Source organism: Zosterops lateralis (assembly GCF_965231275.1).
Source record: "Zosterops lateralis genome assembly, chromosome: 34".
Lineage (NCBI taxonomy): Eukaryota > Metazoa > Chordata > Aves > Passeriformes > Zosteropidae > Zosterops > Zosterops lateralis.
The window spans coordinates 1221186-1281952 of NC_139794.1; the positions used below are offsets into that span (position 1 = coordinate 1221186).

General features: G+C 52.4%; 1 protein-coding gene and 2 long non-coding RNA genes across 4 annotated transcripts; 2 read left to right on the forward strand and 1 right to left on the reverse strand.

Moving 5' to 3' along the window:
- Positions 1 to 14240: 14240 nt before the first annotated feature.
- Positions 14241 to 20426, forward strand: LOC310921475. Of its 2 annotated transcripts, none has more exons than XR_014592137.1 (3): positions 14241 to 14421; positions 16078 to 16175; positions 19480 to 20426. It is a non-coding gene; the product is annotated as an uncharacterized lncRNA (long non-coding RNA). The 2 variants fall into 2 exon arrangements; XR_014592138.1 differs by lacking the exon at positions 19480 to 20426 and adding an exon at positions 18994 to 19064.
- Positions 20427 to 24594: 4168 nt separating this feature from the next.
- Positions 24595 to 25027, reverse strand: LOC310921478. Its single transcript, XR_014592139.1, has 3 exons — positions 24938 to 25027; positions 24729 to 24785; positions 24595 to 24668 (listed from the first exon to the last, which is right to left on the reverse strand). It is a non-coding gene; the product is annotated as an uncharacterized lncRNA (long non-coding RNA).
- A 5650-nt stretch (positions 25028 to 30677) lies between these two features.
- On the forward strand, positions 30678 to 43720 carry LOC310921463 (polyunsaturated fatty acid lipoxygenase ALOX8-like; the record flags this gene model as incomplete). The annotated part of the gene is made up of 11 exons (XM_083881593.1): positions 30678 to 31126; positions 31825 to 31925; positions 33465 to 33637; positions 36377 to 36520; positions 38048 to 38242; positions 38815 to 38901; positions 39697 to 39845; positions 40745 to 40866; positions 41257 to 41357; positions 42087 to 42257; positions 43541 to 43720. 11 exons carry the CDS (start codon positions 30678 to 30680, stop codon positions 43718 to 43720), a joined length of 1872 nt encoding a protein of 623 aa, XP_083737719.1.
- Between the last annotated feature and the right edge of the window lie 17047 nt (positions 43721 to 60767).

The following is a 60767-nucleotide window of genomic DNA, read 5'->3' on the forward strand; positions in this document are numbered from 1 at the left end:
AAATTTTTGGGTTATTTTTGGGTTGATTTTGGGGTGATTTTGGGCTATTTTGAGGGTGATTTTTGGGGTTATTTTGGGTTATTTTTGGGGTGATTTTTGGGGGTATTTTGGATTATTTTTGGGGTTATTTTTGGGTGTATTTTGGTCTATTTGAGGTCTCTAATTTGGATTTTTTCCCTCCCCAGGGTCCCTGCAGGGCAGCCCCACCCTGGGGGTATTTTAGGTTATTTTTGGGTTATTTTGGGGTTGATTTTGAGTTATTTTTTGGGGGGTATTTTGGATTATTTTTTGAGTTATTTTTGGGGTATTTTTAGGGGTATTTTGGGCCATTTTGAGCTCTCTAACCCATTTTATTTTGCTCCCCAGGGTACCTGCAGGGCAGCCGGGCCTGGGGGTATTTTGGGTGTATTTTGGGTGTATTTTGGGATATTTTTGGGTCTATAAATTATATTTTTCTGTGTCCCAGGGTACCTGCAGGGCAGCCGGGCCCTGGGGTATTTTAGGGTATTTTTGGGTTATTTTTGGGGTGATTTCGGGTTATTTTTGGGGGTAATTTTTGCATTATTTTTGGGTGTATTTTGGGTGATTTTTTGGGGTGATTTTGGCTTATTTTTGGGGAGTTATTTTGTGGTTTTGGGTTATTTTTGGGTGTATTTTGGGTTAATTTTGGGTTATTTTAGGGTCTCTAATTAGGATTTTCTCTCTCTCCCCAGGGTACCTGCAGGGCAGCCGGGCCCTGCGGGTATTTTGGGTTAATTTTGGGTTAATTTTGGGTTAATTTTTGGCTATTTTAGGGTCTATAAATTATATTTTTTCTCTCCCCAGGGTACCTGCAGGGCAGCCGGGCCCTGGGGGTATTTTGGGTGTATTTTGGTTAATTTTGGGCTATTTAGGCTGTTAATTTGGATTTTTCTCTCCTCAGGGTACCTGCAGGGCAGCCGGGCCATGGGGGTATTTTGGGTGTATTTTGGGTGTATTTTGGGTTATTTTTGGGTCTATAAATTGTATTTTTTCCCCTCCCCAGGGTACCTGCAGGGCAGCCGGCCTGGGGGTATTTTGGGTGTATTTTGGGTGTATTTTGGGTTATCTTGGGCTATTTTGGGGTCTCTAATTTGGATTTTTCTCTCTCCCCAGGGTACCTGCAGGGCAGCCGGGCCCTGGCCGTGCTGGGGCCGCCCTGGTGTATTTTAGGTTAATTTTTGGCTATTTTAGGGTCTATAAATTATATTTTTTTCTCTCCCCAGGGTACCTGCAGGGCAGCCGGGCCCTGGGGTATTTTAGTTAATTTTAGGTTAATTTTAGGTTAATTTTTGGGTTATTTTTGGGTCGATAAATTATATTTTTCTGTGTCCCCAGGGTACCTGCAGGCAGCCGGGCCCTGGGGGTATTTTGGGTGTATTTTGGGCTATTTTTGGGCTATTTTGGGTCTCTAATTTGGATTTTTCTCTCTCCCCAGGGTACCTGCAGGGCAGCCGGGCCCTGGCCGTGCTGGGGGCGGCCCTGGGGGGTCTCGGGGGACCCTCGGGGCTCTGGCCGGACCCCGGAGGGGCCCCGGGCCGCGGGGGGGCGCTGCTGCTGCTCGCAGGTGGGGGAGGGGAAATTGGGAGGATTTTGGGGGATTTGGGGGAAATTTGGGGAGGTTTAAGGGGGTTTTGGAGGGATTTGGGGGGATTTTGGGGGGATTTTGAGGATCTGGGGGGTGAGGAGAGGGAGGGGGGCAGGATTTGGGGGGAGTTTGGAGGGATTTTGGGGGGATTTGGGGGGATTTGAGGGGGATTTGGGGGGATTTTTGGGCGTTTGGGGGGGATTGAGGGGATTTGGGGGGATTTTGGGGAGGTTTAAGGAGGGTTGGGAGGATTTTAGGGAGTTTGAGGGGAATTTGGGGGATTTGGGGGGAGTTTGGAGTTGTTGGAGGGGGATTTGGGAAGGTTTTGGGGGATTTTTTGGGGAGGTTGGGGGTGTTGAGGGGGATTTGGGGGGTGGGGGAGGGGAATTGGAGGGATTTGGGGGAATTTTGGGGGATTGAGGAGGTTTGGGGGGATTTGGGGGCTTTTGGGGGGATTTTTGGGGGAGGTTGAGAGTGTTTGGGGGGATTTGGAGGTTGGGGAGGGAGGGGGAGTGGGGTTTGGGGGGTTGAGTGGAATTTCGGGGGTTTGGGGGAATTTGGGGGGATTTTGGGGAGGTTTAAGGGGGTTGGGGGATTTTGGGGGTGAGGGACAGGGGGTTTGTGAGGTTTGGGGAAATTTGGGGGGATTTTAGAAGGTTTGGGGATTTTGGGAGGTGTTGGGAGGAATTTGGGGTTTAGGGGGTTGTTTGAGGGAGGTTGGGGGATTTTGGGATTTGGGGGGATTTTGGGGGGATTTGGGGGAGCTTGGGGCTGATTTGGGGTTAATTGTGGCTGATTTTTGCTGGGTTTGGGTTTATTTTGGCTTATTTTGGGTCCCCCAGGCCTGGGGGGTTCTGGGGGTGGTTTGGGGTTAATTTTGGGTTAATTTTGGGATAATTTTGAGTTAATTTTGGGTTAATTTTGGGTTAATTTTGAGTTAATTTTGAGGTTAATTCTGGGTCAATTTTGGGTTAATTTTGGCTGATTTTGAGTTGATTTTGGGTCAATTTTGAGCTAATTTTGGGTTAATTTTGGGTGAATTTTGCGGATTTTGGGTTAATTTTGAGTTAATTTGGGGTGAATTTTGGGGTTAATTCCGGGTTAATTTTGAGTTAAATTTGGGTTAATTTTGGTTTAATTTTGGGTGAATTTTGAGTTAATTCTGGGCTAATTTTGGGCTAATTCTGGGTGAATTTTGGGGTTAATTTTGGGTTATTTTTGACTTAATTCTGAGGTTAATTTTGGGTTAATTTTGGGTAAATTTTGGGTTATTTTGGGGTTGTTTTTGGGTTAAATTTGAGTTAATTTTGGGATAATTTTGGTTTTAAATTTCGGTTAATTTTGATTTAATTTTGGGTGAATTCTGGGTTAATTCTGGGTGAATTTTGGGGTGAATTTTGGGTTATTTTTGGGTCAATTTTGGCTGTTTTTTCTCCCCCAGGCCTCTCCGCGTGGGCTCCGCGCTCTGGTTCGGCCTCGGCTCCTCCCAGGAATTCTTTGACCCCAACACGCTGGGGGTCAGGTGGGGGAGGGGCGGATTTTGGGGGGATTTTGGGGTTTTGGGGGATTTTGGAGGTCTTGGGGAATTTTGGGGATCTTGGGAAGGGTTTGGGGGGATTTGGGGGAATTTGGGGGAGTTTGGGGGGGATTTTAGGGGATTTTGGGGGGTCCCTGGGTGGGGTTTAGGGTCTTGGAGGGATTTGGGGGGGATTTTGGGGGGGTTTTCAGGGATTTTGGGGGGATTTGGGGGATCCTGGGGGATTTAAGGGGGATTTTGGGGGTCCCTGGGGGGATTTGGGGGGTCCTGGGGGGGATTTGAATGGGTTGGGAGGTCTCGGGTTGATTCTGGGGGGGAATTCGGGGGTCCCGGGGGGTTTTGGGGTCATTTGGGGGGGATTTGAGGTGACTTTGGGTGATTTTGGGGGTCCCGGGGGCTGTTTCTGGGGGAGTTTTGGGGGATTTTGGGGTTTTTTGGGGTGAATTTTGGGGAATTTTGGGGTCCCGGGGGGGTTTTCCGGCTGTTTTTTGGGGTGTGACGCCCCTCCCCCCTCCCCTCCCCCCCCAGGTTCGAGCCGGGCCCGGCGGTTCTCCAGGCGGGTGGGGGAGGGGCGCTGCAGGCCCTGGGGGGAGGCGCTGCTCTGGATGGCCCGACCCGGTGAGACCCCAACCGCGCCCCTCCCCCACCCCTGACCCCCCCCCCCCCCCCAATCCCCTCCCCCACCCCGGGACCCCTCCCATGGGCTCCTCAAGCCCCTCCCCCTTCTCAAGCCCCTCCCCCACCCCCACCCCTCCCCAAACCCCACCCCCGAGACCCCTCCCCCACCCTGGGGACCCCCTGAAACCCCTCCCCACACCGAGGCCCCTTCCCCACCCTGGGGACCCTTCCCTGAGGCCCCTCCCCCCTCCCCAGACCCCTCCCCCGGGATCCCCAAGCCCCTCCCCCTGCCCAAACCCCTCCCCCACCCCTGACCCCCCATGACCCTCCTGACCGCCCTGACGCCCCTCCCCCCTCCCCAAGCCCCTCCCTCTCCTCAAGCCCCTCCCCCACCCTGGGAACCCCTCCCCCACCCTGGGAACCCCTCCCCAAACCCCTCCCCCACCTCTGACCTTGGGACACCCCCCCAAGGGCCCCTCCCCCACTTCAAGCCCCCTCCCCCACCCTGGGACCCTCCGAAGCCCCTCCCCCACCCCTCCCCTCCCCCCTGTGTTGGGGGGGGCTCTGGGCCGCCCCTCCCCCCTCTGACCGGCCCCTCTCCCCCCAGCCCCGCCCGGCCCCGCGCGGCCGCCGCCCCTCCCCCACCCCTGGGGGACAAATACGGCCGGAACGAGTACGTGTGACCGGACCCCGAAACCGCCGGGATTCGCCCCAAAAACCGCCCTGAAAATACCCCAAAACTGGTCCAAAAACCGACCCAAAAACCGCCCGAATTCACCCCAAAAACCGCCTGAAGACATCCCAAAACCACCCCAAAACCCGCCCCGAAAACCGCCCTGAAAACACCCGAAAACCTCCCAAATTCAACCCAAAAACCGCCCTGAAAACACTCTGAAAACACTATGAAAACTGCCTGAAAACACTATGAAAACTGCCCAAATTTAGCCCAAAACCACCCTAAAACCAGCCCTGAAAACACCCCAAAAACCGCCCAGAAACACTCCAGAAACCGTCCAAATTCACCCCAAAAACCGCCCGAAAACTGCCCTGAAAACACCCCAAAACCACCCAAATTCACCCCCAAACCGCCCCAAAAACTGCCAGAATTCACCCCAAAAACAGCCCCAAAACACCCCGAAAACTGCCCGAATTTAGTCCAAAAACCGCCTGAAAACATCCCTAAAACTGCCCCGAATTCACCCCAAAAACCGCCCTGAAAACTGCCCTGAAAACACCCCAAATCAGCCTGGAAACAGCTCAAAAAACCACCCGAATTCACCCCAAAAACTGCCCCAAAAACACCCCCAAAACTGCCCCAAAAACCGGCCCGAATTCACCCCAAAAACCGCCCTGAAAACCGCCCCAAAACACCTCAAAAACACCCCAAAAATTGCCCAAAACCACCCCAAAACCCGCCCGAATTCACCCCAAAAGACACCCGAAAACTGCCCCGAATTCACCCCAAAAAACACTTTAAAACTGCCCCGAATTCACCTCCAAAACTGCCCCAAAACTACCCCAAAACCCGCCCAAAACCACCCCAAAATTCACCCCGAAAACCACCTGAAAACACCCCTAAACAGCCCTGAATTCACCTCCAAAACTGCCCCAAAACACCCCAAAACCCGCCCCAAATTCACCCCAAAATTCACCCAGAAACGCCCCAAAACCTGCCCGGAAAACACCCCAAAACCCGCCCCGAAACCGCCCGAATTCATCCCAAAAACCGCCTGAAAACCGCCCAAAACCCGCCCCAAAAACTGCCCCGAAAACACCCCAAAAACGGCCCCAAAAACCGCCTGAAAATACCCCCAAACCCGCCCGAATTCACCCCAAAAACGGCCCCGAAAACACCCGAAAACCGCCCTGAAAACACCCCAAAAACCGCCTGGAATTGACCCAAAATATCCCCAAAATATCCCAAATTATCCCGAAATTATCCCCAAAGTATCTCCCGAAACCGCCTGAAATCACCCAAAAAACAGCCCCAAAACATCCCTGAAATATTCCTAAAATATCCCAAAAAATCCCCCCAAAATATCCTAAATTATCCCAAAAATATCCCCAAAAATGTCCCCAAAATCGTCACCAAGAAGATCCAAAAATGTCCCCAAAATCTCCCCCAAATCGCCAAAATTCCCCCAAATTATCAAAAAAGTTTTTCCAAATCCCAAATCCAGCCCCAAAATGCCCAAAAATCCCCAAAATCTCTCAAAGATTCCCAAAATTATCCCAAAAAATCCCTTAAAATCCCCCTAATCCCCCAAAATCCCAAAATTATTCCCGAATTATCACAAAAATCCCCAAATATCCAAAAAATCCCCAAATATCCCTCAAAATTTCCCCAAACCGCCCAAATCCTCCAAATATTCCCAAAATTATCCCCAAATTATCCCCAAAAAAATCCCCAAATTTTCCCCTCAAAAATCCCAAATTATCCCCCAAAATGTGCCCTAAAATCCCCAAAATTCCCCCAAATTATCCCAAAAAATCCCGAATTTTCCCCCAAAATCCCCCCAAATCCCCCAAATATCCCAAAATATCCGAAAAAAATCCCAAAATTATCCCAAAATTATCCCAAATTTCCCCCCAGCCCCCCCTCCCCCCTTTTGGGGGGTCCGGGGGCTCCTCCCAGTAACGACCAATAAAACCAGTAACCACCAGTTTGGGTTCCCAGTGCTCCCAGTAACTCCCAGTGCTCCCAGTTTGGGGTTCCCAGTGCTCCCAGTTTGGGTTCCCAGTGCTCCCAGTAACTCCCAGTGCTCCCAGTTTGGGGTTCCCAGTGCTCCCAGTTTGGGTTCCCAGTGCTCCCAGTAACTCCCAGTGCTCCCAGTTTGGGGTTCCCAGTGCTCCCAGTTTGGGTTCCCAGTGCTCCCAGTAACTCCCAGTGCTCCCAGTTTGGGGTTCCCAGTGCTCCCAGTTTGGGTTCCCAGTGCTCCCAGTAACTCCCAGTGCTCCCAGTAACTCCCAGTTTGGGTTCCCAGTGCTCCCAGTAACTCCCAGTGCTCCCAGTAACTCCCAGTGCTCCCAGTTTGGGTTCCCAGTGCTCCCAGTAACTCCCAGTGCTCCCAGTAACTCCCAGTGCTCCCAGTTTGGGGTTCCCAGTGCTCCCAGTTTGGGGTTCCCAGTGCTCCCAGTTTGGGGTTCCCAGTGCTCTCAGTAACTCCCAGTGCTCCCAGTTTGGGTTCCCAGTGCTCCCAGTTTGGGGTTCCCAGTGCTCCCAGTTTGGGGTTCCCAGTGCTCCCAGTTTGGGTTCCCAGTGCTCCCAGTTTGGGTTCCCAGTGCTCCCAGTTTGGGGTTCCCAGTGCTCCCAGTTTGGGTTCCCAGTGCTCCCAGTAACTCCCAGTGCTCCCAGTTTGGGTCTCCCAGTGCTCCCAGTTTGGGTTCCCAGTGCTCCCAGTTTGGGTCTCCCAGTGCTCCCAGTTTGGGGTTCCCAGTGCTCCCAGTAACTCCCAGTGCTCCCAGTTTGGGGTTCCCAGTGCTCCCAGTTTGGGGTTCCCAGTGCTCCCAGTTTGGGTTCCCAGTGCTCCCAGTTTGGGTTCCCAGTGCTCCCAGTTTGGGGTTCCCAGTGCTCCCAGTAACTCCCAGTGCTCCCAGTTTGGGTTCCCAGTGCTCCCAGTAACTCCCAGTGCTCCCAGTTTGGGTTCCCAGTGCTCCCAGTAACTCCCAGTGCTCCCAGTTTGGGGTTCCCAGTGCTCCCAGTTTGGGTTCCCAGTGCTCCCAGTTTGGGTTCCCAGTGCTCCCAGTAACTCCCAGTGCTCCCAGTTTGGGGTTCCCAGTGCTCCCAGTAACTCCCAGTGCTCCCAGTTTGGGTTCCCAGTGCTCCCAGTAACTCCCAGTGCTCCCAGTAACTCCCAGTGCTCCCAGTTTGGGTTCCCAGTGCTCCCAGTTTGGGGTTCCCAGTGCTCCCAGTAACTCCCAGTGCTCCCAGTAACTCCCAGTGCTCCCAGTAACTCCCAGTGCTCCCAGTTTGGGTTCCCAGTGCTCCCAGTTTGGGGTTCCCAGTGCTCCCAGTTTGGGTTCCCAGTGCTCCCAGTAACTCTCAGTGCTCCCAGTTTGGGTTCCCAGTGCTCCCAGTTTGGGTTCCCAGTGCTCCCAGTTTGGGGTTCCCAGTGCTCTCAGTAACTCCCAGTGCTCCCAGTTTGGGTTCCCAGTGCTCCCAGTAACCTCAGAACTCGCCCAAACTGGCCCAAACTGGTCTGAACTGGCCCAAACTGGTCACAATTGGCCTGAGCTGGTCCGTTCTGGTTCCTCCCGCCCGCCAGGGGGCGTTGCAGCCGAAGCCCCGCCCCCTCTCGGTGGTTCAGGTTCTGGCCCCGCCTCTTCCCGGCATAGCAGCCAATCAGCGCCAGGGGGCGGGGCCAGAGCGGCGGCAGCGGCGGAGCGGGAGCGACACGTGGGGGGAACTGGGAGCGCTGGGAAAGGTACTGGGGGGACTGGGGGGACTGGGGGGGACTGGGGGGACTGGGAGGGACTGGGAGGGGACTGGGGAAACTGGGGGACTGGGAGAGATTGGGATGGACTGGGATGGACTGGGAGGGACTGGGGGGACTGGGAGGGGACTGGGATGGACTGGGAGGGGACTGAGGGGACTGGGAGGGACTGGGAGCACTGGGAACACTGGAGTGGGCGGCTCTGGGGGTCTCCATTAGGAGAATTGGGGGACGGTCCCCATTTTTAGGAGGTCCCATAATTTGGGGGGGTCCTGGGGGGTCCCAATGGGGGGTCAGGGGGTCTCCATTGGGGTCCTCATTATTGGGGGGGGTCTCAATGGGGGCAGTCCCCATTTTTGGGGGGGGTCCCATAACTTTGGGGGGTGGTCTCAATGGGGGTCGAGGGGTCCCCATTGGGTTCCCCATTTTTGGGGGGGTCCCATAATTTGGGGGGGTCTCAGTAGGGGGGGGGTTTCAATGTTGGAGGGGGTCCCAATTTTTTGGGGAGGGTCCCCATTTTTGGGGGGGTCCCATAATTTGGAGGGGTCTTGGGGGGGTCTCAATGTTGGGGGGGGCTCCTAATTTTTAGGGGGCCCTCATTTTTGGGGGGGTCCCATAATTTGGGGGGGTCGGGGAGTCTCAAGGGGAGGGGTCCCATAATTTGGGGAGGGGTCCTGGGGGGTCTCAGTGGGGGGGGATCCCCATTTTTGGTGGGTCCCAAAATAATTTGGGAGGGGTCTCAACGGGGGGTTGTCTCAATTTTTTGGCGGGGTCCCGATCCCCCCATTAACCCTTTCCTCCCCTCCCCCCCCCAGGTCACTCAGGACCCCCCCCCCCCCCATATGGAGGTGGGGGAGGGGCAGCAGCAGGACCCCCCCCCGCCCCCCCCGCGGGCCGTGCCCTGGTGGGGGGAGGGGCGGGGGCGGGGCCTGCCGGTGCTGGGGGGATGGGCCGCGCCCCTGCTGCTGCCCCGGGAAACCCCGCGGCTGCTCCGGGCCCTGCCGCCCCTCCCCCCGCACCTCCCCCACCTCAAACGGGTCCGGGCGGGGCCCCGGGGGGCGGAGCTTCTGCTGGGGCTGGACCCCCCCCACGGTACTGGGGGGACTGGGAGGGGACTGGGATGGGACTGGGGGGGACTGGGGGGGACTGGGAGGGACTGGGGGGGACTGGGGGGGACTGGGGGGGACTGGGATGGACTGGGGGGACTGGGGGGACTGGGGGGACTGGGGGGGACTGGGGGGACTGGGAGGGACTGGGAGGGACTGGGAGGGACTGGGATGGGACTGGGATGGGACTGGGGGGACTGGGGGGGACTGGGAGGGACTGGGAGGGACTGGGAGGGGACTGGGAGGGACTGGGGGGGACTGGGAGGGACTGGGAGGGGACTGGGGGGGACTGGGAGGGATTGGAGGGGACTGGGAGGGACTGGGAGGGACTGGGAGGGACTGGGAGGGACTGGGGGGACTGGGAGGGATTGGAGGGGACTGGGAGGGACTGGGGGGGACTGGGAGGGACTGGGAGGGACTGGGGGGACTGGGAGGGACTGGGAGGGACTGGGAGGGACTGGGGCTCACTGGTTCTCACTGGGGCTCGCTGGGCTGTCACTGGTCTGTACTGGTTTATACTGGTTCTCACTGGGGCTCACTGGGGCTCACTGGTCTGTACTGGTTTATACTGGTTCTCACTGGGGCTCACTGGGGGGTCCCGCAGGTGACGCCGCCCCCATCGATTACATCACCGTCGATGACGTCACCGATTATGTCACCGATTACATCACAGCGACCCCCTGGGCCGGGGCTGGGACCAGTGACACCAGTAAGAGGAGTGACACCAGTAACACCAGTAAGAGGAGGGACACCAGTGTCACCAGTGACACCAGTGCCACCCGTGCCACCAGCATGACCTGGGACACCAAGGACACCAGTGTCACCAGTCTGACCAGTAAGAGCAGCGCTGCCAGTGCCACCAGTGCCACCAGTGTCCCCGGTGTCCCCAGTGCCACCAGTGTCCCCAGTGTCCCCAGTGTGACCAGTGTCCCCAGTGCCACCAGTGTGACCAATGCCACCAGTGCCTTGAGTGCCATGGCTGATTCTGGTGTCCCCAGTGCCACCAGTGCCACCAGTGTCCCCAGTACCACCGAGGACTCCAACACCACCAGTGCCACCAGTATGACCGGTACCACCAGCAGTGCCAGTGTCCCCAGTGTCCCCAGTGTCCCCAGTGCCACCAGTGTCCCCAGTGCCACCAGTATGACCAGGGTCACTGGTGTCCCCAATGTCCCCAGTGCCACCAGTATGACCAGTGGCCCTAAGGACTCTGGTGACCCCAATCCCACCGGTGTCCCCAGTGCCACCAGTGATTCTGGTGTCCCCAGTGCCACCAGTGTCCCCAGTCACACCAATGACTCTGGTGTCCCCAATGTCCCCAGTGCCACCAGGGATTCTGGTGCCCCTGGTGTCCCCAGCGATTCTGGTGTCCCTGGTGTCCCCAATGTCCCCAATGCCACCAGTGTCCCCAATGACCCCAGTGCCTCCAGTGTCCCTGGTGTCCCCAGTGCCACCAATGCCACCAGTGTCCCCAATGACCCCACTGTCCCCAGTGCCAGCAGCAATTTTGACCCCAATGTCCCCAATAACCCCAGTGCCCCCAGTGCCCCTGGTGACCCCGGTGTCCCCGATGTCCCCGGCGCTGTCCCCTGGCTGTCCCAGCTCCGTTCCCTGCTGGGTGCCGCGGTGTCCCCGGGTGCCCTGGGCGCCCCGTTCCGTGTCCGGCTGCCCGGCCGTGTCCCGCTGTCCGGCGCCGAGGCCGCGGCCGCGCGGGGGGCGGGGCTGTGGCCGTGGGCCGGCCGGGGCCCGCTGTCCCCGGGGCCACCCGCGCTGTCCCCACGGGAGGTGACGGTGGCCCGGATGGCCATGGGGGTGGCGCGGGCGGCGGGGGCGGGGCGCGGGGCGGGGGCGGCGGCGCTGGACCCCCGGACGGGCCGGGTGCTGGCCGTGGGCTGGGACCGCCGCGGGGACACTGGGGACAGCGCTGGGGACACTGGGGACAGCTCTGGGGACACTGGGGACGGGTGGCACCCCCTGCGCCACGCCGCCATGGACTGCATCGCCCGCGTGGCGCTGGCACGGCGCGGCCACACACGGCCTGGGGACATTGGCACCAGGGGTGGGGACACCGTGGGGACACTGCGGTGTGACCCACGGCATGGGGACATTGTCACTGGGGGTGGGGACACCGTGGGGACACTGCGGTGTGACCCACGGCATGGGGACATTGTCACCAGGGATGGGGACAGCATGGGGACACCACAGTGTCACCCCCAGCACGGGGACACTGTCACCAAGAACAGTGACAGTGACATCACTGGGACAGCACGGTGTCATCTGCGGCATGGGGACATTGGCACCAGGGGTGGGGACACCGTGGGGACACTGCAGTGTGACCCACGGCCTGGGGACATTGTCACCGGGGGTGGGGACACCATGGGGACATCACGGTGTCACCAACGGCCTGGGGACATGGTCACCAAGGATGGGGACACCAAAGGGATGGCACAGTGTCACCAACAGCGCGGGGACATTGTCACCAAGGATGGGGACATCGCTGGGGACAGTGACATCTCGAGGACGGCACAGTGCGGCCACCAACAGCGCAGTGACATTGTCACCAGGGACAGTGACATCTCGAGGACAGCGCAGTGTGGCCAGCAATGGCACAAGGACATTGTCACCAAGGATGGGGACAGCACGGGGACAGCACCGTGTGGCCACCCATGGCACAGGGACATTGTCACTGATGACATCATGAGGACAGCACAGTGTCACCAACAGCACGGGGACATTGTCACCGGGGGCAGTGACATCACCAGGGACAGTGACATCTCGAGGACAGCACAGTGCGGCCACCAACGGCATGGTGACATCATCACAGGGGACAGTGACGTCACAGGAAGGACAGGGTGTGGTCAGGGACACCTCGGTGACGTCACCAGGAGGGTGTGGCGGAGGGGACACCCTGGGGACAGCGACGGGGGAGGGGACGGCGGTGTCAGGGCCAAGGTGGCCAAGGTCGGGGACGGTGACGTCATCACCGGCTGTGGTGACGTCATCACCGGGAATGTCACCATCGGGTGTGGTGGCACCTCTGGTGACATCATCACCGGCCACAATGACATCACTGTGGGTGACACCCCAGGGGTGGCCAAGGACCCTGATGTCACCTGCAGTGCCACCCCTGGTGACACCAATGACATCACCAACCAGAACTCCACCATCAGTGATGTCCCCAAGGACCCCTGTGGTGACCCTGGTGACACCAATGACGTCACCAGCCCTGTCCCCAGTGCCATTCCCGGCGTCCCCCTGGACTGGGCCACCCTCGGTGACGTCCCCCTGGACCTGACGGGCCTGGTGATCCCGGGGGCGGCCGAGGGTGACCCCGATGGTGACCCCGTTGGTGACAGCGATGACGTCACGGGGGGGTACCTGCTGTCGGGCTGTGACGTGTTTGTCACCCGCGAGCCGTGTGCCCTGTGCGCCATGGCCCTGCTCCACGCCCGCGTCCGGCGCGTCTTCTACGGCCACCCCTGTCCCCAGGGCGCGCTGGGGACGCGCTACGGCCTGCACGGACATCCCAGACTGAACCACCGGTACAGGGTGTACGCCATGGGCACTGGGATAACTGGGGATACTGGGGATACTGGGAATGGGTGACACAGGACATGGGTCAGTGATGGGACACAGGGGACAGGCACAGGGGACACTGGGGACACGCTACGGCCTGCACGGGCACCCCCGGCTCAACCACAGGTACAGGGTGTACGCCATGGGCACTGGGCTAACTGGGGATACTGGGGGTACTGGGAACACTGGGGATACTGGGAGTGCTGGTAACCAGTGATTGGGGACACTGGGGACAGGCACAGGGGACACTGGGGACAGGCACAGGGGACACTGGGGACAGGCTACGGGCTGCACGGGCACCCCCGGCTCAACCACAGGTACAGGGTGTATGTCATGGGCACTGGGCTAACTGGGGATACTGGGGGTACTGGGAACACTGGGGATACTGGGAATGGGTGACACAGGACATGGGTCAGTGATGGGACACTGGGGACAGGCACAGGGGACACTGGGGACAGGCACAGGGGACACTGGGGACAGGCTACGGGCTGCACGGGCACCCCTGGCTCAACCACAGGTACAGGGTGTACGCCATGGGCACTGGGCTAACTGGGGATACTGGGAACACTGGGAGTGCTGGGAACCGGTGATGGGGGTCATTGGTCAGTGATGGGACACTGGGGACATTGGGGACAGGCACTGGGGACACTGGGGACAGGCCAGGGGACATTGAGGACACGCTACGGGCTGCACGGGCACCCCAGACTGAACCACAGGTACAGGGTGTATGTCTGTGTGACACTTACTGGGGATACTGGGAGTACTGGGAATACTGGGAACCAGTGACATGGGACACTGGGAGTGCTGGGAATCACTGGGGACACTGGGGACACTGGGGACAGGCACTGGGGACAGGCCACCACCATCCCAACCACAGACACTGGGGGTACAAGGGGGTCACAGCAATTGGGGACACTGGGAGCACTGGGGGAACTGGGAACGGGTGACTGAGAGTGACATTTGTCACTAAAAGTGACAATTAAAAACGTTTTTAGAGAGTTTTTTGAGTTTATTTTTTTGTGTGTGTGTGTTTCCTGCAGTTTTGGTGACACTGCTGGTGACACTGCTGGTGACAACCCCTGGTGACAACCCCTGGTGACAACCCCTGGTGGCTTTGGGACATTTGGGCGTCATTTCCAGGAAAAAAAAAAAAAAAAATCAGCCCAAAACTCCCCCAAATCCTCCCCCCGGGATGTCCCCAAGGTCATTCCCCCCCCAGGGTGGTGGGGACACACGTGTCACCTCCCCATAGGTGGCCGTCCCAGTGCTCCCAGTCCCTCCCAGTGTCCCCACGGTCACTGTCCCCAAGGGGGGGGGGTTTATAAACCCGGCGGTGACACCGGAGGGGGCTCAGCCATGGCTCTGTCCCCGCGCCCTTGGGTGGCCCTGGTGGCCTTGGTGGCCTTGGTGGCCCCCCTGGCCCGGGGGTGGGACAGCAGCGCCCCCACCGCCACCCTGTCCGTGGAGAACGGGGGACACTGGGGACAATGGGGGGACCCCGAGTTCTGTCCCGGGAGATCCTTCGCCAGAGGATTCCAGCTCAAGGTGGGGACACCTGGGGACACCTGGGGACACCTGGGGACATGGGGGGACACCGGGGGACACCTGGGGACACCTGGGGACATGGGGGGACACCTGGGGACACCTGGGGACACCTGGGGACACCGGGGGACACCTGGGGACACCAGGGGGACAAATGGGAGGGGGACAAATGGGGGACATGGGGGGGACAAGGGAGGGACATGAGGGGGACAAAAGGACATGGGGGACATGGAGGTGACAAGGGGACAGGAGGGGGACACCAGGGGGACACAGGGGGGATGTGGAGGTGGCACTTGGGGACACTGAGGGGACCCCGAGTTCTGCCCCGGGAGATCCTTCAGGGGTTCCAGCTCAAGGTGGGGACACCTGGGGACACCTGGAGACACCTGGGGACAGGAGGGGACACCAGGGGACAAATGGGTGGGGGACAGATGGGGGATATGAGGGGCATGGGGGACAATAGGGGGACATGGAGGGACATTGAGGGGGACAAATAGGGACACGGAGGGGGACATGGGGGGACAAATGGGGGGACAAATGGGGGGACACAGAGGGGACATTGGGGACAAGATGGCGGAGACAGGGAAGGGACACTGGGGACACCAGGGGACATTGGGGACACACAGGGGACACTGGGGACATTGGGGACAAGATGGCGGGGACATGGAAGGGACACTGGGGACACCAGGGGACATTGGGGACACACAGGGGACACTGGGGACATTGGGGACACAATGGGTGGGACAGGAGGATTTGGGGGAGGGGCCACTTTTGGGGACACTTGGGGGAGGTGACAGGGAGGGGACACAGGGGGGTGACAGGGGGGTGACAGGGAGGGGACACTGGGGGGTGACAGGGGGGATTTTGGGGACACTGGGGGGGGTGACAAAGAGGGGACACTGGGGGGTGACAGGGGGTTTGGGGACACAGGGGGAGGTGACAGGGAGGGGACACTGGAAGGTGACAGGGAGGGGACACTGGGGGGTGACAGGGAGGGGACACTGGGGGGTTTTGGGGACACAGAGGGAGGTGACAGGGAGGGGACACTGGAGGGTGACAGGGAGGGGACACAGGGGGAGGTGACAGGGAGGGGACAGGGAGAGGTGACAGGGAGGGGACACTGGGGGAGGTGACAGGGAGGGGACACTGGGGGGTGACAGGGAGGGGACACCGGAGGGTGACAGGGGGGGTTTTGGGGACACTGGGGAGGTGACAGGGAGGAGACACTGGGGCGTGACAGGGAGGGGACACTGGGGGGGTGACAGGGAGGGGACACTGGGGGAGGTGACAGGGAGGGGACACTGGGGGGGTGACAGGGAGGGGACACCAGGGGGTGACAGGGAGGGGACACTGGGGGGGGTGACAGGGAGGGGACACTGGGGGGGGTGACAGGGAGGGGACACAGGGGGGTGACAGGAAGGGGACACTGGGGGGGGTGACAGGGAGGGGACACTGGGGGTGACAGGGAGGGGACACTGGGGGGTGACAAGGAGGGGACACCAGGAGGTGACAGAGAGGGGACACAGGGGGGTGACAGGGAGGGGACACTGGAGGGTGACAGGGGGGATTTTAGGGACACAGGGGAGGTCACAGGGGGTTTGGGGACACGGGGGGAGGTGACAGGGACAGGGGACGGTGACAGTTTTCGGGGCGCCGCAGGTGGAGCCCCACAAGGGTTTTTTCGGGGACGACACGGGGCTGAACGGGGTGAGGCTGCTCTGCGAGAACACGGGAGAGGTCACGTCCAGCGAGGGGCCGTGAGTGACGCCGGGGGGTCACCGGGGCGGGGGGGCGTCCAGTGGTGGCCACTGAAATGGGTCCGTGGCCACCAAAACCCAACCATGGCCACCATGACCCAACTATGACCATTGTCATCCAACCATGGCCACCAAAACCCAACCAGGGCCACCAAAACCCGGCAATGACCACTGAAAGAACCCTGTGGCCGCCAAAACCCAACCACGGCCACCAAGACCCTTCCATGACCACCCAAACCCAGGAATGTCCATCAAAACCCAACCATGGCCACCATGACTCTTCCATGGCCACCATGATCCAACCATGGCCACCAAAACCCAACTGTGACCACCATGACCCAACCATGGCCACCAGAACGCCTCCATGGCCACCAGAACGCCTCCATGGCCACCAAGACCCAACTGTGACCACCATGACCCCTCCATGACCACCATGACCCAACCATGGCCACCGTGACCCTTCCATGGTCACCAAAACCCAACCGTGGCCACCGTGACCCTTCCATGGTCACTAAGACCCAACCATGGCCACCAAAACACAGCAATGGCCACCAAAATGACTCCATGGCCACTGTGACCCAACAATGGCCACCAAAACCCAACCATGGCCACTGTCACCCACCCATGGCCACCGTGACCCACCCATGGCCATTGTCACCCAACCATGGCCACCAGAACCCCTCCATGGCCACCAAGACCCAACTGTGACCACTGTGACCCTTCCATGGCCACCAGAACCCCTCCATGGCCACCTGACACCTCCATGGCCACCTGACACCTCCATGGCCACCAAGACCCAACCATGGCCATTGTCACCCACCCATGGCCACCGTGACCCCTCCATGGCCACCAAGACCCAACTGTGACCACTGTGACCCTTCCATGGCCACCATGACCCACCCATGGCCATTGTCACCCAACCACGGCCACCAAAACCCAACTGTGACCACCATGACCCAACCTTGGCCAACACAACCCAACTGTGGCCACCATGACCCAGGGTGTCCCTTGGGGGGTCTATGGGGGGGTCTGGGGTCCACTGGGGGGTCCCCAGAGAGTCCTTGGGGGGATTTTGGGATGGTTTTTAGTGTCCTTGAACATCCCTGGAGAATTTTGGGGTCGTTTTTCGTGTCCCTTGAGGGATTTTGGGGTGTTTTTTGGTGTCCCTGAGTGTCCCTGGAGGATTTTGGGGTCATTTTTGGTGTCCCTTGAGGGATTTTGGGGGATTTTTTGTGTCCCTTGAGGGATTTTGGGGGATTTTTTGTGTCTCTGGAGGATTTTGGTGGAGATTTTGGGGGGATTTCTGGGGTCCCTGGGGGGAATTTGGGGTCGTTTTTGGTGTCCTTCAACATCCCTGCAGGATTTGAGGGTGGTTTTTGTTGTCCCTGAGTGTCCCTGGAGGAATTTGGGGTCGTTTTTGGTGTCCTTGAACATCCCTGGAGGATTTTTAGGGGGATATTTTCCATTTTTTGGTGTCCCTGAGTGTCCCTGGAGGAATTTGGGGTCACTTTGGTGTCTCTTAGGGGATTTGGAGTGGATTTTGGGGGATTTTTTGTGTCCCCGAATGTCCCTGGAGGAATTTGGGGTCATTTTTGGTGTCCCTTGAGGGATTTTGGGGGATTTTTGGTGTCCCTGGAGGATTTTGGGGTCATTTTTGGTGTCCCTTGGAAGATTTTGGTGGGGATTTTGGAGGATTTCTGGGGTCCCTGGGGGGAATTTGGGGTCGTTTTTGGTGTCCCTGAGTGTCCCTGGAGGATTTTGGGGTAGTTTTTGACGTCCCTGAGTGTTCCTGGAGGATTTTGGGGTAGTTTTTGGTGTCCCTTAGGGAATCTGGGGGAATTTGGGTGGATTTTTTGTTTCCCTGGGGGGATTTTTGGGGGGATATTTTCCATTTTTTTGGTGTCCCTGAGTGTCCCTGGAGGATTTGGGATAGTTTTTTGTGTCCTTGAACATCCTTGGAGGATTTTGGGGTGTTTTTTGTTGTCCCTGAGTGTCCCTGGAGGATTTTGGGGGAATATTTTCAATTTTTTGGGGTCCTTGGGTGTCCCTGGAGGATTTTGGGGTCATTTTTCGTGTCCCTTGAGGGATTTTGGGGGATTTTTCGTGTCCCTTGGTGGATTTTGGGGAGATTTTGGGTGGATTTTTTGTGTCCTTTGGTGGATTTTGGGGGATATTTTTGGTTTTTTGGGATCCCTGACCTCTCCCTGTCCCCCCAGACCAAGGCCTCGTGTCCTTCCAGCTGAGACTGGGGTCCCCATGGGGGGAATTTGGTGTCCCTGGGGGGATTTTGGGTGTTTTTTGGTGTCCCCGAATGTCCCTGGAGGAATTTGGGGTCATTTTTGGTGTCCCTTGAGGGATTTTGTGGGATTTTTGGTGTCCCTGGAGGATTTTGGGGTCATTTTTGGTGTCCCTTGGAAGATTTTGGTGGGGATTTTGGGGGATTTCTGGGGTCCCTGGGGGGAATTTGGGGTCGTTTTTGGTGTCCTTCAACATCCCTGCAGGATTTGAGGGTGTTTTTTGTTGTCCCCGAATGTCCCTGGAGGAATTTGTGGTGGTTTTTTGTGTCCTTGGGGGGTTTTGGGTGGTTTTTGGTGTCCCTTGGTGGATTTTGGGGAGATTTTGGGGGGATTTTGGGTGTTTTTTTGGGGTCTTCCTGCTGTGACCTACCCATGACCCCCCTGTGTCCCCTCTGTGTCCCCCCAGCCGCGGCTCCTGGGGGGTTTTTGGATGGTATTGGTGTCCCTGGGTGGTTTTGGGGTGGCTTTTTGGGGTCCCTGGAGGTCCCTGACCCCCCTGTGACCCCTCTGTGTCCCCCCAGCCGCGGCTCCTGGGGCCGTGCGGAGTCGTGTCCCCCCGGCCAACGCCTGGTGTCCTTCCAGCTGAGATTGGGGTGGTTTTTGATGTCCCTTGGGAGATTTTGGCAGGATTTTGGGTGGATTTTTTGTTTCCCTGGGGGGATTTTTGGGGGGATGTTTTTGGTTTTTTGGGGGTCCCTGGGTCTCCCTGACCTCCGTGTCCCCTCTGTGTCCCCCCAGCCGCCGCTCTTGGGGAGTTTCGGTGTCCCTGGGGGGATTTTGGGGGGATATTTTTGGTTTTTTGGGGTCCCTGACCTCTCTGTGTCCCCCCATTCAGAGCCGTGTCCCCTCGGCCAACGTCTCATGTCCTTCCAGCTGAGATTGGGGTGGTTTTTGATGTCCCTTGAGAGATTTTGGCAGGATTTTGGGTGTTTTCTGGTTTCCCTGGAGGGATTTTGGGGGGATATTTTTGGTTTTTTGGGATCCCTGACCTCCCTGTGTCCCCCCAGCCGCGGCTCCTGGGGCCGTGCGGAGTCGTGTCCCCCCGGCCAGCGCCTGGTGTCCTTCCGTCTGCGCGTGGAGGCCCCGCGGGGCGTGTGGGACGACACGGCCGCCAACGCTCTGGCCGCCATCTGCTCGGGGGGCTCGGTGCTCGAGGGCCGCGGTGGCCCCCAGGGCACCTGGGGCAACTGGAGCCTGCCCTGCCCGCCCGGGGCCGGGGTCTGCGGCCTCCGCACCCGCCTGGAGCCCCCCCAGAGGGGCGGGGATGACACCGGCCTCAATGATGTGGATTTGTATTGTTGTTCTTGAGGGGAGACCCCTGGGATCATCCCCGGGACCACCGGGATATCCTTGGGGCCACCGGGGTCTCCTTGGGGCCACCAGGATCTCCTTGGGGCCACCGGGGTCTCCTTGGGGCCACTGGGGTCTCCTTGGGGTCACCGAGATCTCCTTGGGGCCACCGGGGTCTCCTTGGGGCCACTGGGGTCTCCTTGGGGTCACCGAGATCTCCTTGGGGCCACTGGGGTCTCCTTGGGGCCACCGGGATCTCCTTGGGGCCACCGGGGTCTCCTTGGGGCCACCGGGATCTCCTTGGGGCCACCAGGGTCTCCTTGGGACCACCAGGGTCTCCTTGGGGCCACCGGGGTCTCCTTGGGGCCACCAGGGTCTCCTTGGGGCCACCGGGGTCTCCTTGGGGCCACCAGGATCCCTCTGGGACCCCCAGGATCAACCCGGGACCCCCAGGATCATCCCAGGACCCCCCTGGGACCCCCCAGGATCCCCTTGGGACCCTCAGGAAGTTCATGGATCCCATTGACCCCAATGACCCCAGTGACCCCACTGAGCCCATGGACCCCACTGACCCCATTGACCCCATTGACCCCACTGACCCCACTGACCCCATTGACCCCAATGACCCCAGTGACCCCACTGAGCCCATGGACCCCACTGACCCCACTGACCCCATTGACCCCAATGACCCCAGTGACCCCACTGAGCCCATGGACCCCACTGACCCCACTGACCCCAGTGACCCCATTGACCCCACTGAGCCCATGGACCCCACTGACCCCACTGACCCCACTGACCCCATTGACCCCATGGATCCCATTGACCCCACTGACCCCATTTACCCCAGTGACCCCACTGACCCCATTGACCCCATTGATGACCCAATGACCCCATGGACCCCCCCCTTGACCCTCTGAGGGACCCTCAGGACCCCCCAGGATCCCCCCAGGACCCCCCAGGACCCCCCAGACCCCCCCAGGATCCCCCCCAGGACCCCCATAGGACCCCCAGACCCCCCAGGAACCCCCAGGACCCCCAGACCCCCCCAGGACCCCCCAGGACCCCCCAGGACCCCCCAGGACCCCCCCAGAACCCCCCCAGGACCCCCCAGACCCCCCCTTGACCCCCTGAGGGACCCCCAGGAACCCCCAGGATCTCCCCCAGGACCCCCCAGAGCCCCCTAGGACCCCCCAGGACCCCCCCAGGACCCCCCCAGGACCCCTCAGACCCCCCCCTTGACCCCCTGAGGGACCCCCCAGGACCCCCCCCGGACCCCCAGGACCCCCCAGGACCCCCCCAGGACCCCCCAGGACCCTCCCCAGGACCCCCAGAACCCCCCAGGACCCCCCCAGGACCCCCCCAGGACCCCCCAGACCCCCCCAGGACCCCCCCTGACCCCCTGAGGGACCCCCAGGAACCCCCAGGATCTCCCCCAGGACCCCCCCAGAACCCCCCAGGACCCCCCAGACCCCCCCAGGACCCCCAGAACCTCCTCGGGGACTGGGGTGTAACTGGTGCGGGGGCGGCTGAGGCCGGCAGGGCCCAAACTGGTCTGACTGGGATGGACTGGGAGGGAACTGGGGTTAACTGGTGTTAACTGGGATGGGAACTGGGATTTAACTGGGATGGAACTGGGATAGAACTGTAATAAAACTGAGATGAACTGCAATAAAACTGGGATGGAACTGGGCTTAACTGGGGTTATCTGGGGTTTAACTGGGGTTTAACTGGGGTTAACTGGGATGGAACTGGAATGGAACTGGGAGGGAACTGGGAGGGAACTGGGGCAGGGGTCACCCCAGTGGCCTAACTGGGATTTAACTGGGGTTAACTGGGATTTGACTGGGGCATAACTGGGAGGGAACTGGGGTGTAACTGGTGCGGGGGCGGCTGAAACCAGTTCCAGGGCTGGGACTGGTCTGACTGGGATGGACTGGGAGGGACTGGGATGGACTGGGAGGGAACTGGGGCAGGGGTCAGCCCCAGTGTCACAACTGGGGTTAACTGGGATGGGAACTGGGATTTAACTGGGATGGAACTGGGATAGAACTGGAATAAAACTGAGATGAACTGAAATAAAACTGGGGTTAACTGGGGTTAACTGGGGTTAACTGGGGTTTAACTGGGGCATAACTGGGGTGAACTGGGATGAACTGGGGTGTAACTGGGATGAACTGGGGTGTAACTGGTGCGGGGGCGGCTGAGGCCGGCAGGGCCCAAACTGGTCTGACTGGGATGGAACTGGGAGGGAACTGGGGTTTAACTGGTGTTAACTGGGAGGGAACTCGGGCAGGGGTCACCCCAGTGTCACAACTGGGACATACTGGGGTGAACTGGGATGAAACTGGGATGGAACTGGAATAAAACTGAGATGAACTGGAATAAAACTGGGATGGAACTGGGAGGGAACTGGGGGTGGAACTGGGATTAACTGGGTTTAATTGGGATTTAACTGGGTTTAACTGGGATAAAACTGGGATGAACTGGAATAAAACTGGGATGAACTGGGATGAACTGGGGCAGGGCTCAGCCCCAGTGGCCAAACTAGGATTTAACTGGGGTGTAACTGGGATGAACTGGGGTGAACTGGGATGAACTGGGGTGTAACTGGGATGAACTGGGGTGTAACTGGTGCGGGGGCGGCTGAGGCCGCAGGGCTGGGACTGGTCTGACTGGGATGGACTGGGAGGGAACTGGGAGGGAACTGGGAGGGAACTGGGAGGGAACTGGATTTAATTGGGGTTAACTGGGGTTTAACTGGGGTTAACTGGGAGGGAACTGGGGCAGGGGTCAGCACCAGTGGCCAAACTGGGATTTAACTGGGGTGAACTGGGATAAACTGGGGTTAAGTGGGATAGAACTGGAATAAAACTGGGATGGGACTGGGGCAGGGGTCACCCCAGTGGCCAAACTGGGATGGAACTGGGGTGTAACTGGGATGAACTGGGGTGTAACTGGGATGAACTGGGGTGTAACTGGGATGAACTGGGGTGTAACTGGGATAAACTGGGGTGTAACTGGTGCGGGGGCGGCTGAGGCTGCAGGGCTGGGACTGGTCTGACTGGGATGGACTGGGATGGACTGGGAGGGGACTGGGAGGGAACTGGGAGGGAACTGGGATGAACTGGGACACCCCGAACATTCCTGGGGGCCGGGAGTGCCCTGACCGGTCCGGGGACTGGTCCAGACTGGGAGGGACTGGGAGGGGACTGGGAGGGGACTGGGAGGGGACTTGGAGGGACTGGGAGGGGACTGGGAGGGAACTGGGAGGGGACTGGGAGGGGACTGGTCCAGACTGGGAGGGACTGGGAGGGAACTGGGAGGGAACTGGGCGGAACTGGGCGGGAACTGGTCCAGACTGGGAGGCGCCGGGGACGCCGCGGCAGCGCCCGAGAGACTCCGGAGACACCGAGGGACCCCCAGGACCCCCCCAGGGGACCCCAAATCCCCCCCGGGACCCCCCAGGGACCCCAAATCCCCCCCGGGACCCCCCAGGGACCCCCAAATCCCCTCCGGGACCCCCTAAAGACCCCCAGGGACCCCCAAATCCCCCCGGGACCCCCTAAAGGCCCCCCGGGGACCCCCCAAAAATTCCTCTGGGACCCCCAAAATCCCCTCCTGGGGCCCCTCAATATCCCCTCGGGACCCCCAAAATCCTCTCCCAGGACCCCAAAATCCTCTCCCGGGACCCCCCAAAATCTCCCGGGGACCCCCAAAATCCCCTCGGGACCCCCCAAAATCCCCCCAAACCTCCTGGGACCCTCTGAGACCCCCCAGAATCCCCTCCAGAGACCCCCAAAATCCCCTCGGGACCCCCCAAAATCCCCCAAAACCCACCCGGGCCCCCCCAGGGGACCCCAAAATCCTCCCGGGACCCCCCAAAATCCCCTCGGGACCCCCTAAAGACCCCCAGGGACCCCCAAAACCGACCCGGGACCCCCAAAGCCCCCCCAGGGATCCCAAATTTCCCCCCCAAACCCCTCTGGGACCCCCCAGGGACCCCAAACCTTTCCCCAAAATCCCCCCAGGACACCCTGGGACCCTCGAGTGACCCCTGACTGACCCCTGAGTGACCCCAACCCCCTTAGTGACCCCTAATTAACCCCTGAGTGACCCTTGAGTGACCCCAGCCCCCTTAGTGACCCCTGAGTGACCCCTGGGTGACCCCTGGGTGACCCTTGAGTGACCCCAACCTCCTGAGTGACCCCTGAGTGACCCCCAGGACCCTTCAGTGACCCCTGAGTGACCCCTGAGTGACCCCTAAGTGACCCCAATCCCCTGAGTGACCCCTTAGTAACCCCTGACTGACCCCTTAGTGACCCCTGAGTGACCCCAACTCCCCAAGTGACCCCTGATTAACCCCTGAGTGACCCTTAAGTGACCCCCAACCCCCTTAGTGACCCCTTAGTGACCCCTGAGTGACCCCTAACCTCCTTAGTGACCCCTTAGTGACCCCTGGCTGACCCCTGACTGACCCCTGAGTGACCCCTGAGTGTCCCCAACCCCCTTAGTGACCCCTGAGTGACCCCTGAGTGACCCCAACCCCCCAAGTGACCCCTGATTAACCCCTTAGTGACCCCTGAGTGACCCCTTAGTGACCCCTCAGTGCCCCACCCCTTTACCATGACGTCACCCTCAGGGGCGTGTCCCATCCCCGATGACGTCACCGGAAAAGGGGGCGTGTCCCGGTACCGGGTGGGGCTGACCACGCCCCCTGGGTGGGGGAGGGGCACCCTGGGGACCGTCACCCTCCGCCTGGAGGGGACACTGGGGACATCGGGGACGTGTCACCTGAGCTGGCCCCGCCACCACCTGCGCCCCGGAACTGTGAGTTATACTGGTTTATACTGGTTTATACTGGTTTGTACTGGTTTATACTGGTTTGTACTGGTTATACTGGTTTATACTGGTTTATACTGGTTTATACTGGGATATACTGGTTATACTGGTTTATACTGGTTTGTACTGGTTTATACTGGGTTATACTGGTTTATACTGGTTATACTGGTTTGTACTGGTTATACTGGGTTATACTGGTTATACTGGGAGGGGACACTGGGGACATCGGGGACGTGTCACCTGAGCTGGCCCCGCCACCACCTGCGCCCTGGAACCGTGAGTTATACTGGTTATACTGGTTTATACTGGGATATACTGGTTTATACTGGTTTATACTGGGTTATACTGGTTTATACTGGTTTATACTGGTTTATACTGGGTTATACTGGGTTATACTGGTTTGTACTGGTTTATACTGGGTTATACTGGTTTATACTGGGTTATACTGGTTTATACTGGTTTATACTGGGTTATACTGGTTTATACTGGTTATACTGGTTTATACTGGGTTATACTGGGTTATACTGATTTGTACTGGTTTATACTGGGTTATACTGGTTTATACTGGTTATACTGGTTTATACTGGTTTATACTGGTTTATACTGGTTATAATGGTTTATACTGGTTATAATGGTTTCTACTGGGTTATACTGGGTTATACTGGTTTATACTGGTTATACTGGTTTATACTGGTTTATACTGGTTTATACTGGTTATAATGGTTTATACTGGTTATAATGGTTTCTACTGGGTTATACTGGTTTATACTGGTTATACTGGGTTATACTGGTTTATACTGGTTTATACTGGTTTATACTGGTTTATACTGGTTTGTACTGGTTATACTGGTTTATACTGGTTTATACTGGTTTATACTGGTTTGTACTGGTTTGTACTGGTTTATACTGGTTATACTGGGTTATACTGGTTTATACTGGTTTGTACTGGTTTGTACTGGTTATACTGGTTTATACTGATTTATACTGTTTGTACTGGTTTATACTGGGTTATACTGGTTTATACTGGTTTATACTGGTTATATTGGTTTATATTGGTTTATACTGGTTATACTGGTTTGTACTGGGTTATACTGGTTTATACTGGTTTATACTGTTTGTACTGGTTTATACTGGTTTATACTGTTTGTACTGGTTTATACTGGGTTATACTGGGTTATACTGGTTTGTACTGGGTTATACTGGGAGGGGACCTTGGGGACATCGGGGACGTGTCACCTGAGCTGGCCCCACCCCGGCACTGTGAGTTATACTGGTTTATACTGGTTTATACTGGTTTATACTGGTTTATACTGGGTTATACTGGGTTATACTGGGTTATACTGGTTATGCTGGTTTATACTGGTTTGTACTGGGTTATACTGGGTTATACTGGTTATACTGGTTTATATTGGGAATGGAGTCACAGGTGACACTGAGGTGACACAGGTGACACACAGGTGACACAGGTGACACAGGTGTGACAATGGGGTAACGCAGGTGACACTGAGGTGGCACACAGGTGACACAGGTGACACTGAGGTGACACAGGTGTGACAATGGGGTAACACAGGTGACACAGGTGACACTGAGGTGACACAGGTGACACACAGGTGACACTGAGGTGACACAGGTGACACAGGTGACACCTCTGTCCTTGTCCCAGACCCTGTGGGTGGAGGTGACATCCCCCCAGCCCTTGGGGACACTGGTCTACCTGCACAGGTGACACAGGTGACACAGGTGTGACAATGGGGTGACACACAGGTGACACAGGTGACACAGGTGGCACAGGTGACACCTCTGTCCCCTCACAGACCCTGTGGGTGGAGGTGACATCCCCCCAGCCCTTGGGGACACTTCTCCGCCTCCACCTGCACAAGGAGCCGCTGCTGTCCCTTGTCCCCGACCGCTGGTTCTGTGCCACCGTCACCGTCACCGGGCCACACCCCCCTGGGGACACCGCGGATGTCACCGGGGATGTCACCGAGACGCGCCTTGGGGACAACAAGGGGGACACCGGGGATGTCCCCACGGCCACCTTCCCGTGTCACCGCTGGCTGGAGAGCGGGGAGATGGTGCTGAGAGAGGGGACAGGTATGGGGACATGGGGACACTGGGGACAATGGGGGGATTGGGGACATTGGGGACATTGAGGACAGTGGGGACATTGGGGACATTGGGGACATTGAGGACAGTGGGGACATTGGGGACATTGGGGACACTGAGGGGACATTGGGGACAGTGGGGACATTGGGACAATGATGACAGTGGGGACATCACTTGGGATGTTGGGGACAATTGGGGACAATGAGGACACTGGGAACATTGGGGACATCATTCCGGACAATGGGGACATTGGGGACATGGAGACATTTGGGGACAGTGGGGACACTGGGGACATTGGGGGCCTTGGGGGACATTGGGGACATTGGGGACATTGGGGACACTGGGGACATTGGGGACATTGAGGGGACATTGGAGACATTGGGGACTTTAGGGACATTGGGGACATTGGGGACAATGGGGACATTGGGGACATTTGGGTGACATGGGGGACATTGGGGACAGTGGGAATTTTGGGTCATTTTTGGACATATTTGGGGACATTGGGGACACCAAGGACACATTGGGGACATTGGGGACATTGGGAGGGACATTGAGGACATCAAGGACGTCGGGGACATTGAGGGGATTGGAGGGATTGGGGACATTGGGGACATCAAGGACGTTGGGGACATTGGGGGACATTGGGGACATTGGGGACACCAAGGACACATTGGGGACATTATGAGGGAACCGTAGTCATTGGAGGGGGGGCTGTGTGCTGTGTCCCCAATGTCCCCAATGTCCCCAATGTCCCCATTGTCCCCACTGTCCCCAATGTCCCCAATGTCCCCAATGTCCCCATTGTCCCCAACACCCCAAATGTCCCCAATGTCCCCAGTGGCCCCAGTGGCCCCAATGTCCCCATTGTCCCCAACACCCCAAATGTCCCCAATGTCCCCACTGTCCCCATTGTCCCCAGCCCGGACCCCCCGTGAGGCCGCTCGGGTCCCGCAGTTGCTGCAGCAGCGCCGGGAGGAGCAGAGAGAGCGACAGGAGAGCTTCGAGTGAGGACTGGGGGGGACTGGGAGGGACTGGGAGGGACTGGGATGGACTGGGAGGGGACTGGGAGGGACTGGGGGGGACTGGGAGGGACTGGGAGGGGACTGGGGGGGGACTGGGAGGGACTGGGAGGGACTGGGAGGGGACTGGGGGGGGACTGGGAGGGACTGGGAGGGACTGGGAGGGGAATGGGAGGGACTGGGAGGGGACTGGGAGGGACTGGGAGGGACTGGGAGGGACTGGGAGGGACTGGGAGGGACTGGGAGGGGAGTGGGAGGGACTGGGAGGGACTGTGAGGGACTGGGGGGGGACTGGGAGGGACTGGGAGGGACTGGGAGGGACTGGGGGGGGACTGGGAGGGACTGGGAGGGACTGGGAGGGACTGGGAGGGGAGTGGGAGGGACTGGGAGGGACTGGGAGGGACTGGGGGGGGACTGGGAGGGACTGGGAGGGACTGGGAGGGGAGTGGGAGGGACTGGGAGGGACTGGGATGGACTGGGAGGGAACTGGGAGGGGACTGGTGGTCACTGGTGGTCACTGGTGGTCACTGATGGTCACCAATGGTCACTGTTGGTCACCAATGGTCACTGTTGGTCACTGGTGGTCACCGTTGGTCACTGTTGGTCACCAATGATCACGATTGGTCACTGACGGTCCCCAATGGTCAGTGATGGTCACTGGTGTCACTGATGGTCACTATTGGTCACTGATGAGACCAGTGGTCACTGTTGGTCACCAATGGTCACTGTTGGTCACTCCTACGTGGGCTCCCAACGCCCCGGGCTGGCCCTGTCACTGTTGGTCACCGGTGGTCACTAATAGTCACTAATGGTCATTGTTGGTCACTGTTGGTCACTGGTGTCCCCAATGGCCACCATTGTCACCGATGGTCACTGATGGTCACCACTGGTCACTGTTGGTCACCATTGGTCACTGGTGTCCCTGGTGTCACTGATGGTCACTATTGGTCACTGGTGTCCCCAATGGTCAGTGATGGTCACCATTGGTCACTGTTGGTCACTGTTGGTCACTGTTGGTCACCAATAGCTGCCGATGGTCACTGCTGGTCACTGGTGTCCCTGGTGTCACTGTTGGTCACCATTGGTCACCATTGGTCACCGTTGGTCACTGGTGTCACTGGTGTCCCCAATGGTCACTGATGGTCCCCAATGGTCACAAATGGTCTCCAATGGTCACTGTTGTCATCAATGGTCACTGGTGGTCACTGATGTCAGCAATGGTCACTCTTGGTCACCAATGGTCACCATTGGTCACCAATGATTACTGTTGGTCACCAATGGTCACCATCGGTCACTGTTGGTCACTGGTGTCACTGATGGTCACCAGCGGTCACTGATGGTCACTGATGGTCACCAACGGTCAGTGATGGTCACTGTTGGTCACCAATAGCTGCTGATGGTCACTGTTGGTCACTGCTGGTCACTGCTGGTCACTGGTGTCCCCAATGGTCACTGATGGTCACTGATGGTCACCAATGGTCACTGGTGTCATCAATGGTCACTGGTGTCCCTGGTGTCCCCAATGGTCACTGTTGGTCACTGTTGATCACTGACGGTCGCCAATGGTCACCAATGGTCACAAATGGTCACCAATGGTCACTGGTGTCATCAATGGTCACTGATGGCCACTGTTGGTCACAGTTGGTCACCAATGGTCACCAATGGTCACTGGTGGTCACTGATGGCCACCATTGGTCACCGTTGGTCACTGTTGGTCACTGTTGGTCACTGACGGTCGCCAATGGTCACTGTCGGTCACTGGTGTCACTGATGGTCACTATTGGTCACTGGTGTCCCCAATGGTCAGTGATGGTCACCATTGGTCACTGTTGGTCACTATTGGTTACTGGTGTCCCTGGTGTCACTGTTGGTCACTGTTGGTCACTGTTGGTCACCATTGGTCACCATTGGACCCCACTGGTCACTGGTGTCCCTGGTGTCCCCAATGGTCACTGTTGGTCACCATTGGTCACCATTAGTCACCGTTGGTCACCAATGGTCACCATTGGTCACTGGTGTCACTGTTGGTCACTGTTGGTCACCATTGGTCACCATTGGTCACTGGTGTCCCTGGTGTCCCCAATGGTCACTGTTGGTCACTGTTGGCCACTGATGGTCCCCAATGGTCACAAATGGTCCCCAATGGTCACTGTTGTCATCAATGGTCACTGGTGTCACCGATGGTCACCAATGGTCACTGCTGGTCACCGTTGGTCACTGTTGGTCACTGTTGGTCACCATTGGTCACTGTTGGTCCCCAATGGTCACTGTTGGTCACTGTTGGTCACTGTTGGTCACCGAAGGCCACTGCTGGTCACTATTGGTCACTGTTGGTCACCGGTGTTACTGATGGTCACTGGTGTCACCAATGGTCACTGTTGGTCATTGGTGGCCACTATTGGTCACTGTTGGTCACCAATGGTCACTGTTGGTCACTGTTGGTCACTGTTGGTCACTGTTGGTCACCAATGGTCACTGTTGGTCACTGACAGTCGCCAATGGTCACTGTCGGTCACTGGTGTCACTGGTGTCACTGATGGTCACTATTGGTCACTGGTGGTCACTTGATGTCAATAATGGTCACTGATGGTCACTATTGGTCACTGGTGGTCACTGATGGTCACCGGTGGTCACTCGTGTCCCCCAGTGGTCACTGGTGTCCCCAATGGTCACTGATGGTCACCGGTGGTCACTGGTGTCCCCCAGTGGTCACTGGTGTCCCCAGTGGTCACTGTTGGTCACCATTGGTCACCATTGGTCACCGTTGGTCACTGGTGTCACTGGTGTCCCCAATGGTCACTGATGGCCACTGTTGGTCACAGTTGGTCACCAATGGTCACCGATGGTCACCAATGGTCGCTGATGGTCACTGATGGTCACCATTGGTCACCATTGGTCACTCATGGTCACTGTTGGTCACCATTGGTCACCGTTGATCGCTGGTGTCCCCAATGGCCACCATTGTCACTGATGGTCACTGCTGGTCACCACTGGTCACCACTGGTCACCACTGGTCACCACTGGTCACTCCTGTCCCCAGGTGGGCTCCCTACGCCCCGGGCTGGCCCTGGTGTCTCCGGGCGCTTCCCCCGGCCCTGTGCCCGTGGCCACCTCCGCCCGTCACCTCGCCGGACGTGACGTCACCGCCGGCGTCCCCAACGATGACGTCACCGGGGCGGGAAACGCCCCCTGGATCTGTGACGTCACAGGAGGCGATGACGTCACAGGAATCGACAACGCCGCCATCGGGACAGATGACGTCATCGGGACAGATGACGCCATCGGGACAGATGACGTCAGAGGGCTCGATGACGTCACAGGGGCCACCCCCGGAGTTGTCCCCAACCCTGAGCTTCCCCCTGGCCCACCGGGCACAACTGGCCGCCCGCGCCGCCGCCGCGTCAGTGACACCCTGGGGACACCCCGGGGGGGACATCGAGGGTCACCGAGGGTCATTGAGGGTCATGGAGGGTCCCCAAGGGTCATGGAGGGTCCCCAAGGGTCATAGAGGGTCATGGAGGGTCATTGAGGGTCATGGAGGGTCATGGAGGGTCCTCAAGGGTCATTGAGGGTCATTGAGGGTCCCCAAGGGTCATCAAGGGTCATTGAGGGTCATTGAGGGTCATGGAGGGTCATTGAGGGTCACCAAGTGTCCCCAAGTGTCCCCAAGGGCCATGGAGGGTCCCAGCCACCCCCCACCCATCTCTTTGTCCTCGGGTGTCCCCAATGTCCCCACCATTGTTGTTCCTTCTCTGTCCCCAATGTCCCCAATGTCCCCTCAATGTCCCCAATGTCCCCTCAACATCCCCAATGTCCCTCAATGTCCCCAATGTCCCCTAATGTCCTCAATGTCCCCAATCCCCCCAACATCCCCCCAATGTCCCCAATGTCCCCAATGTCCCCCAATGTCCCCAATGTCCCCCCAATGTCCCCAATGTCCCCAATGTCCCTCAATGTCCCCAATGTCCCCCAATGTCCCCAATGTCCCCCCAATGTCCCCACTGCCCCCAATGTCCCCACTGTCCCCAGTGTCCCCTCAGTGTCCCCTCTGTCCTCAATGTCCCCAGTGTCCCCTCAATGTCCCCTCTGTCCCCTCAGGCAGATCCGGATCCGGCTCCGGGGGCTCCGTTCTGGGGGGTCCTGGGACAGCTTTGGGGACATTCAGGCGGCGCTGGAGGGACCCGGGACCCCCATCAGTGGTGGGTGACACCCCTGGGGACACTGGGGACATTGGGGACAATGGGGGGATTGGGGACATTGGGGAGACATTGGGGACATTGGGGGGATTGGGGACCTTTGGGGGACATTGGGGACATGGGGGACATTGGGGGGAAATTGGGGGGATTTGGGACATTGAGGGGACATTGGGGGAATTGGGGACATTGGGGACAATGGGGGGGACATTGTGGGGGACATGGGAGGGTCTCAAGAATTCTGGGGAGGTCCTGGTGGTGTCCCCAATGTCCCCAGTGTCCCCAATGTCCCCAATGTCCCCACTGATGTCCCCATGTCCCCATGTCCCCAGAGTTCGTGGTGCAGCACTGGCAGGAGGTGTCCCCAGTGATGTCCCCAATGTCCCCAATGTCCCCGTTGGTGTCCCCAGAGTTTGTGCTGCAGCACTGGCAGGAGGTGTCCCCAATGTCCCCAATGATGTCCCCACTGTCCCCAGTGATGTCCCCAATGTCCCCAATGTCCCCAATGTCCCCATGTCCCCATTGTCCCCACTGATGTCCCCAATGTCCCCGTTGGTGTCCCCAGAGTTTGTGCTGCAGCACTGGCAGGAGGTGTCCCCAATGATGTCCCCAATGTCCCCACTGTCCCCAATGTCCCCTGTCCCCACTGTCCCCAGTGATGTCCCCAATGTCCCCAATGTCCCCACTGATGTCCCCATGTCCCCAGAGTTCGTGCTGCAGCACTGGCAGGAGGTGTCCCCAATGTCCCCAATGATGTCCCCACTGTCCCCAGTGATGTCCCCAATGTCCCCATTGATGTCCCCAATGTCCCCAATGTCCCCAATGTCCCCATGTCCCCAATGTCCCCAATGATGTCCCCAATGTCCCCAGTGATGTCCCCAATGTCCCCAATGATGTCCCCAATGTCCCCATTGATGTCCCCACTGTCCCCAGTGATGTCCCCAATGTCCCCAATGATGTCCCCACTGTCCCCAGTGATGTCCCCAATGTCCCCAATGTCCCCAATGTCCCCAATGATGTCCCCAATGTCCCCAATGATGTCCCCAATGTCCCCATTGATGTCCCCACTGTCCCCAGTGATGTCCCCAATGTCCCCAATGTCCCCACTGTCCCCAATGTCCCCTGTCTCCAATGTCCCCAATGATGTCCCCAATGTCCCCAATGTCCCCACTGATGTCCCCATGTCCCCATGTCCCCAGAGTTCGTGCTGCAGCACTGGCAGGAGGTGTCCCCAATGTCCCCAATGATGTCCCCACTGTCCCCAGTGATGTCTCCAATGTCCCCAATGATGTCCCCACTGTCCCCAGTGATGTCCCCAATGTCCCCAATGTCCCCAATGCCCCAATGTCCCCAATGTCCCCATGTCCCCAATGTCCCCACTGATGTCCCCAATGTCCCCGTTGGTGTCCCCAGAGTTTGTGCTGCAGCACTGGCAGGAGGTGTCCCCAATGTCCCCACTGATGTCCCCAATGCCCCAATGTCCCCAATGTCCCCATGTCCCCAATGTCCCCACTGATGTCCCCATGTCCCCGTTGGTGTCCCCAGAGTTGGTGCTGCAGCACTGGCAGGAGGACGCGTTTTTCGGGGAGCAGTTCCTGAGCGGGGTGAACCCCGTCCTGCTGCGCCGCTGCCCCCGCCTGCCCCCCAACTTCCCCGTCACCGCCCCCATGGTGGCCCCCACCCTGGGGCCCGGGACCACCCTCCAGAGGGAGATGGAGGTGAGGGACCCTAAACACCCCAAAATCCCCAAAATAAACCCAAAATAACCCCAAAACCAGCCCCGCCCTGGGGCCCGGGACCACCCTCGAGAGGGAGATGGAGGTGAGGGACCCTAAACACCCCAAAATCCCCAAAATAACCCCAAAACCAGCCCCACCCTGGGGCCTGGGACCACCCTGGAGAGGGAGATGGAGGTGAGGGACCCTAAACACCCCAAAATCCCCAAAATAACCCCAAAACCAGCCCCACCCTGGGGCCCGGGACCACCCTGGAGAGGGAGATGGAGGTGAGGGACCCTAAACACCCCAAAAATCCCCAAAATAACCCCAAAATAACCCCAAAAATAACCCAAAACCAGCCCCAAAACCATCCGCAAATCCGGCCCAAAAGACCCCAAAAATAACCCAAAAATAATCCCCAAAACACCAAAAAATCCCCCCAAAATAACCCCAGAAACAGCAAAAATAACCCCCAAAAATAACCCCAAAATAACCCAAAAATAATCCCCAAAACACCGAAAATAACCCAGAAAATAACCCCAGAAACACCAAAAATAACCCCCCAAAATAACCCCAAAATAACCCAAAAATAATCCCCAAAACACCGAAAATAACCCAGAAAATAACCCCAGAAACACCAAAAATAACCCCCCAAAATAACCCCAAAATAACCCCCAAAACACCGAAAATAACCCAAAAAATAACCCCCAAAATAACCCCAAAAATAACCCCAAAAACAGCCCCACCCTGGGGCCTGGGACCACCCTGGAGAGGGAGATGGAGGTGAGGGACCCTAAACACCCCAAAATCCCCAAAATAACCCCAAAATAACCCCAAAAATAACCCAAAACCAGCCCCAAAACCATCCGCAAATCCGGCCCAAAACAGCCAAAAATAACCCAAAATAATCCCTCAAAAAACCCTCAAAAAAACCCCAGAAACAGCAAAAATAACCCCCCAAAATAACCCAAAAATAACCCAAAAATAACCCCCAAAACACCAAAAATAACCCAGAAAATAACCCAGAAAATAAACCAAAAATAACCCCAAAAATATCCCCACCCTGGGCCCTGGGACAACTCTGGAGAAGGAGATGGAGGTGAGGGATCCTGAACACCCCAAAAATCCCCAAAATGACCCCAAAATAACCCAAAACCAGCCCCAAAATGGGTGTCCAGGGTGGTTCCCCTTTTTTAGGGGGGTTCCCCATATTTTGGATTGTCCCATTTTTGGGGGGGTCCCGGTTCTCAGGGTGGGGTCAGGGGGGTGTCCCATATTTTGGGGTGTCCCATATTTTGGGGTTTCCCATTTTTGGGGAGGGTCTCAGGGGTCTCAGGGTGGGGTCAGGGGGGTCCCCATTTTTTGGGGTGTCCCATTTGTGGGGTGTCCCATTTTTGGGGGGTTCCAGGGTGTGGTTCCCTATTTTTTGGGGGGATCTCATTTTTGGGGTGTCCCAGTTTTGGGAGTGTCTGGGAAGGTTCCCCATATTTTTTGGGGGTCCCATTTTTGGAGTGTCCCATTTTTGGGGTGATCTCAGGGGAGGTTCCCGAGGGGTTCCCCATTTTTTTTGGGGTGTCTCATTTTTGGGGTGTCCCATTTTTGGGATGTCCCATTTTTGGGGGTGTCCCATTTTTTGGGTGTCCCATTTTTAGGGGGGTTTCCGGGGGGTCAGGGGAGGTCTTGGGGAGTGTCTGATTTTTGGGGTGTCCCATATTTTGGGGTGTCCCATTTTTTGGAGTGTCTGGGGGAGTTCCCCATTTTTTGGGTGTCCCATTTTTGGGGTCTCCCATATTTTGGGGTTTCTGATTTTTGGGGTGTCCCATTTTTGGGGGGTCTCGGGGGGGATTCCCATTTTTGAGGGTGTCCCGCTTCTCAGGGTGGGGTCAGGGGGGTTCCCATTTTTGGGGTTCCCAATTTTTGGGGTGTCCCATTTCTGGGGGGTTCCAGGGGGTGGTTCCCCATTTTTTGGGGTCTCCCCATTTTTTAGGGTGTCCCATTTCTGGGGGGTTCCAGAGGGGGTTCCCCATTTTTGGGGTGTCCCATTTATGGGGAGGTCTCAGGTTGTCCCATTTTGGGGTTCCTAATTTTTGGGGTGTCCCATTTTTTGGGGGGGTTCCTAATTTTTGGGGTGTCCCATTTTTGGGGTGTCCCATATTTGGCGTGTCCCATTTTTGGGGTGTCCCCTATTTTGGGGTGTCCCATTTTTTGGGGTGTCCCATATTTTGGGGTGTCTTCTATTTTGGGGTGTCCCATTTCTGGGGGGTTCCAGGGGGTGGTTCCCCATTTTTTGGGGTGTCCCCATTTTTGGGGTGTCCCATATTTTGGGGTATCCCATTTTTGGGGGGGGAGTTTCAGGGGGATCAAGGGGGTTCCCAGAGATTCCCAATTTTTTGGGGTGTCTGGGGGGGGTCCTGGGGGGTTTCCCCATTTTTTGGGGGGGGTGTTCCATATTTTGGGGTGTCCCATTTTTGGGGTGTCCCATTTTTGGGGGGGGGAGTTTCAGGGGGGTCAAGGGGGTTCCCAGAGATTCCCAATTTTTTGGGGTGTCTGGGGGGGTCTTGAGGGGTTTCCCCATTTTTTTGGGGGGGGTTCCCCCATTTTTGGGGTGTCTGGGGGGGTCCTGGGGGTTCCCCATTTTTTGGGGGGTGTGTCCCATTTTTGGGGTGTCTCAGGGGGGTCAGAGGACCCCATTTTTTTTGGGGAGGGGGTGTCTGATTTTTGGGGTCCCCCGTCCCACAGGTGCGTCACATTTTCCTGGCCGACTACGCCCTCCTGGGGGGGCTCCCCACGGGCACCATCGGGGGGCGCCCCCAGTTTGTGGCCGCCCCCCTTTGTCTCCTCTGGCTCAACCCCCGCGGGGACCTTCTACCTGTGGCCATCCAGGTGAGTCCAGGTGTGTCCCCAAAATGTCCTCAAAGTGTCCCCAAAGTGTCCCCAGGTGTGTCCCCAGGTGTGTCCCAGGTGTGTCTCCAGGTGTGTCCCAGGTGTCCCCAGGTGTGTCCACAAATGTCCCCAGGTGTGTCCCCAAAGTGTCCCCAGGTGTGTCCCCAGAGTGTCCCAGGTGTGTCCCAGGTGTGTCCCCAGGTGTGTCCCAGGTGTGTCCCCAGAGTGTCCCAGGTGTGTCCCAGGTGTGTCCCCAGGTGTGCCCCAGGTGTGTCCCCAGGTGTGTCCCAGGTGTGTCCCAGGTGTGTCCCCAGGTGTGTCTCCATTGTCCCTTGACCCCTGATGACCCTCACTGACCACTGACCCCTCACTGACCACTGACCCCTGGTGTCCCCTTTGTCCACTGACCCCTCACTGACCCCTGGTGACCCTCACTGACCCCTGGTGACCCTCACTGACCACTGACCCCTCACTGACCACTGACCCCTGGTGTCCCCTTTGTCCACTGACCCTCACTGACCACTGATGACCCTCACTGACCACTGACCCCTCACTGACCCCTGACCCCTGGTGTCCCCCCAGCTCTCCCAATGTCCAGGCCCCGAATCCCCAATTTTCCTGCCGGACACTGGTGGCTGGACTTTGGCCAAGCTCTGGGTCACTGACCACTGACCCCTGACCCCTGACCCCTGGTGTCCCCCCAGCTCTCCCAATGTCCAGGCCCCGAGTCCCCGATTTTCCTGCCGGACACTGGTGGCTGGACTTTGGCCAAGCTCTGGGTCACTGACCACTGACCACTGACCACTGACCACTGACCCCTGGTGACCCTCACTGACCACTGACCCTCACTGACCACTGACCCTCACTGACCACTGACCCCTGACCACTGGTGTCCCCTTTGTCCACCGACCCCACTGACCCCTGGTGACCCTCACTGACCCTCACTGACCCCTCACTGACCCCTGACCCCTGACCACTGACCACTGACCACTGACTCCTGATGACCCTCACTGACCACTGACCCTCACTAACCACTGACCCCTGGTGTCCCCTTTGTCCACTGACCACTGACCACTGACCCTCACTGACCACTGCCCCCTCACTGACCACTGACCCCTGATGACCCTCACTGACCCCTGGTGTCCCCTTTGTCCACTGACCCTCACTGACCCCTGGTGACCCCTCACTGACCCCTCACTGACCCCTGACCCCTGGTGTCCCCCCAGCTCTCCCAATGTCCAGGCCCCGAGTCCCCGATTTTCCTGCCGGACACTCCTGGCTGGACTTTGGCCAAGCTCTGGGTCACTGACCACTGACCACTGACCACTGACCCCTCACTGACCACTGACCTCACTGACCCCTGGTGACCCTCACTGACCACTGACCCCTCACTGACCACTGACCCTTGGTGTCCCCTTTGTCCCCCACTGACCCTCACTGACCCCTGGTGACCCTCACTGACCCCTGGGGTCCCTCACTGACCACTGACCACTGACCCCTGACCCCTGACCCCTGGTGTCCCCCCAGCTCTCCCAGTGTCCAGGCCCCGAGTCCCCGATTTTCCTGCCGGACACTGGTGGCTGGACTTTGGCCAAGCTCTGGGTCAGGGCCTCTCACTTTGTCCTGCACGAGATGGTCACTCACCTCCTCCACGGTCACTTTTTGGCCGAAGTTTTCGCTGTGGCCACTCACAGGCTGCCCACGGCTCACCCCGTGCACCAGGTAACCCCGAAAACACACCCCTGGACCCCAAAAAGTGAAATTCCTGCCCCAAAAAGCTCCTTTGGGACCCCAAAATCCACCCTGGGATCCCAAAAAGTGAAATTCTCACCCCAAAAATACACCCCGGGTCCCCAAAAAGTGAAATTGTCACCCCAAAAAACTCCTTTGGGACCCCAAAATTCAACCCAGGACCCCAAAATCCACCCCGGGACCCCAAAAAGTGAAATTCCCACCCCAAAAACCCAACCAGGACCCCAAAAACCCAACTGGGACCCCAAAAAATGAAATTCCTGCCCTAAAAACCCAACCAGGACCACAAAAATGTCCCAAATAGACCCAAAATGTGCCCCCCAATGTCCCCAATGTCCCCAATGTCCCCACTGTCCCCAATGTCCCCACTGTCCCCACTGCCGCCAATGTCCCCAATGTCCCCATTGTCCCCAATGTCCCCAATGTCCCCATTGTCCCCAATGTCCCCAATGTCCCCATTGCCCTCAATGTCCCCATTGTCCCCAATGTCCCCAATGTCCCCAATGTCCCCAGTGTCCCCAATGTCCCCATGTTGTCCCCAGCTGCTCCTGCCCCATCTCCAGTTCACTTTCCACATCAACATCTTGGCCCGGGAGACTCTGCTCAACCCTGGTGGCATCATCGACCAGGTGAGTGTCACCTGAGTGTCACCTGAGTGTCACCTGTGTCACCTCAGTGTCACCTGAGTGTCACCTGTGTGTCACCTGTGTCACCTGTGTGTCACCTGTGTGTCACCTGAGTGTCACCTGAGTGTCACCTGTGTCACCTCAGTGTCACCTGAGTGTCACCTGAGTGTCACCTGTGTCACCTGTGTCACCTGAGTGTCACCTGTGTCACCTGTGTCACCTGAGTGTCACCTGTGTGTCACCTGTGTGTCACCTGAGTGTCACCTGAGTGTCACCTGTTTCCCCTCAGTGTCACCTGTGTGTCACCTGTGTGTCACCTCTGTGTCACCTGTGTGTCACCTGTGTGTCACCTGAGTGTCACCTGTTTCCCCTCAGTGTCACCTGTGTGTCACCTGTGTGTCACCTCTGTCTCACCTGTGTGTCACCTGTGTGTCACCTGAGTGTCACCTGAGTGTCACCTGAGTGTCACCTGTGTGTCACCTGAGTGTCACCTGAGTGTCGTCTGTGTCACCTGAGTGTCACCTGTTTCACCTCAGTGTCACCTCTGTGTCACCTGTGTTTCACCTGTGTGTCACCTGTGTCACCTCAGGGTGACACTGATGGGTGTCACTGTCCCCAGGCCAATGTGGGTGGTCTGGGTGGTGACACAGGTGACACTGACCGATGTCACTGTCCCCAGGCCACCTCAGGGTGGCACAGGTGACACTGACCGATGTCACTGTCCCCAGGCCACCTCAGGGTGACACAGGTGACACTGACCGATGTCACTGTCCCCAGGCCACCTCAGTGGGCAGGGAGGGGACGCTGGCGCTGGTGGCCCGGGGGACATCGTCCCTGACCTACGGCGAGCTCTGTGTCCCCGAGGACGTGGCCGCGCGCGGCGTTGGGGACATCCCGCGGTACCACTACAGGGACGACGCCCTGGACATCTGGGGGGCCATCGAGAGGTGGGGACAGTGGGGACATCATTGGGGACAGTGGGGACATCATTGGGGACAGTGGGGACATTGGGGGGATTGGTGACACTGGGGACAATGGGGACAATGGGGGACATTGGGGACAGTGGGGGGATTGGGGGACATTTGGGGACATTTGGGGACAATGGGGGGATTGGGGGATATTGGGGACAGTGGGGACATTGGGGACAGTGGGGACATTGGGGGAATTGGGGACATTGGGGACATTGGGGACATTGGGGGGACATTGGGGATAATGGGGAGATTGGGGACATTGGGGGGATTGGGGACATTGGGGGACATTGGGGACAATGGGGACAGTGGGGGACATTGGGGACAATGGGGACAATGGGGACATTGGGGACATTGGGGACAATGGGGACATTGGGGACATTGGGGACAATGGGGACATTGGGGATGTTGGGGACATTGGGGACATTGGGGACATTGGGGACAATGGGGACATTGGGGACACTTGGGGACATTGGGGACATTGGGGACATTAGGGACAGTGGGGACATTGGGGACATTGGGGACATCGGTGACATTGGGGACATTGGGGACAATGGGGACATTGGGGATGTTGGGGACATTGGGGACATTGGGGACATTGGGGACATTGGGGACAATGGGGACATTGGGGACACTTGGGGACATTGGGGACATTGGGGACACCTGGGGACATGAGGGGACATGAGGGGACATGACCACACCATGTCCCCAATGTCTCCACGGTCCCCAATGTCCCTTCAATGTTCCCCCAATGTCCCCAATGTCCTCACTGACCCAATTGTCCCCAATCCCCTCAATGTTCCCAATGTCCCCAACATCCCCAATGTCCCCACTGTCCCTAATGTCCCCAATGTCCCCAATGTCCCCACTGTCCCCAGTTACGTGCAGGGCATCGTGTCCCTGTTCTACGCCGGTGACAGTGACGTGTCGGAGGACGAGGAGCTGCAGGGCTGGGTGGGCGAGATCTTCACCTACGGAGTGCTGGGGAACGCCCGGAGCGGTGAGGGGACACCTGGGGACACCTGGGGACACCTGGGGACACCTGGGGACAGGTGTGACACACCTGGGGAGACCTGGGGACACACCTGGGGACACCTGGGGACACACCTGGGGACACCTGGGGACAGCTGGGGACAGTTGGGGACAGTTGGGAATGTTCCCAACATCTCCCCAATGTCCCCACTGGTGTCCTCAATGATGTCCCCTGTGTCCCCCCAAATGTCCTCTGTGTCTCCACTGTCCCCAATGTCTCCAATGTCCCCAATGTCCCCACTGTCCCCAATGCCCCCACTGATGTCCCCACTGTCCCCAATGTCCCCACTGTCCCCAATGTCCCCACTGATGTCCCCAATGTCCCCAATGTCCCCACTGATGTCCCCAATGTCCCCAGGGTTCCCGTCCCGTCTCTCCTCCCGCCCTGAGCTGGTGAAGTTCCTCACGATGATCATCTTCGTCTGCTCCGCCCGACACGCGGCCGTCAACAGCGGCCAGGTGACACCTGGGACACCCAAAACACACCTGGGGACACACCTGGGACACACCTGGGGACACTTTGGGGACACACCTGGGGACACACCTGGGGACACACCTGGGGACACACCTAGGGACACACCTGGGACACACCTGGGGACACACCTGGGGACACACCTAGGGACACACCTGGGACACACCTGGGGACACACCTGGGGACACACTTGGGACACCTGGGGACACACCTGGGACACACCTGGGACACCTGGGGACACCTGGGACACCTGGGACACCTGGGGACACACCTGGGGACACTTTGGGGACACACCTGGGGACACCTGGGGACACACCTGGGGACACACCTGGGGACACACCTGGGAACACACCTGGGACACACCTGGGACACACCTGGGACACACCTGGGGACACACCTGGGAACACACCTGGGGACACCTGGGACACACCTGGGGACACCTGGGGACACACTTGGGGACCTGAGTGACCCCAGTGACCCTTGGGGACATTTTGGGGTCTCTGGTGACCCCAGTGTCCCCCAGTTGACCCCAGTGTCCCCCAGTTGACCCCATGGCACCTGAATGACCCCAGTGACCCCGAGTGACCCCAGTGACCCTTGGGGACATTTTGGGCTCTGAGTGACCCTGAGTGACCCCAGTAACCCTTGGGGACATTCTGAGGTCTCCGATGTCCCCTCTGACCCCCGAGTGACCCCGATGTCCCCGACGTCCCCAGTACGACTACGCGGCCTGGATGCCCAACACGCCGGGGACGATGCAGAGGCCACCCCCGAGGAGTGTCACCGAGGCCACCGAGGAGCTGCTGCTGGGGACACTCCCGTCCCCCGAGGCCACCGGGGCCCTGCTGGCCCTGCTGAGCGTGGTCAGCTACGAGGGGGGAGAGCCGGTGAGGGGACAGGGGGACACTGGGGACATTGGGACATTGGGGGGATTGTGGACATTGGGGACATTGGGGACAGTGGGGACATTGGGGACAATGAGGGGATTGGGGGCGTTGGGGGTCAATGGGGTCATTGGGGACATTGGGGACAGTGGGGACATTGGGGGGATTTGGGATATTGGAGACATTGGGGACATTGGGGACATTGGGGACAATGGGGACAATGGGGACATTGGGGTCAATGGTGGGATTGGGGACAATGGGGACACTGGGGACAATGAGGGGATTGGGGGGTCAATGGGGACATTGGGGACATTGGGGGACATTGGGGTCAATGGGGGCTTTGGGGACATTGGGGACATTGGGGGGACATTGGGGACACTGGGGACACTGGGAGGGGGGTTGTGACCTCATTTTTGGGGTCACCATGATGTCCCTGACTGTGGTTTTGGGGTGACCCTGATGATGTCCCCACTGTCCCCACTGCCCCCACTGTCCCCTGGGGTCACCCTGACGTCCCCTGGGGTGACCCTGACACTGTCCCCATTGTCCCCACTGTCCCCATTGTCCCCATTGTCCCTTGGGGTGACTCAGATGTCCCTGATGTCCCCTGGTGTCACTCTAACGCTGTCCCCAACTGTCCCCATTGTCCCCACTGTCCCCATTGTCCCCTGGTGTCACTCTAACACTGTCCCCACTGTCCCCACTGTCCCCACTGTCCCCACTGTCCCCATTGTCCCCTGGGGTCACTCTGATGTCCCACGGTGTCACCCTGACACTGTCCCCATTGTCCCCACTGTCCCCACTGTTCCCACTGTCCCCTGGGGTCACTCTGACACTGTCCCCACTGTCCCCACTGTCCCCACTGTCCCCACTGTCCCCATTGTCCCCTGGGCTCACTCTGATGTCCTCTGGGGTCACTCTGAGGTCCCTCATGGGGTCACCCTGACCATGTCCCCACTGTCCCCTGTGGTCACTCTAACAATGTCCCCACTGTCCCCACTGTCCCCTGGGGTCACCCTGACAATGTCCCCACTGTCCCCATTGTCCCCACTGTCCCCATTGTCCATTGTTCCCAACTGTCCCCACTGTCCCCTGGTGTCACTCTAACACTGTCCCCACTGTCCCCATTGTCCCCACTGTCCCCATTGTCCCCTGGTGTCCCCAATGTCCCCTGGTGTCACTCTAACACTGTCCCCACTGTCCCCACTGTCCCCATTGTCCCCTGGTGTCCCCACTGTCCCCTGTGGTCACCCTGACACTGTCCCCACTGTCCCCGTTGTCCCCAGCGTCCCCTGGGCTCGCGGTTCCAGGATCTCCTGTCGGGTCCCGGCCCCCGCCGTGTCCTGTCCCGGTTCCGGCAGCGCCTGGAGCGAATCTCGGAGCGGATCCGGCACCGGAACCGGCACCTGGAGCTGCCCTACCCCTACCTGGAGCCCACCTGTGTCACCGAGAGCATCTCCATATGACACCTGTGTCACCTGTGTCACCTGTGTCACCTGTGTGTCACCTGAGTGTCACCTGTGTGTCACCTGTGTCACCTGTGTGTCACCTGTGTCACCTGTGTCCCCACCTGGAGCCCACCTGTGTCACCGAGAGCATCTCCATATGACACCTGTGTCACCTGTGTCACCTGTGTGTCACCTGTGTCACCTGAGTGTCACCTGAGTGTCACCTGTGTGTCACCTGTGTCACCTGTGTGTCACCTGTGTGTCACCTGTGTGTCACCTGTGTCACCTGTGTCACCTGTGTCACCTGTGTCACCTGAGTGTCACCTGTGTGTCACCTGTGTCACCTGTGTGTCACCTGTGTGTCACCTGTGTCACCTGTGTCACCTGTGTCACCTGGAGCCCACCTGTGTGTCACCTGTGTGTCACCTGTGTCACCTGAGTGTCACCTGTGTCACCGAGAGCATCTCCATATGACACCTGTGTCACCTGTGTCACCTGTGTCACCTGTGTGTCACCTGTGTCACCTGTGTCACCTGTGTCACCTGTGTGTCACCTGTGTGTCACCTGAGTGTCACCTGTGTGTCACCTGTGTGTCACCTGTGTCACCTGTGTCACCTGTGTCACCTGTGTGTCACCTGTGTGTCACCTGTGTGTCACCTGTGTCACCTGTGTGTCACCTGAGTGTCACCTGTGTGTCACCTGTGTGTCACCTGTGTCCCCACGTGGAGCCCACCTGTGTCACCGAGAGCATCTCCATATGACACCTGTGTCACCTGTGTCACCTGGAGCCCACCTGTGTGTCACCTGTGTCACCTGTGTCACCTGTGTGTCACCTGTGTCACCAAGAGCATCTCCATATGACACCTGTGTCACCTGTGTCACCTGTGTCACCTGTGTGTCACCTGTGTCCCCACCTGGAGCCCACCTGTGTCACCAAGAGCATCTCCATATGACACCTGTGTCACCTGTGTGTCACCTGTGTGTCACCTGTGTCACCTGTGTCACCTGTGTGTCACTGTGTCACCTGTGTGTCACCTGAGTGTCACCTGAGTGTCACCTGAGTGTCACCTGTGTGTCACCTGTGTCACCTGAGTGTCACCTGTGTCACCTGTGTGTCACCTGTGTGTCACTGTGTCACCTGAGTGTCACCTGTGTCACCTGTGTGTCACCTGTGTGTCACCTGTGTGTCACCTGTGTCACCTGTGTCACCTGTGTGTCACTGTGTCACCTGAGTGTCACCTGTGTGTCACCTGTGTCACCTGTGTCACCGAGAGCATCTCCATATGACACCTGTGTCACCTGTGTGTCACCTGAGTGTCACCTGTGTCACCTGTGTCACCTGTATGTCACACCTGTGTGTCACCTGAGTGTCACCTGTGTGTCACCTGTGTCACCTGTGTCACCTGTGTGTCACCTGTGTGTCACCTGAGTGTCACCTGTGTGTCACCTGTGTCACCTGTGTCACCTGTGTGTCACCTGTGTGTCACCTGTGTCACCTGTGTCCCCACCTGGAGCCCACCTGTGTCACCGAGAGCATCTCCATATGACGTCATTAATGTCACCTGTGTCACCTGTGTGTCCCCAATCCCTCCAAGGTGTCCCCAAATGTGTCCCCAACCCCTTCCAGGGTGTCCCCAACCCCCTTGAGATGTCCCCAAGGTGTCCCCAACATCCCAAAATGTCCCCAAGGTGTCCCCAACCCCTTCCAAGGTGTCCCCAAGGTGTCCCCAAGGTGTCCCCAAATGTGTCCCCAACACCCCCTGAGATGTCCCCAAGGTGTCCCCAAAAATTTTTTTGGAAAATCCCCAAAAATTCTTGGGAAAATCCTAAAAAATTATTGAGAAAATCCCCCAAAATTCTTCAAAAAATTCTTGAAAAAATCCACAAAAATTCTTCAAAAAACCCCAAAAATTTTTTTGGAAATCACAAAAAAATCTTGGGAAAATCCCCCCCAAAATTGTTGGAAAAAATCCCCAAAAATTTTTTTGGAAAATCCCCCAAAAATTTTTGGAAAAATCCCCCCAAAAAATCTTCAGAAAATCCTAAAAAATTCTTGGGAAAAAAGCCCCAAAATTTTTTGGGAAAAATCCTAAAAAATTCTTCAGAAGATCCCGAAAAATTATTCCAGAAATCCCAAAAATTTTGGGGAAAAATCCTGAAAAATTATTGGGAAAATCCTAAAAAAATCTTGGGGAAAATCCCTAAAAAATTTCCTGGGAAAATTCCCAAAAATTATTCAGAAAATCTCTCAAAAATTTATTGGGAAAAATCCCCCCAAAATTGTTGGGAAAATCTTAAAAAAATCTTCAGAAAATCCCCAAAAAATTTTGGGAAAAATCCCCAAATTTTTTTGAGAAAATCCCCCCAAAATTCTTGGGAAAATTCCCAAAAAATTCTTCAAAAAATCCTAAAAAATTATTGAGAAAATCCCTAAAAAAATCATTGGAAAAATCCTAAAAAAATTTGGAAAAAATCCCCCAAAAAATCCTTAAAAAATCCTAAAAAATTCTTCAAAAAATCCCCCCAAAATTTTGAGAAAATCCCAAAATAATTTTGGAAAAATCCTAAAAAATTCTTGAAAAATCCTCAAAATTATTGGGAAAAATCCCAAAAAATTGTTGGGAAAATCCCAAAAAAATCCTAAAAAAATCCTAAAAAAATTCTACAAAAAATCCCTAAAAAATCTTGGGAAAAAATCCCAAAAAAATCCTCAAAAAATCCCCCAAAATTTTGGGAAAATTCCAAAAAAATCCTTAAAAAATCCTAAAAAATTCTACAAAAAATCCCCAAAAATTCTTGGGAAAAAAATCCCCAAAAAATCCTCAGAAAATCCCAAAAAATTTTTGGGAAAATCCCAAAAAAATCCTAAAAAAATCCTAAAAAATTCGACAAAAAATCCCAAAAATTCTTGGGAAAAAATCCCCAAAAAAATCTTCAAAAAAATCCCAAAAAATTTTGGGAAAAATCCCCCAAAAATCCTTCAAAAAATCCCCCCCAAAATCCCAAAAAGATCCTAAAAAAATCCTAAAAAATTATTTTAAAAAATCCCAAAAAATTATTGGGAAAAATCCTTAAAAAATCCTTTAAAAATCCCAAAAATTTTTGGGAAAATCCCCAAAAAACCCCTAAAAAATCCTAAAAATAAATTCCCCAACTTTGTCCACCAGGGGGCAGCACTAAACCAATTAATAACAAAATTAATTAAAAAATTAGGAAAAAAAAAAAATTTTTCAAATCAATTTTTGGTGTCTGAGTTTGATTTTCCCTTTTCCAAACCCATTTTTTGGCCCCAAATCCCAATTTTTTTGGGTTTTAATCCAAATTTTCCACCCCAATCTCAATTTTTTTGGGTTTTAATCCCATTTTTCCAGCCAAAATCCCAATTTTTTTTTCATTTTAACCCAAAATTTCCCTCCCAAATCCCAAATATTTGGGTTTTAATCCTGTTTTTTTACTTTTAATCCAAATTTTTCATCCAAAATACTAAATTTTTTCATTTTAATTCCAATTTTCCCTCCCAAATCCCAAATTTTTTAGTTTTAATCCCAAATTTTGGGGGGTTTAATCCCATTTTTCCCATTTTAATCCAAATTTTCCCTTCCAAACCCCTAATTTTTGTGTTTTTATCCCATTTTTTTGGCTTTTATCCCAATTTTTTCCATTTAAATCCCAATTTTCCACCTCAAATCCCCATTTTTCCCTCTCAAATCTCAATTTTTTTGTTTTTATCCCATTTTTTTGGGCTTTTATCCCAATTTTTGGGGTTTTTAATCCAAATTTTCCCATTTCTAACCCCAAATTTTGGGGTTTTAATCCCATTTTTTTGGTTTTTTTCCCATTTTTCCCTCTCAAATCCCAATTTTTTCCTCCCCTCCCCCCTGTGGTCACTTGTGGTCAGTGGCCGGACTTTGACCATTTGGGGCCCTCCCAAAACTCCCAAAATTCCTCCAAAAATTCCCAAAATTCTCCCAAAATTTCCTGTCCCGGGAGGGCTCCAGGTCAGACCCGAATTTTGGGACAAAAAAAAAAAAAATTTGAGGTGAGAAATTTGGGAATATTTTTGGGATTTTTTTTGATATTTTGGGGAAAATTTGGGGAGTTTTGAGCGATTTTTTTGATATTTTGGGGAAATTTTGGGATATTTTGGGATATTTTGGGGATTTTTGGGGATATTGGGGAGATTTTGGGGCATTTTGGGGGCATTTTAAGGTAATTTTGGGATATTTGGGGGCAATTTTGGGGATTGTTGGGGGGCATTTTGGGTGATTTTTGGATATTTTGGGTGATTTGGGGGATTTTTGGATATTTTTGGGACATTTTGGGACAGTTTTGGGGCCATTTTAGGATATTTTGGGGAAATTTTGGGGTATTTTTGGGACATTTTGGGGATATTTTGGGATATTTGGGGACATTTGGGACCATTTTTATCCCTTTTGGGGCCATTTGGAACATTTTCGAGCCATTTCGAACCATTTCGGGACCATTTCGATCCATTTCGGGACCAATTCGGGGTTTTTTGGGGACATTTTTGGGCATTTTTGGGGCTTTTTTGGGGTTATTCCGGACTTTTTCCCACTGCGCATGCGCAATATGTCGAACTTCCCCCACTGCGCATGTGCGATATTCCGGACCTTTCCCACTGCGCATGCGCTCTATCCTGACTTTTTTCCCCATTGCGCATGCGCGATATCCCGACTTTTCCTCACTGCGCATGCGCGATATTCCGGCGGGTTCACTCATTTGCATAACCCCGCCCGGGGGGGGGGCGTGGCCAAAGAGAAACGCGCGGGAACTTCCCGGAACCCGCCAAGGTTTGGGGGGGGGGGGGGGGGGGGATTTTGGGGGTCCCGGGGGGGAATTTTGGGGGAATTTTGGGGTTTTTGGGGGTCCTGGGATGGAATTTGGGGGTCCTGAGGGGGTTTTGGGGGTTCTGGGAGGAGATTTTGGGGGATTTTTTGGTGGTTTTGGGGGAGATTTTGGGGGGTCCTGGGACTTATTTGGGGGTTTTGGGGGAGATTTTGGGGGTCCTGGGGGGGAATTTGGGGGTTTTTGGGGGGATTTTTGGGGTTTTGGGGGTCCCGAGATGGAGTTTGGGGGTCCTGGGAATATTTTGGGGGTTCTGGGGGGGATTTTTGGGGGTCCCGAGTGGATTTTGGGGGTCCTGGGGGGAATTTTGGGGGAAATTTTGGGGTTTTTGGGGGTCCCAAGTGGATTTTGGGGGTCCTGGGAGGGATTTTGGGGGTCCCAGGAGAGAATTTTGGGGTTTGGGGGGAGATTTTGGGGGTCCCAGGATGGAATTTGGGGAAATTTTGGGGATTTTTTTGAGATTTTTGGGGTTCAGGACCCTCCAAATTTGGGATTTGGGGAAGAATTTTGGGGGAATTTGGGGATTTTTTTGGGAATTTTGGGGGAATTTTTGGAGATTTTGGGATTTTTTTTGGATTTTTGGGGTTCAGGACCCTCCAAAATTGGGGAAAAAATTTTTGGGGGTCCCGGGTGGGATTTTGGGGAAATTTTGGGATATTTTGGAAATTTTTGGGGTTTGAGGAAGAATTTTGGTGTTTTTTTTTTTTTTTAATTTTGGGGGAACTTTTGGGGGTTTTTTGAATTTTGGGGGAATTTCTGTTTTTTAAAAAAATTTGGAGAATTTTTTCTGAGATTTTGGGATTTTTTTGGGTTTTTTAAAATTTTTGGGGGAATTTTTTTTGGTTTTTTGAATTTTGGGGGAATTTTTTGGTTTTTTTTTTAATTTTGCGGGAATTTTTGGAGATTTTGAGATTTTTTTTGGGATTTTTGGGTTTGGGGAAGAATTTTGGGGTTTGATTTTTGAATTTTGGAGAATTTTTTGGGGTTTTGTTTAATTTTGGGGGAATTTTTGGGGTTTTTTTTGGGGTTTTTTTGGGTTTGGGGAAGAATTTTGGGGGAATTTGGGGGATTTTTTTAATTTTGGAGGATTTTTTTTTATTTTTCTAATTTTTGGGGGAATTTTGTGGGGTTTTTTTTGAATTTTGGGGAAATTTTCTGAGATTTTGGGATTTTTTGGGGGTAAAATTTTTTTTTGGGAGGATTTTTTGGGGGATTTTGGGAATTTTGGGGGAATTTTTTGGGATTTTTTTTTAATTTTTAGGAAATTTTTGGGAATTTTTTTGTTGAATTTTGGGGAATTTTTTGGGATTTTTTTGTTTAATTTTGAGGGAATTTTTTGGTGTTTTTTTCAAATTTTGGGGGATTTTTTGGGGTTTTTATTTGAATTTTGGGGGAATTTTTTGGTTTTTTTTTAATTTTGGAGGAATTATTGCAAATTTTGGGATTTTTTGGGGGTAAAAATTTTTTTGGGAGGATTTTTTGGGGGATTTTTGGGATTTTGGGATTTTTGGGGTTTTTTAAAAATTTTTTAGGAATATTTTGGGATTTTTTTTTTAATTTTGGGGGAATTTTTTTGGGTTTTTTTTTTTGAATTTTGGGGGAAATTTTTTTTTTTTTTAACTAATTTTGGGAGAATTTTTTTTTTGTTTTTTTTTTTTAATTTTGGGGAAGAATTTTTTGCTTTTTTTTTAAATTTTGGGGGATTTTTTAAATTTTTTTTTTTTTAATTTGGGGGAAATTTTGAGACTTTTTTTTGGGGATTTTTTTGGGATAAAAAAAATTTTTTGGGGGGAGGAATTTTGGGAGGTTTTTTTGGGTGGGGGAGGGGCCCCCCAAGGCCACCAGGATGGTGACATCGATGACGTCACTATCGATGACGTCACAAATGGCCTTCGCACCCCCAGGTCACGTGGGGGGAGGGGCGCCCCTCCCCCTCCCCTCCCCCCACCCCCCTCGGGGACACAAAAAACCAACAAAAAACCACAAAATTTCCCCAAAAATCCAAAAAATAACCCCAAAAAAATCTAAATTTTATCAAAAAGGCACCAAAATTTCCTCCAAAAAATCAAAAATTCCCCAAAATTCCCCCTAAAAAACCTCAAATTAACTCAAAAAATCCAAAGTTCCCTAAAAAAAATCAAAATTGGCCGAAAAAAGCACCAAAATTTCCTCCAAAAATTAAAAAAATTCCCCAAAATTCACCCCCAAAAAAACCCCAAAAATTCTCCCCAAAATTCCCCTAAAAAACCTCCAAAAATTCTCCCCAAAAAATACCAAAAATTCCCCAAAATTCTCCTCCCAAAAAATCCAAAAATTCCCCAAAATTCCCCCCAAAAAACCCCAAAAATTCTCCCCAAAAAACTCCCAAAATTCCCCCCAAAAAACCTCAAAATTCCCCCAAAATTCTCCCTAAAAATCAAAAAAATTCCCCCCAAAAACCCCCAAAATTCTCCCTAAAAATCCAAAAAATTCCCCCCCAAAATATCCCAAAAATTCCCCCCAAAAATTCCCCAAAATTTCCCCCAAAAAGCCCCAAAATTCCCCTAAAAAACCTCCAAAAATTCTCCCCAAAAAATCCAAAAATTCCCCAAAATTCTCCTCCCAAAAAATCCAAAAATTCTCCCAAAATTCTCCCCAAAAATTCCCCCAAAATCCCCCAAAATTCCCAAAATTTTCCCCCAAAAACCTCAAAATTCCCCCAAAATTCTCCCTAAAAATCAAAAAAAAAATTCCCCCAAAAAACCCCCAAAATTCTCCCTAAAAATCCAAAAATTCCCCCCAAAATATCCCAAAAATTCCCCCCAAAAATTCCCCAAAATTTCCCCCAAAAAGCCCCAAAATTCTCCCTAAAAAACCCCAAAATTCCTCAAAAAAAAAATCCCCAAAATTCTCCCAAAAAACCCTCAAAATTCTCCCAAAATTCTCCCCAAAAATTCCCCAAAAATCCCCCAAAATTCCCCAAAAATCCCCAATTTTTCCCCATTTTTTTTCCCATTATTTCCAATCCCGACCCTTTGTGGGCGTGGCCACACCCACAAACCACGCCCTCTTTCCCCTTAAGCCACGCCCCCTCCACAAAGCCACGCCCCCTTCCCATTAAACTCAACCTTCCTTTAAGCCACGCCCACTTTCCCATTAAACCAATGGACCTTCATTTAAGCCACGCCCCCTTCCTATCGAACCAACACACCTTTAGGCCACGCCCCCTTTTCCCTTTTAAAGAACTAATTTACATAAACCACGCCCCATTTTACCTTTAAACTCGTCTAATTTACATAAACCACGCCCATTTCTCCTTCAGAGCGCCTAATTTACATAAACCACGCCCCCTTTGCCCTTAAACAGACCATCATTTGCATAAACCACGCCCACATTCACGAATCTTCACTTAATTTACATAATCCACGCCCCCTTTTACCTTAAACAAAGCCTAATTTACATAAACCAAGCCCCCTTTACCATAAACAGCACCTAATTTACATAAGCCACGCCCCACTTTGACCTTAAATAGCTTCTAATTTGCATAAGCCACGCCCCCCGTTTGGTTTTTGGGCCCCCCCGGGCGGATTTTGGGACATTTTGGGTCCAAAACGAGCTCGAGGTACCGAAATGGGGGAAAAATTTGGGATTTTTGGGGGGAAATTTGGGATTTTTTGGGGGGTTTTGGGGGAAAGGGGGGAGGGGGAGCACGTGGGGAGCACGTGCGGGGTTTGGGAAATTTTTTGGGATTTTTTGGGATTTTTTGGGGATTTTTTTTGGAATTTTTGGGGGTTTTTTTGGAATTTTTTTTCGGATTTTTTTTGAAATTTTTTGGGATTTTTTTGAGAATTTTTTGGGAGTTTTTTTGGAATTTTTTGGGAGTTTTTTGGAATTTTTTTGGGATTTTTTTTTGTATTTTTTTGGATTTTTTTTTTTTTTGTATTTTTTGGGGATTTTTAGGGATTTTTAGGGATTTTTTGGGATTTTTTTGGAATTTTTTTGGAATTTTTTTGGAATTTTTTTGGGCTTTTTATGGAATTTTTTGGGGTTTTTTTTGGATTTTTTGGGGATTTTTTTGGAATTTTTTGGGAATTTTTTTTGGAATTTTTTTGGGATATTTTTGAGAATTTTTTGGGAGTTTTTTTGGAATTTTTTGGGATTTTTTTGGGTTTTTTTGGGGTTTTTTGAGAATTTTTTGGAATTTTTTGGGATTTTTTTTGGTATTTTTAGGGATTTTTTAGGGAATTTTTTTGGGGGGGGAATTTTGGACAAAATTTTGGGTTTTTTGGTATTTTTGTTTTTTTTTTTTAAAGGATTTTTGGGGAATTTGGAGCGAAATTTGGAGGTTTTTTGATTTCTGGGATTTTTGGGGGATTTTTAAAAAGGATTTTGGGGGAATTTTGGGGAATTTGGGGGAAATTTGGAGTTTTTTGGAATTTTTTGGGATTTTTTTGAGATTTTTAATGATGATTTTGGGGGATTTTCGGGCCAAATTTGGGATTTTTTGGGAGATTTTGGAGGATTTGGGGGCAAAATTTGTGATTTTTGGGGGGTTTTTGGGGAAAATTTGGGGGTTTTGGGGGGAAAAATTGGGATTTTTTAAAAAATTTTTTTGGAGTTTTTTTGGGGGTTTTGGAATTTAAAAGGATTTTGGGGAAATTCTGGGGAATTTGGGGCAAAATTTCGGGTTTTTTGGGGTTTCTTTTGGGTTTTTTTGGAGTTTTTTGGAAAATTTTGGAGCATTTTGGGGGCAAAAATTTGGGATTTTTTGGGTTTTTTTGGTAATTTTTTTTTTCTTGGATTTTTAAAGAAGATTTTGGCGATTTGGGGGAAATTTGGAGATTTTGGAGGGAATTTTGTGGATTTTTTTGGGAGAAATTTGGGAGTTTTTGGGACTTTTTTGGATTTTTTTTTCTGGGTTTTTTTGGATTTTTTGGGGATTTTTAGGGATTTTTTGGGATTTTTTTGGAATTTTTTTGGGATTTTTTTTTGGAATTTTTTGGGATTTTTTAGGGAATTTTTTTTGGGGGGGAATTTTGGACAAAATTTTGGGTTTTTTGGGGTTTTTTTCCCATTTTTGGGGCCTTTGAGGATCTTTTGGAAGATTTTGGGCAAAATTTGGGGGTTTTTTTGGGGATGTTTTGGGGAATTTGGGGGTTTTTGGGTTTTGTAAAAATATTTTTGGGGGAAATTTGGGGGTTTTGGGGATTTTTTCGGGATTTTTTTTCGGGTTTTGGGGTTTTTTTAAGGTTTTTTTTGGATTTTTTTCGAGTTTTCGGGATTTTTATTGGGTTTTTTGGGGTTTTTTTTAGAAGATTTTGGGGGAAATTCTGGGGTTTTTGGGATTTTTGGGAGATTTTCGGGGAATTTTGGGGGAATTTTGGGTTTTTTGGTATTTTTGGGGTTTTTTTAAGGATTTTTGGGGAATTTGGAGCGAAATTTGGAGGTTTTTTTGATTTCTGGGATTTTTGGGGGATTTTTAAAAAGGATTTTGGGGGAATTTTGGGGAATTTGGGGGAAGTTTGGAGTTTTTTGGAATTTTTTGGGATTTTTTTGAGATTTTTAATGATGATTTTGGGGGATTTTCGGGCCAAATTTGGGATTTTTTGGGAGATTTTGGAGGATTTGGGGGCAAAATTTGTGATTTTTGGGGGGTTTTTGGGGAAAATTTGGGGCTTTTGGGGGGAAAAATTAGGATTTTTTAAAAAATTTTTTTGGCTTTTTGGGGAAGATTTTGGGGGGGAATTTGGGGGGTTTTGGGGCAAATTTTGGGATTTTATTTTTTTGGTTTTTTTTGGGATTTTTAAAATAGATTTTGGGGGTTTGGGGGGGCAAAATATGGGATTTTTAGGGATTTTTTTTTCCTTTTTTTTTTGGATTTTGGGGGAAAAATTTGGGGGATTTTGGGGAATATGAAAGTTTTGGGCATTTTTCCAGAATTTATTTTTGTACCTTTTAAAAGGATTTTGGGGGAAAATTGGGATTTTTTTTTAAAATTTTTTTGGAGTTTTTTTGGGGTTTTTGGAATTTAAAAGGATTTTGGGGAAATTCTGGGGAATTTGGGGCAAAATTTAGGGTTTTTTTGGGGTTTCTTTTGGGTTTTTTTTGGAGTTTTTTGGAAAATTTTGGAGCATTTTGGGGGCAAAAATTGGGATTTTTTGGGTTTTTTTGGTAATTTTTTTTTTCTTGGATTTTTAAAGAAGATTTTGGCGATTTGGGGGAAATTTGGAGATTTTGGGGGGAATTTTGTGGATTTTTTTGGGAGAAATTTGGGAGTTTTTGGGACTTTTTTGGATTTTTTTTTTTCTGGGTTTTTTTGGGTTTTTTGGGGTTATTTTGGATTTATTTTTGGGGAATTTTTGGGGATTTTAGGGAATTTTGGGGGAATTTTGGGGGAATTTTGGGGGGTTTTGAGGTCGCTGAGGGTTGGGGGCTCCCAAATTTGGGGTTTTTTTTTGGTTTTTGGGGGAATTTTGGGGCTTTTGGGGGAATTTTGGGAATTTTTGGGGAAAATTTGGGGGTTTTTTGGGGAATTTGGGATTTTTTAAAAGAGATTTTGGGGAATTTTGGGGAATTTGGGGGTTTTAGGTTCACTGAGGTTTTGGGGGGTCCCAAATTTGGGAGATTTGGGGGAATTTTGGGGGTCCTGGGGCTCAGAACCCCCAAATTTGGGGGATTTTGGGACGATTTTACCAAAATTTTGGGATTTCTCTTCAAAAATTCCCCAAATTTTGAGTCACTTCCCCCAAATTTTGGGGATTTCCTCAAATCCCTTCAATTTTGGGGTTCCCTGGGCAGAATTTCCCCAAATTTGGGGATTTCAGAGTCAAAATTCCCCCATTTTTTTGGTGTAATTTCCCCAAATTTTGCCGTAATTTTGCCATTTTTTGGTATTTTTGAGCCAAAATTTCCCCAAATTTTGGGGTAAATTTCCCCAAATTTTGGGGTTTCCTCAAATCCCTCAAATTTTTAGGTCCCTTAGACAGAATTTCCCCATTTTTTTGTCATTTCTGAGTCCGAATTTTCCCATTTTTTGGTCTAATTTCCCCATTTTTTCGTATTTTTGACTCCGGATTTCACTAAATTTTGGGGCAAATTCCACCAAATTTTGGGATTCCCTAAAACCCCCCAAATTTTGGGATTTTGGATGCAGAATTTACCCAATTTTTTGTGTAATTTCCACATTTTTTGGTATTTTTGGGCCAAATTTTGTCCAAATTTTGGGTCAATTTCTCCAAATTTTGGGATTTCTTTGCATCACCCAAATTTTGGGCTCCCCTGGGTGGAATTTCCCCAAATTTGGGGATTTTTGAGCTAAACTTTCCACAATTTTTGCCGTAATTTTCCCATTTTTTCATATTTTTGACCCAAAATTCCTCCAAATTTTTGGATTTTTTTGGGAAAAACTCCCCAAATTTTAGGATTTCCTTGAATCCCCCAAATTTTGGGATTTTGGGTACAGAATTTCCCCAATTTTTGGTGTAATTTCCCCAAATTTTGTGTCAATTTCCCAATTTTTGAGTCAATTTCTCCATTTTTTTGTGTCAATTTCTCCATTTTTTGTGTCAATTTCTCCATTTTTTGTGTCAATTTCCTCAAATTTTGTGTCAATTTCCCACTTTTTGGGTCAATTTCTCCAATTTTTTGGGATTTCTCTATAAAAACTCCCCAAATTTCCCCAAATTTTTAGTCAATTCTTCCAAATTTCGGGATTTCCTCAAATTCCCTTAAATTTTGCTGGGATTTCACCAAATTTTTGGGGGATTTCCCTCAACTTTTGGCATTTTTGACCCAAAATTTCCCCAATTTTTGCCGTAACTTCCCCATTTTTTGGGATTTTTGGGCCAAATTTTCGCCAAATTTTGGGACAAATTCCCCAAATTTTTTGATTTTTCCCTAAAATCTATTTATTTTTTTCTCTCTACAGATGCAACTCCTCCGTTTCTACATCTGACCCCAAATTTTGGGTCAATTCCCAAATTTTGAGGCAATTTTTTCCATTTTTCAGTTTTTTGAGTCAAAATTGCTCCAAATTTTGGTGGATTTTCAGTTGATTTCCCCAAATTTTGGGATTTTTGAGCCAAAATTTCCACAAATTTCGGGTCAATTCCCCCATTTTTTGGGTCAATTTCCTCAAATTTTGGGATTTCTCTGGGAAAACTCCCCGATTTTTTTTGGTCACCCCAATTTTTGGTATTTTTGAGTCCAAATTTCCCCAAATTTTGGGGATTTTTGAGGCCGAATTTCCTCAACTTTTGTTTCAATTTCCCCCCATTTTGGGCTCTCCTTGAATCCTCCAAATTTTGGGATTTTGATGCGTAATTTACCCAATTTTTTGGTGTAATTTCCCCAAATTTTGCCGTAATTTTGCCATTTTTTGGTATTTTTGAGCCAAAATTTCCCCAAATTTTGGTGTAATTTCCCCAAATTTTTTGGAAAATCTCCCAAATTTTGTGAATTTTCCTAAAATTTATTTATTTTTTTCCCCTACAGATGCAGCTGCTCCGTTTCTACGTGCTCCCCTCGGTGTCGGGGTCGGCCCCTGAGCTCGGGGTCCCCTCGGGGTTGGGGCCTCCCCTGAGCTCGGCCCGGGGGGTGGAGCCCCAGCTCAGGGGGGTCACCTGTGAGCTCTGCTACTACCTGGGCTGGCAAGGTGAGTTCTGGGGGTGAATTTTGAGGAATTTGGGCAAATTTGGGATTTTTGGGATTTTTTTCCGATTTTTTTTAGGGGTTTTTTGGGGTTTTTTAGGGGGTTTTTTTGATTTTTTTCGATTTTTTTTGGATTTTTTGGGGATTTTTTTGGTGATTTTTTATAGTTTTTTAGGGGATTTGGGGGTGTTTTGGAGCAGGTGAGTTCGGGGGGGAAAAATGGGGATTTTGGGCAAATTTGGAAAAAATTCCGATTTTTTTTTTGATTTTTTTTTTTTTTTTTTTTCAATTTTTTTCTGATTTTTTTCTGATTTTTTTTGGTGATTTTTTTACAGTTTTTTAGGGAATTTTGGAGGGATTTTGGGGGATTTTGCGGCTGGTTAGTTTTGGGGTCAATTCTGAGGATTCTGGGCAAATTCAGAATTTTTTATAATTTTTTTTGGAATTTTTAGCGGTTTTTTTGCAATTTTTGGTGATTTTTTGACCTTTTTTAGGGGATTTTGGGGGGTTTTTGGAGGGACTTTGGGGCAGGTGAGTTTTGGGGTCATTTCAAGGGATTTTGCTCAAAATTTCCATTTTTGAACAATTTTTTTGGGGTTTTTTTTGGGATTTATTTTGCATTTTTGGGGGTTTTAATTGAGATTTGGGGGATTTTTAGTGGGATTTTTATGGGATTTTTAATGGGATTTTTAATGGGATTTTTCTGGGATTTTAAATGGGATTTTTTTTGGGAATTTCTGTGATTTTAATGGGATTTTTATGGGATTTTTAATGGAATTTTTATGGGATTTTTAATGGGATTTTTATGGGATTTTTAATGGGATTTTTTCATTATTTTTTGTGATTTTTAATGGGATTTTTAATGGGACTTTTAAGGGGATTTTTCTGGGATTTTTGATGGGATTTTTTTTTTGTATTTTTATGATTTTTTAATGGGATTTTTAATGGGATTTTTAATGGGATTTTTATGGGATTTTTAATGGAATTTTTGATGGGACTTTAAGGAGATTTTTAATGGGATTTTAAAATTATTTTAATGGGGTTTTTAATGGGACTTTTTTATTATTTTTAATGGGATTTTTTAATTATTTTTAATGGGATTTTTAATGGGATTTTTATGGGATTTTTAATGGGATTTTTAATGGGATTTTTCTGGGATTTTTAATGGGATTTTTAATGGGATTTTTATTGAGATTTTTAATGGGATTTTTATGGGATTTTTAATGGGATTTTTATGGGATTTTTAATGGAATTTTTGATGGGACTTTAAGGGAATTTTTAATGGGATTTTTTTGGGAATTTCTGTGATTTTAATGGGATTTTTAATGGGACTTTTTTATTATTATTAATGGGATTTTTTAATTATTTTTAATGGGATTTTTAATGGGATTTTTACAGGATTTTTAATGGGATTTTAATGGGATTTTTTCATGATTTTTTGTGATTTTTAGTGGGATTTTTAAAGGGGATTTTTATGGGATTTTTGATGGGATTTTTTTTTGTATTTTTATGCTTTTTTAATGGGATTTTTAATGGGATTTTTAATGGAATTTTTGATGGGACTTTAAGGGGATTTTTAATGGGATTTTTTTTTGGAATTTCTGTGATTTTAATGGGATTTTTAATGGGACTTTTTTATTATTTTTAATGGGATTTTTTAATTATTTTTAATGGGATTTTTAATGGGATTTTAAATGGGATTTTTAATGGGATTTTAATGGGATTTTTTCATGATTTTTTGTGATTTTTAATGGGATTTTTAGTGGGATTTTTAAAGGGGATTTTTATGGGATTTTTGATGGGATTTTTTTTGTATTTTTATGATTTTTTAATGGGATTTTTAATGGGATTTTTATGGGATTTTTAATGGAATTTTTGATGGGACTTTAAGGGGATTTTTAATGGAATTTTTGATGGGACTTTAAGGGGATTTTTAATGGGATTTTTAAATGATTTTAATGGGACTTTTAATGGGACTTTTAAATGGGATTTTTTTTGGGATTTTTAATGGGATTTTTAATGCAATTTCTGTGATTTTTATATGAGATTTTTAACGTGATTTTTGCAATTTTAATGGGATTTTTAATGGGATTTTTAATGGGATTTTTGCAATTTTTATGGAATTTTAATGGGGATTTTTTTGAGATAATTCTGTGATTATTTTCTGATTATTTTCTGATTATTTTTGTGCCCAGGCCCCTCCCCAGACCCCGAGCAGCTCCGTGTCCTGCGCTGGATTTTGGGGGATTTTTAATGGGATTTTTTTGGGAATTTCTGTGATTTCAATGGGATTTTTAATGGGACTTTTTTATTATTTTTAATGGGATTTTTAATGGGATTTTTAACGGGATTTTTTTTATTTTTAATAGGATTTTTAATGGGATTTTAAATGGGATTTTAAATGGGATTTTTGATGGATTTTTTAAATGGGATTTTTAATGGGATTTTTAATGGGATTTTTAGGTGGATTTTAAGGGGATTTTTTTGGCATTTTTAATGGGATTTTTATGCGATTTTTTTGTAATTTTAAATGGGATTTTAAATGGGATTTTTAATGGGATTTTTACAGGATTTTAATGGGACTTTTAATGGAATTTTGAATAAGATTTTTGATTGAATTTCTTAATGCGATTTTTGTGATTTTTATGGGATTTTTAATGAGATTTTTATGGGATTTTTAATGGGATTTTAATGGTATTTTTATGGGTTTTTTTGGTGATTTTTTTAAATGGGATTTTGAAAGGAATTTTTAAATGGGATTTTAACGTGATTTTTATGATCTTAATGCGATTTTTAACGCGATTTTTGCCTTTTTTTTTTTTATTTTTAATGGGATTTTTTTGGGGGATAATTCTGTGATTATTTTCTGATTATTTTTGGATTATTTTTTGTGCCCAGGCCCCTCCCCAGACCCCGAGCAGCTCCGTGTCCTGCGCTGGATTTTGGGTTCTCCCCTGGCCGGGGGCGACGACGTTTCCCAGCAGAGTTTCCTCAAACCCCGCGGGGACAACGAGATCCTCATCGAGATCGGGCCCAGGTACGGAAAAATTGGGAAAATTTGGGAAAATTTGGGGAAATTTAGAAAATTTGGGGGTTTTGGGGGGTTTCGGGATTTTTTGGGGATTTTTTGGGATTTTTTTGAGGATTTTTTGGGATTTTTTGGGATTTTTTGGGGATTTTTTGGGATTTTTTGGGGATTTTTTTGGATTTTCTTGGAAATTTTTTTGGGATTTTTTTGGATCTTTTTGGAAATTTTTGGGGATTTTTTGGGGATTTTTTTGGGATTTTTTTGGGATTTTTTTGGGGATTTTTTTGGGAGGAATTTTCAGGGATTTTTTGGGGGATTTTTTTGGGGATTTTTTGGTGGATTTTTTTGGGGATTTTTGGAAGAATTTTTGGGGAGATTTTGGGGAATTTTTGGAGGATTTTTGGGGATTTTTTGGGGATTTTTTTGGGATTTTTGGGGGAATTTTTGAGGATTTTTTGGGGAAAAAAATTGTGAATTTTTTGGGGGGGATTTTGGGATTTTTTTTGGGGATTTTTCTGGAAAAATTTGGGGTTTTGGGAGGAT